This window comes from Cryptomeria japonica, chromosome 11 (genome assembly GCF_030272615.1).
Source record: "Cryptomeria japonica chromosome 11, Sugi_1.0, whole genome shotgun sequence".
In the NCBI taxonomy this organism is placed as follows: Eukaryota; Viridiplantae; Streptophyta; class Pinopsida; order Cupressales; family Cupressaceae; genus Cryptomeria; species Cryptomeria japonica.
The window spans coordinates 560,956,563-561,028,651 of NC_081415.1; the positions used below are offsets into that span (position 1 = coordinate 560,956,563).

At 35.8% G+C, this 72,089-nt stretch overlaps 1 pseudogene; it reads right to left on the reverse strand.

Moving 5' to 3' along the window:
- Positions 1-31,592: 31,592 nt before the first annotated feature.
- On the reverse strand, positions 31,593-58,264 carry LOC131034627 (caffeic acid 3-O-methyltransferase-like; annotated as a pseudogene).
- Between the last annotated feature and the right edge of the window lie 13,825 nt (positions 58,265-72,089).

Here is a 72,089-nt window from a genome sequence, read left to right on the forward strand (position 1 = left end):
GATTGGATTGGATGGTCCTTGGATTAGGACAAGATTGAATAGGATAACACCTTAGACCTTGGATTGGGATGTAGATGAGGTGTAGGGGTCAATTATATGGGCCACAAAAGTGAGGTAACAACCAAGCTAGGCTATACTTAGACCTTTGGATTAAGATTGGATCAAGCCTTCTTCTACTTAGGATAGAATTTGTTCCTAATAAAAAGAAGAAGAGGGATTAGGGTTTTGATCAACCCAAATTATTATGATTACTTGAGAAATGTACTTGAGATATATTCTTTCTTGGTTAATTGGGGATTTGACAAATAATAAAGGTCTAAGTTAGACTTTGCAAAGTGTTGGCCTTGGATTGTGAGGTTGATTGATTGATTGATTGAAATTGGATTAAGGTTGTTGATTGGAATGGTGTGCTAAGTCCTCGAGGGAGAAAATGGTAATGATTATAGAAGAAGATAGGTTTAAGATAAGAATGGATGAAAGGATACCCTAAACAGGGAATGACTCAATAGGTGATTTCTGGTAGAGGCAAGTTGGACAATGACATACGACCACTCCTATTAAGGGATTGGGATAATCTTGATCTTTGGTGAAAAGCAGGGGATTTCAAAGGTTCTTTGTCAAACTCATTTCCATAACCATGTAGATAATCATGAAAATGATGTAGGAATGTACAATGTTTTAGCAAGAGTTTATGGTTTTTATAGAGAAAGTTTATCTTCTCTAAAATCTCTTTTTGGATAGGTTTCTTCTTTTTGAATCGACAATAAATGGACTTCTTGATATGCTTGAGGGACTTGAGGATATGACACATTGGAAAATTTGTGATAACAAGGTGTATGTTTGTGTCAAACTCGGATATTCTACTCTTGGCAAGACAAATCAAACAATAAAGAACATTGGCCAAGTTTCAACGCTTTCAGCAAGCATGAGATAAAGGGGGGGCCTAGATTAGCTCAGTTTTGAACATAAAATGTTTCAACAATTGTAGATACTTGGAGACATACAACTTAGGCCTAAAAGATGATTCTACTTGTTGATTCCCACCTGGATTTCTCCTATATACCTACACAAAGCAGATAGATAAAGATCTAGTAGCACTGGCTCCCCTACATGACACTCACTTCTCGAGCATACTAGAATCTCATACCCCAAAGATCCGGAGATCTTATGAACTGGGCAACATCTATCTCTACTCTAAATAATATTTAAAATGGCTATTAAGATTAGTAACCATTACAAATCAAACTATCTTAAAACAATATCAAGGAAGTATGTAAAATCATAAATAAGAAACATGAACATAAGGAAATACTTCACTCATGATGCTTCCTACACCATTTTGGTCTTCCTTGTTGTCCTCATCTTCACAAACCACGTTGCTCCAAGGTTGTCTAATGAAGAGGGGGAGAGATAGGTGGAGTTAAATGTGGAATGCTCTCGTATTAGCATAACAACATAGTGTGGATGAGTGGATGTGGATATGGATTTGGAAGCAAACTAGAAACATAAGCTTGCTAATGAGATAGATTTGGAATCAAAGGGGCATTATAAGAGAGCAATAAAAAGTGGATGATTTTATATGAGTGGAGGCCTCAATTTATAGAGTTTGGAGATTGGAAAAAAAAATTGTCAAGATAAAAAGGGTGATGAAGGGCTCAGATTGAAGGAGAGAGCAAGGTGTGTGAGCACATCTTGGGAAGAACAACTGACATAGGGAAAAGGGGAAAGTGTGCTCACACATGTGTGAGAAAACCTTGGGAAGTCCACTTGTCATGGGGAAAAGTGTGTTCTCACACATGTGCGAGAAAACCTTAGGAAGTCCACTTGTCATAGGGAAAAGGGGGAGGTGTGCTCACATGTGTGGGCAAACCTTGGGAAGTCCATGAAGTAGACAAGTGGAAACACTTGTCGCAAAGTGTAAGGGCTATGAAAAGGGGGGCTATGGCATATTGATTAAAATAGAAAGGTGTAGGTTGGGTCCATGGGGAAAAGTAATTCTCACACATGTGTGAGCACCCCTTGGTCAAAAATGAGGTGGATGGGTGAGATGACTTGGGTAGGTCTGTAGTATTTAAAAATAGAATGAATACTAAGAGGGATTAGGCTTTGGGTTAATTATCTTAATGAGGGGATTAAAAGGTGGGTTTGTAGGAATCACAAAATCAGCTTAATTAATTATGAATTAATTTGGCTAATTGGGATTAGGAATAGAATTGGAATATTCCCTAAAGCTGAGTTTGATTTATTAAAATAAATTAAACTTTAGGAGAAATGAGAAGGAAGTTATTAATTAAATATGATTTAATTAATTTAGGGGGAATAATAGGATAATATGATTAATTAAATGAATCGTGTGATAAAGGAAAAATTAATTAAATATTAATTTAATCAATTTTATGTGTCTACACTTAGCATATCCTGTATCTACAACAATTATTCTAACTAATGTAGAATGGTATACTAGCATTTGCAGCATTTTCCCATCATCAATAATTGACAATATGTATGGCATACACATCTCAAGCTCATTCTTCCAGTCTTCAAAATATTTAAACTTATTATCTTTATTCAGAAGTCCTAGAATTAACCAATGAGTTAAAGTGCAGAGGATTTCTATTTTTTCTTTTATTTCTTCCTCCTTCTTTACAAATGACAATTCCTCCACCAACATCCTAATCATCTTATCCATTAGTTTTATCTATGGGGGAGCATTCAGTAAGAATTGTGTGACCAAAAAAAATCATTCAAACATATGTGCTTTGGGATGCCATTGCTCAAACATTGGTTTCAAGGAAGGCCATATCTCTTTACACTATTTCTCAGCCTGTATAATGATTGATAACCCTTATGCACATCTTCAATCTTATCCAAAATCTTCTAAAACATATGCCTAAGAATGCTCTATAGACTTCCAAGGATTTTCCATGGGTAATTTCCCTTACTTGATACAATAGTTCATCTATTGAATCTAACCTTGCAATCTCTTGAGCAAAGGAGTCATATGTTGAACATGAGTGGCAAGTGGTTGGAAAATAGTTATTTTTCCTTCTAGAGATGGAGGATGATCATCTTATCCCAAGGCCTTCTTCAACCTTATATTTTCCATGTACAAATTATTGAATGCTTCATTTAAGGCAACAAGCCTTTTCTTGAGATCATCTATCTCCTTTTATTACTCCTCAACAACAACCTTGGCAAACATTGTTGAATGTAAGGTTATTGTAGCAACTTCTAAAATAGGTGTATCCTTTGGAGTTCTCACAACGGCATTGCCTACTATTCCCTCCACTCCATGAAATAGTTTGGGCTTATTAGTCCTTGGAGTTTTAATCCATTAATCCAAAGATTTGATATTAGGATTATACATGTTGCTTCTTACTCCTCTAACACCTTCAAACTCGGCTACAAACATTAGATCATCCTATCTTTTGATTTGATACAACAGAAAGATCTCCTCAAGATCTCAATTAGGTATTAGCAACATCATACTATCCTTTACCATTCTTTTGGCTTCATCAGAAATTATATCAATATCATCCATATAAAGGTATGATACCTCTTCTTTTGACAACTCCATCTTCAATTGTAGCCAGAAGCTTTTGAACTCTAGAGTCTTGATAAACTCATCATCTTAAATGAACCAATTAGCAAAAAATATTCCGTCATCCACTTTCTCCATTGGGATTGTATCAAGCATATTCATTCTATTTTCTAGTTCTTGTTCTTCCTAATCCTGAATACTTCCCTTGGTGGAGATGGTAGTGGTTGATCCACTTCTTGCTCAAACCTCATTTGGAGCATTGTAGTTGTTGTCTTCTTAGTGTCACCCCTTGTTTATTTAGCCACTTCATGAGTTTTACCCTAAGGTTTCTCTCTTGCTTCTTGTCTTTTATGGGTCGATCAATCAAGTGAACCATGAGGAGTAGCTTTTAATGTTTGATCGCCCAAGTCAACAACTTGTTTTCCTTTATCTTGCACTTGCTCCACCCTTGGTGGTACCTATTCTTGTTTCTTTTATACTGTGGGTAGTGGAGCTGCAAGTGATTGACCATAAATAAGTTCAAAATTGTCCAACATGAGGGTCATTCTTTGTACATCATTTGGGATTTTTGAATAAAACCCCTAAAATATTAGGTCCCACTTTCTTCTTTCTTCTTCAAGTCTCAATAAAATGACCTACTTTTCCTATTTTATAATGCTTGTGAATAATTTAGGCAATTCCTTATCACATCTTCATCAAAAAAAGATCTTGTGGAAATTGTAAGGTATTAAAAATTAGGGTTTCACCAATTAGTATAGTAAAACCACCAATTTCACAAGATCAATGTTACATTTAAAAAGGGGTGCAAAACCAATAGATCTAGCCACCATTTTATTGGGTGAAGATTTTGTAAACTGATGAAGGGTTACAATATTTGAATTTCACGATAGTACATGAGATAATACTTTCCAAAAGGCAAACCACAATCTCTCCCAATTATAAGGGAAGGCTCCCCCTTTCTACTGTAATTTCTATTTTCTCTATTTTACCCTCTAACTTTACACTAATCCGGGACGTTACAACAACTCCATTTTCTTTTTTAGAACAAGTTCTATCTAAGTCTCTATTTAGAACAGATTTCGTCTTTCAATTCAAACAAATCAAACTTACAATTATATTAAAACTAGGCTAATTAGGAAGTAAAGTGTCCATGAAGGAACAAAGTCTTTCGTTACTTCCCTTTTTTAAAAATAACTTAGGGACGGGCCTTGTGTATACAAAGAACTCAAATTTTCTTTCAAATACGTAAGTCCTATCAACCATGATAACCCAAATGCCAAGATATTGCTAGCTCAAAGACTTTCAAATGTATTGTAAGATTTTCTACTCTAACAAGATAACTTAGTAAAGCACAAAGACCTTACCTTCTTATCCACTAAATATAAACTTTAAAGACAATAAACAAAATCTCAAAGACTTTCTTATAGTATCCACACAAATTTCCTATTCTTGAATTCTCAAAGTAACACAAAGTCTACCTTTATAAACTCAATTTACTCCTCAATATTTTTCAGCAATAACAATACACAACTTAGATCTTCCAAGAACATATAACATAAATGACATAGAACTTTACACCATACTCAAGATTAATTCCAACTCAAAGTTTGAAAGCCAAACTTGTCTTCTCTTTGATTAAGTTTGCAAATTCACAATAAGAACACCAAGTCTCACTTTTCTCTTCACCTTGGAAAAGTTTTGTTGCATATAATAATGATGGAAAAATATCCTTATTACAACAAAACTCCTCGTATATATAGAGGAGAGGTGCAACATGAAACTAGGAAAGATGCAACTAACTCATGACTAAGTCAAAAGTAGAGACCTATTTGACTTAGAACACATGCAAACCTATATGTGCACTAAAGCATATACAAAATGACATTTAAGGTGTCGATTGACATTACAAAATTCCATTGGAATATCACAAAAATGACTAAGTATCATTTTTCTCATGTTAACTCCCGATTATGGAATTCTTTAAACTTCTGCAAGACATCTTTTATTTGAGCTCCATCGGGTCCCTAGTATGGCTAGTGATGATCTTAACCCATGTAATAGAGTCTTCTAAGTCATTGCAACACTTCTTATGTTTCTTCAAAAGAGAATCCAGAATGTCCAAGATGATTTGAAGATCAACTAATTTATCAATGGAGGAGAAAGAAAAGTCCTCTCTATCAATTTCCGTAGTCACCAAAAAGTTGAATTCCTTAATGACCACATCCATATTAAGAGCATTTTGATTTTATTCAAGGGAAGAAAATGGGATCTCAAAGATTTTAACAACAATCTCCTTTTTCTTGTCTATGCATTCTTTTTTGAGCTTTTTGCATGTCCTTAATAAGGCGCTCTAGAATATTCATTTAATGCTCCAACATCTCTTGTTGCTCAACATACATTTTATGAGAAGAAATGACATTATTTTGTATAAGACCATCTGAATCAAAATCTTCAAGCTTAAAAAATGCCTCAAAATATTTCTCTTGTGTTTCCAATTTCTTGGGACAAGATTTCCATAGTGTTGTCCACTTTTATCCTTACAACATCAAGATTATTGACAATAGTGAATGTTGAGCTCAGGAGCCATGTACCTTGGCTTAGCATGTGGTTCATCCACTCTCCAACTTCTCTACTTCATGATGCTTCTTACTCAGGCCTTTTCACAACTTGTTCATCCAATGATGAAGCATCTGGCTCAATGGCTTCTGAAGACTTGGTTACTTTAAGTAACACAGTGGTGAGTTGTTCAACATGTGCCTTGATTTTATCCTTTTTTAACCAAATAAATACAAATACAGAGAAAAAGGATATAAAACCAAAGAAAAAGGTTTCCTATTCGGATAAAAAGAGTATACAATTAATATATTAAGTGTCGTAAATACATGCAAATCGGGTTTGCAAACCCGATTTGCACTTATCAAGGTGTGCTTCAGTTTTACAAACTCAATTTGCATCTTGATGCAAAAAAATGGGATAAAGAGATGTAAATCAAGTTTATAAACCCGATTGACACCTAGAACTCATTTGGTGTAAGTCAAGTTTATGAACCCGATTTACACCTAGAATTCATACTAAAGTGAAAAATGAGAAAACCAAATGACAATCATGCTTGTGATGACGAAAATATCTCAAAAAGCATGCATAGAGCTAAAGCCACAAATAAGCAAAACATTTGTGGGGTTACCTCAATTTTACCCAGTGTTAAAATGGAGGATAGCATTGGCTTTGAATAGGGAACTACCTTTGGCCATTCTTTGAAATGAGAGAAGGTTGTAGAATCCTAGCACTCTATGTGTCTTCATCCATCCATTGGGCTAGAGTCAGGCAATGATGAAGAATGAAAAAACCATAAGACACAAAAATAGAAACTAAAAAAAAGAATGCACCAAGGCATTAAAAATTCACTAAGTGAACAACTTGAGATGTTGACCACTATGTGGCAATGAAAATGGAATGCCATCATTGTATGCTAGGAGATGGCTTCCTTTACCATATATCTGATGAATGGTGAAAGTTTTCATCTACAAAGTGTCAAATTTTCCATGCATCATTTTAGGCTCACGCCTCATGTTCCAAAATAGGACAAGATCTCCTACCTTGAAATCTCTCTTCTTATCTTTTTTGTCAAAAAGAGCCTTGACCCAATTCTAGTGTTCTGAAATATGATCCACCACCTGAAATTGTTTTTCTTCAAGTTTCGAAAGGAACATGATGTGCTTATCCAAAGAACACTCATAAGTTTGATCTTGAATTGCCTTTTCTAACTTCAAAGTCAGTAGCTCCAAAGTGACTTGAAGTTCTGCATTAGTACCATAAAGAGGTTGAAAAGGTGACAAACCAATTTCTCTCTTTGGTGCAAGACATTCTGGCCACAAAGCATCAATCAACACCTTATGTCACAAACATTGATTATCATTAACCAATTTCTTGATAATGGTTAGAAAATTCTTATTGCTATATTATTCTTGACCATTTCCCTGTGGGTAATAGTCTGAAGAATGGGAAAGATTAGTATGGTACTCAAAGCAAAACTGAGTAACCTCATATGAGGAGAAATAAGTGGCATTATATGCTACTATCTTATTTGGAACACCAAATATACTCACAATTTTTTTTTATGAAATCACATACCACCTCTGATGTAGCATGCTTAATAGGTATTACTTCAACCCACTTAGTAAAATAATTTGTAGTCAAAACATAGTAATGACCCGCATTGGAAGGAGGATTAACTGGACCAATGAAATCAATGCCCCATTACCGGAATGGTTCCTCAATCACCACTGGTTTGAGAAGAAATGTTGCAAGTTTAGACTTACCAATGGATTGTTGACACAATTCATACCTCCTGACCCAATCATAGGCATATTTGAATAGGGTGGACCAATAATACTTGGCTCGCAAGATTTTGTGCGTTGTTACCGGAGCTAATAAATGTCCACCACAAGCCAAGTTATGGAAAGATTCTAATAACTTAGCTTGCTAAACTCTATCTAAGCACTTTAGGAAAGTACCATCCAGACTTCTTTTGTACAAACTATTTTCCCAAAGAACATAGTTTGTCGATTTCAGCTTTAGATTCCTTTTCTCCTTATATGTGACATGCACATGACATTCAGCATACGTAAGAAAATAAGCTATATTAGAATACCACTCATCTACAAAACTTACAAACAACACTACAACGAGGTTTCCATGTGAATCCTTTTCAAGAGGGACAACTTCTTCATGTTCATTTTATGCCATCAACTGACATAGCCCCTTTCCTCAAACCAACTTGGTAGGTCTAATCTCCAATTCATATTCCTAACTTTTTCTATCCAGTTACCCTTCTTGGTTCCAAACTCTTGTTGAGTTAAAATTGACTTGATTGCAGTATTTGGAACAAAATAAATGACATGAGAATTCAAAATATAGAACCGAAAATGCATTACTGCTTTAACTACAGCAAAGGCATGCTTGTCCATCTGAGAATACTTAAGCTCATGAGTTTTGAGGGAAAAAACATAAAAGCAATAGGTGTTTCAATACCTTCTGAATTTTTTTGGACCATAAGTGCAGAAAGTGTATGATTAGAAGCATAATTGAACATTATGAAATGCTTGGTATAATCGGAACATACCAGCACTGGAGCATGAGCTATTTTTTTTCCTTTAGGAGACCAGTGGAAAACAACCTTGCCTTTCATCATATTCACAATATGATGAGTTTTCTTAGCAAATTCTGGAACAAACCTTCTCAAAAGTCAACTTTGCCAAATAATCAATGTATAGTTGTTTTGCTTGAAGGTAAAGATAAACCTTGAATGGCCTTAACCCTTTCCAGATCAATCTTAGTACCTTCCTTGGACACTATGTGTCCAAGAAGTTTACCTTATGTTATCCTAAAAACTAACTTTTGGGGATTTAAGGAAATACCATGCTTACAACATCTTTTCAAGACATCCTCTAAATGAAAAAGGTGATTTTCACGATCGTTAGAAAAGACTTTTAAATCATCAAGGTACATAGCAATGTACCTACAAATAATACCTCAAAAATCCATATCCATAGCCCTCTGGAATGTTGTGCCTGCATTAATTAGAATGAAAGGAATTCTTCGATAGGCAAAGGTACCCCAAGGTTTCGCAAAAGCGGTTTTGTGTTAATCTTCCTCATTGACTTAAATCTGATTGTAGCTCGAGAAGCCATCAAGCATAGAGAAAATCTATGATCCAATGACCGTTTGAAGAACTTGATCCGTTACTAGTAATGGATAATTATCTTTCAAAGAAGATTGGTTTAGATTACGGAAATCCACACAAATGCGAATTTCCCCATTTTTCTTCCTCACAGGTACTATGTTAGCAATCCATGTTGAATGATGAATTAGCAATATTATTTTTGCATTCAACATCTTTAGAATTTCTATATTAATTTTTTTAATTACAAATACAAAACCAAAAAAAAAGGAAAAAAAATGAACCTACCTGGGAAAATGGGGGCTGGAAATAAGCTCCTTGTGAGTCCGGCCAAACTCCCAAATCTCCTTAGGGTGCAAATAGGGGTCGATGGGGAAAATATCAGTTTATATAACCGATAGTCCGGTCGGACTCCTAGCACCATTTCAGCGCCACGCGACCTGGGTGTAGTCTGGCCAAACTGAGTCCGGTCGGACTACCCATAGTTGGTTTAAAGTGTGACACAGGTTCATGCATTTACCCCCTACACTTTGGACTCTATAATGTGCTTTCTACTTTTGAACAAGCTATCCTGGCCATTTTTCTAGCCTCGACAACATGTGTAGAAGTGTACATGGATGATTTCACTATCTATGGGAAAGCTTATGAAGAGGCGTTGAGTTGTCTAAACCAAATATTGAAGATATGTAAAGACCACAAATTATCCTTGAATCATGAAAATATTTTATTAATGATGATGGAGGGCATCGTCTTGGGTCATCACATCTCTAAAGAAGTCAAGGTAGACTCTATAAAGGTAGAAGTTATTCAATGAATCCCAATAGCCTAGAATCAAACTAATATAAGGATTTTTTTGGGCCATGCAGGTTATTATAGGAGATTTATTTAAAGAAAGCTACAAAATTCACTTGGATAAAAGACTATCAAGAGTCTTTTGAAGCCATTAAACAAGCCTTGACAATTTCTCTTGTTATAAATGTCCCAATGTGGCAACAACCATTTCATATTCACGTTGATGAATCCAATCCAACAATTGAAATTTTCCTCGGTCAAAAGGACGAGTCTAGAGTAATGCATGAAATCTACTACATCAATAAGAATCTCAATCTAGCTAAAATGAACTACACCACAATTGAAAAATAATTATCGGTAATTTTTTTATGCAATTAATAAATTTAGACATTACATTATATTGGTTACAAAAAAATTATCAATACAGACCATGCAACTATCAGTTATCTAATGAACAAGGTTGTACTAGGAGAACGTATTATTAAATGGTTACTAATACTTCAAGAATTTGGCATAGCCATTGTTGATCAACTAGGAAAAGATAATGTCATAGCTGATTTTCTATCAAGAATGATTTTAGAAGGTAATGATGAACCAATCAAGGATACATTTCTAGATGAGCATTTGTTCCCCATTTCTATTCAATCACCTCGGTTGATATTGTAAATTATTTGGTGACGGGGAAGTGTCCTTCTCAATTTAGTTTAAAACAAAAAAGAAAAAAAGAAACTAATTTGTAAGAGTTGTAGGTCTAAATGGATCAATGGCATGTTGTTTAAAATGTGTCTTGGCCATATTAGAAAGAAAATTGAGATATAAGTGAAAATTATATCACTAACATACATATGCAATTTAGGATGTGATGAATATACAATACTGCAAGTTGACCTAACTCCATGTATAATGTATTATATGATGTAATGTTCATGTGAATATTCTCAAATTATCAATTTTACTTATATCTTCTTGTCTCAATGCTTTTTAACTCAAATTTTCAAGAGACTCAAGCCCATATCCTTGACCTATACCTATTGTTTCCAACATTTTGGTTCCAATGTCAAGACTTTAGTAAAGTGAAAGGAAAGGTCGAATAAATACATAAAGGAAATGTCAAATCAATACTATCATTTGTGATAGTAAAATACATTAATAAAATATTATTTAAGACATTGAAAAAAAATAATGTGTAGAAATAGAAATACTACACATATGTATCACACTTTTATAAAGAAAACAATCAATACACATACAAATTTTCAAATTCAAACACCTAAACGTGACATTTATTATTTGAATTTTAAAATGATGTAAACGAATTTAAAATGTAGTTGATAAGATACATATAAAAATAGTTGGATTTATCATTTTTTTTCTAAAATTTTAGAAAACAATGAGGTGGTTGGGACATCACCAAAAAAAACAAAATCATTTTTCTCCTCATAGATTACTTGAAATCTAGTGCATGAAAAAAAAGAAAAAAAATTCAATGATTTTTTTTAATAATTTTTAAAGTTAAACTTAATCAATAGGTTACAATTTTCATGAGATATCAATTTTCATTTAATTTTTTTATAATTTAAAAAATGTAACCTTGGAGAGGATTCTCTCCTCTAATACACTCTATGTTTTTTCAAAAAATCTAGATATATTTGATATATATATTACTAATAATTAAATAGAATATGTTGGCCAAACGTGAACACAACGTGACTTCTTCATCTAATTAGAGGATGAAAATTTGATGTACTTATTGCTTTTAATAAAGACACAAAAGAATGAGTTTCTTATGATGAAAGGTGTGAAAAGAGATAGAGACACTTTGATCGACTGTGAATCTAATGTAAGCAATTTACAAACAATTTTTATTCAGACAATTAAATATGATCTTCCTCATTGAAGTCAATATGTTCCCAAGTTGAATCTAATTCCAAACATGGATTTTTGCCCACCAAAATATGTCCAACATCAACTTTTTCTAAGTCATGGGCATCAATTGGAGATCCAATCTTAGTGGGACTTTCAATCATTGCACCATCTTCAAGTAAAATATGTTCTCAACTTGAATCTAATTCAAAGCACGGATTTTCCTCCAATGCAAGCATGGCATCAACATTTTCTAGTACATCGACATAAATCGAAGATCCAATACTAATGGGACTTTCAGTCATTGCACATCTTCTAGCAAAGTGTTGGCAGTATAATCTGATTCACAACAGCTCCTAGGTTCTTGTAAATCTCTAAATTGACCTTCAATTTTCCTTCAATTTTCTTGGTTTCCGCCTCTGCATTTGGTTGCCCTAGATTATGAGAAGTAGTATTCAAACTACTTTTATGAATAGTCTCCTCACTAATATTGTTTTGGGAAATAACATCATCTTCATATTTCTTGATGTAAATTTCACCTATGTATAATCCATCATCCAAGTTTGGACCCAAGTTCAACTCAGGTAGCCAATTACTTCTCTCCTGTAAAACTGGTGCAAAAGTGGAGTCAAAGTCATTTTCATTTATAACTAAATTCACTTCTAGACAACTACAATTGTTTACATCATTCCTGTATGTTAAAGTTTCAATGTCTCCATTTTCATGTGTACCTGGTTACATATAACAAAACAAGTTAATATCAATATTAAACAAAAAACTTGACAGAGGCCACAAATAAAGTATTGTACCATGTCAAATTAAGGAACGAGAGCTTTTAGTTCAGGGTAGAGAGCCCCAGCATTCGGCCAATCTTAAACCATACACACTAAGCAACATGAAATCTAGAGAATGTTAGTCAACTTTGAATGTTTAACACTTTTGGGTCTAGAAATGTATTAAGCCTAAAAAATGTCAGTCAACTCTCAATGTTTAACACTTTTAAACCTAAAAGTGTAAGCTTAATGTGTATGATTTAAGCCGTTACCCAGCACCCTAACAAACTAATGGACAAATGCTTAGATCTAATTTGATCCTACTGTTTGGCCACAAAATATGTAGTACTGATTGCAGATTGTTTAAAACTTGTGTACCCAATTTTATGGTGGGAAACTTTTGTATCCAATTTATCAGGAAGATGTAAACCTAACATTATGGATTGCGGTTGAAATCTTTCAACAGTAATAATGGGCTCCTCTTGTTCAAGCAGAAAACATGCTAATTGCTACATCGAAGCTTTGTAAAACGACAGTGTTCTGGTTCAGGGTGTTTTAAAGCAAATGAGGACCAAGAAAAGAATCATACCCATTACAGGTTGCTGGTCCAAATAGTAATTTTGTTGGTTCTTGGGCTTGAACTGTGCACCATTCTTCATTCTCTTGGTTGGGCAATCCCATATTAAATGATCCAACTTGCCACAACAATAACAAGTTCTCTTTCGAATTCGGGAGCTCTGTCCATAATCATTCTACGAAATCACCCTCTCTTTTCCTGATATATGAGCCTCCATTCCCGACTTGACCGGATTTTTAAACAAAATGATTCGCAATTTCGCTCCACAAAATAAGAAGATAAACATAGAGAATTGTGAACAAATATTTTGCTCCGAGCTCGGTTATTTATTTGATAATTTCTAAAATAAGGCTGTAGCAGTCACACCCACAAGGGTAATGGACGCATCCATTGGATCTATAAGATAAAACGTAGTTTAAAATAAGGTTTTACTAATTATAGTGGCCACTGTAATGGATATATTAACCTCATTTTAAATTAATCAAATATAGATACATATTAAAATCTTGTTAATAAGTAGCAATCACACTTTAGTGTGCGATGTCGAAGAGGTGTGGAAAGTCAATTAGGAAGAAAGTATATTTTTTACATATATTTTCATAGTCCATGTGGTCAATTAATAGATGACTTTTATGCAACAAAGGTCTTAATAGAGAAGTGATATTTCTCATTCAACTATGCATATGCTTACAGGGATATGAACATGATTGAAATAAAGCCTTTAAATTAGGAAGATAATCAAGATCAATTACCAATAGGATCATGTTATGTTTGCAATAGGGAGTGAAGGAGAGAGAGGGATAGATAAGGATGGAAAGGAGAGATAGAGGGGGGAAGAAAGAGAGGGGGGTTAAGGAGATAGCAATCAGGGATGGAGGTAGAGAGGAGGCTAGAGATAAGATGGAGATATAGATGGAGATGGAGGTGGAGAAGGATATAGCTATGTAGAGAAGGAGGGGGAGAGATAAGGAGAGGGGAGACAACTAGATAGATAGAGATGGAAGAGATAAATATAAATAGAGGGAGAGATGGGGGAACGATGTGAGAGAGATAGAAAGATCAAGATAGAGATGGGAAGCGACATAGAGATAGGTAAAGAGATATAGTGGTAGAGAGAGGTGGAGAGATACCAAGATAGAGATAGAGGGAGATACGGAAGAAAAAATATAGAAAGATTAAGATAGAAAGGCAAAGAGATACAGGTGTAGAGATGTAGGAATAAGGAGAGGGGTGGGGGATATAGATGTAAAAGAGAGGGAGATATGCCTAGAGATAAAGAGTGAGAGAGGAAGATAGAGGCAGAGATGAAGATAAAGGGAGAGATTAACAAGAATGGAGAGAAGAGGGGGAGAGGAAGAGATATAGATAGAGGGTGATATAAAGAGATAAAGAGGAATATGGAAAGAGATTGAGAGATAGGGAGAGTGATAGAGAGATAGGGAGATAGAGAAAACCACAAATAGAGATGGAGAAAGAAAAAGAGAGAGATGAAGAAAAACAGATATTGAGAGAGGTAGAGAAATAGAGAGCCCAAGAGGTAGAGGGGGAAAGAGAGACTAATAGTAAAGGTGACATGTTTATGATTCCATATTATGCATGCATGTCTACCAATGTAGTTGTGATATATGTCATAACCTATTCTAGATCTCTTGTTTTGGTACAAGCAAGGAGAAAGTAAGAAAAAGTTGTAGAGATTCACTTTATATATGTCAAATGCATTTGCTTAAAGTTTATAAGTAATTTTCAACAAATCCATTTTGTGCGGTTTTTGCAATCATAGCAAGCCATGAGACGAAGATAGAAACTAGGTTGTTATTTGAAACTTCTGACCAACTATCTCATGATGTGAGACATCTTGCTAGCCAAACATTTGTTTTTTATGACTCTTTTCTACATTCTCCTGAATTCCAAGAATGTATGATGCTTGAGTATATAGTAAAACAAATAAGATAACTAGTGAAGAACATTAACCCAGAAATGCATCCACAAGTGTTTAAGGAATTACAAGATGAAGTAGATAAGGAAATGAAAGAGATGATCCCTGAAAAGGGAAGAAGATTATTGTAAGAAGAAGGGGTCCTAATCCTACCTAGATGGGATATTAGCTCAACCATAGGTTTTGACAGCTTAAGGGGCAATTAGAACATGAAAGTTAAATTGAGTGTTGGAGCTACAGATAAGATCTACATTGGATCAAGATTTCACCCTAATAATAAGTCTTCATATACTTGGGCCTTATATCCACCATGTAAGAGGTCTCTCAATATTGAGGATCCAAGTCAAATATATGGATATCTTGTTCATATATTAGAAGACATGAACCTTGTTGAGGCTGCAGACTTGACACTTAATGCAACAAAATTTATGAAGGCTCATATTGAAAAACTGGTGAAAGAAAACACATGGTATAAGAGAGAAAATGAACACTTGAGAGAAGAAAATGTGAAGTGTGGAGATAGATTGCCATCTTATTCAGAGACTGCTCTGTTGCCAATAACTGATGCACCAGATCATGAGAAAAGACTAATGAAGGTTACTTCAAAGAGGTATTATTAGAAACTAGAAGTAATAAAGTTAGAGAAAAGAAAGGAATGGATAGTTTAATAGTGGAAGGCTTTAAAAGCCAATGTTGTCATAGAGTTAATGAATGACATATTTGAAAAACTATTGCTACATGTTGACAGATTTTGGACTATATTTGTTGGAACATACAATGCCATTAAAGAGCCTGAGAGGTTACAAGGAAGGTTAGAATCAAAAAGAGAGGAAGTCACACAAGATCATGTTTAGGAGAAGTCAGAATATGCAACGAAACAAGTCGATAAATGGATAAAAGTACACAGAAAGTTTAATAAGAAGTTTCAATCAAAGAATTAAATAGATATGATCAAATGAAAGACACTCATTTCCCCTCATTCCTTAAGGATACTGATAGTAGTTTGAAAATTCTAGAAGAGTGGAAAATAGAGATTATCTAGATGTTACCACAGGCCACAAGTATTGTCCTTATTAATGACAGGTTGTTGAGAATACAAGTTTTAAATTGAATAAAATGTTTTCACTAGAATTTGGAATGAAGCATGTTAATGGCCTCAATGGTGTATATGATAACCAAAAGTATATTGAACATTTGTCACAACTGAATTTATTTCTAACCTGCACAAAATGAAGGAGAGAGCACTTAGAGACTATACTCCACTTAAATAGAGCCTTGCCAGACCCAATGGCCACGGGTGTTTATTGAAGAGTGAGGGAAATGAGGTATCGTCTACGTGCATTCAAATATGCCAATCTTCTCAATATATTACGTGTTATGTTTTATTTTCTTTGTTTTCTAATATTTTAGTTGGAATGTTCCGTGTCATCAAGTTGGTTAGATGAAATCAACATCATCAGGCTTTCTAGTTTTGTTTTTAAATTCCCTCTAACACTGAGTAAATATTTGTGCTTTATGAGAAATGTAAAGATTCTTTTAGCATATATTTAGTTACAAAGGGAATCAAATAAAATTTTGCCAAGTGTGCCAATTGATCTGAATCTTGTTGCTCCCTTGTATTATAAATGAGAAATCAAGATCATTGGTGTTAGCATCCCCTCAATTTTTCATTAAAATTTCAAAGTCGAAGATCGCCTTTGGTGTTTCTTTCCTCTTTCAGTCCTATGTTTCCTTTCTTTAAACCTAACTCGTTGAACCTTTTCATAGTTCAAAGGTTCAAGCTTCAAAGTGCGCTTTAAGTAATGCTCTTGGTGGCTTTGTATTATGGTAAGGCAAGCGTATTGTTGTAATTTGTATTGAACTTTGAATCCTTGAGCCTTTTTCGATTCAAGGTTCAACTAGTTCTCTTGCGTGAGTCGCGACTATGTAATGTTATTTAACGAGCAAGTGTGAACGTGTTAAGTCGGTTTTGAACTTGAACTTTGAACTGTTTACAAACCGGTTCAAGGTTCAAAACTTCCCTTTCTGTTTGTTAAAGGCCTTTTCTCGTTTCCGGTGTTGTTTTGAGCCACATTTTGAGAATTCTTTGTTATGTCTCCTCGAATTGAACTTGAACCATTGAACTCTTCGCGAGTTGGTTCAAGGTTCAAAAGGTCCGTTCCAAGTTGGCTCTAAAGTCTTTAATAACATTGAAGGTGGTGCAACAAAAAGGAATATTCTCGGCATCTCATAGTTTAAAATTCTAAATTTAGAAAGAAATCATGAAAGCATCAACCATTTGTGCGGAGTTGATAGGTAATTAAGAAAGTGTCAGGTTCCTATCATATCACTGTTATCTCACACGTTTGAATGAATCATTATGAGGCGTGTGTAGATCTTTCTCGGCTGTTTTCCCATTTGTTTTAAAAAGGCATGTGAATTCTCAAAATTGTAAAAGTTGCAACTACTATTATTGAAGGAGCCAGAGACGTCGAAGGCAATTTCAGCTCCATTCTTCTGAGGATTTCATAGATTTCATGGTGGTTAAAGGTGAGTTTTGATAATCTCTCTCTACTGTGTTTTTAGCTTAGAAGGTCGGTCAGAGTAGGAGAGATCTTTTCTTTTGGAATAGAATTCTGTCATGTTTAGGAATTATTGTTTAATGTAAGAGTGGCCTCAATGAGGTCAATACTTCCAAAACTCAGTCGAACATCATGCTTGGTGAGCATACTTCCAGAGTTGGACGACACCTCTTTGGCCCAGGCAGACCTGGGAGATTTCTTAGAAAGGGCCAAAAACCCTAGAGCTGGTTCAATGATGGAGAGGATAGTAAGAAGTAGTCTGATTGAAGTTAGTTGGTTCAGAGGAGCTGCATGGTATATATTCGATGAATGGATTGATTTTATAGTACAACAAGGTTCAGATTACATTGCCAGCCTGGTTAAAGTGTATGGGGATGATGTAAATGCGAGTAAAGAGTTAGAGATAGAAGTTGTTGCCTAGGAAAAGGAAAGAACCAAGTGGGTGGCGGTGTTAGCACAAATGAATGATGTGCAGAATTTTGGGGTGATGAAGTTCCTAGCTGAGAAACCCGTGGAAAATTTGGATGATAATGTGCTTTATGTGTCAAGGAAAAATGTCGATTGGAGAAATTATATCATCAAACAAGGCCATGAGGAATCTGCAAGGTCACTTAAAGGATTGAAAGATCTAATTGACACAATGCAGAAAGATCTAAAGTGCATTGATATCCAGCTCATGAAGGAAGATACCCAGACAATTGAAGTTGTTGCAAACATGGCAAAAATCTTCAAAGAGAGGGTACAACTCATCAGGGAAATGAAGTCTTTAACCACGGATGATTTTTCAAAAGTGGCTAGAATAGAGTCGATGCTCACAGTCTGCTCTGATCACTTGGAGGCACATAAAGCTAAAGTGTTGGAGGTGAATATGGGTAAGGAGGTTTGGAAGCAACACATCCAACACATCGGACTTCTATACTTTCAGGTTATCTTGAACTTTTCAGCAATGCATCTAGAGTGGCGTAATGTGCGTGGTGCCGCGGAAAAGCAGGACAAATCAGTGGTTGCTTCTTCCACGATGGAGTCCTGATTGGCTAACGGATGAATTGCCATCCTAAATGTGGATTTTGTTTATTTAGTTTCATAAAGTTCAAAGCAGACGGTTTCCTTGACTCTAGGTTAGATTTAAAAGGTTGAGGGTTATTTTTTTAACAAACTATTGGCCTAGAGGCTATATATGTAAAAAAATGAAGCTTTGTTAGGGTCCGAAAAACTTTGATTTGGAGGAACAAATTTGATTTTCCTTGAATTTCTCAGAACTGATATTTTTGGTATTTGAATGAAATGCTATTTTGATGCAAACTTTAAAATCTATGTGTTTGATGGTTTAACGATATATGTTGAGATGTATGCTGATGTGTGAAATATGTCATTTCATTATCAGTTCTTTCTATGTTTGTGAATTCATTGATTTTTGTTGTTTGCGATAAATTTCATTGTTGCTTAAATGGCACTGATCCCCCTTGTTCTATGAGGCATGAGTAAGAATCGATCAGTATTTACACTACTTTGAGTTTACTTTATTTTGGGTTTATTGAACGAACATATGCGGAAGTAGAAGTATGTGAGCTCTACACTTGAAAATAGATCTTTGTAGCATTCTTTTGTGTTGATGAATGAATGTGAAAGCCTTTCGTTCTTTCTAGTGAAAAGTGTATTCCTTTCTAAATTAATTGCATAAAAATTTATTGTAAATCTCATGAGGAGCTTCCCTCTAATGTAGAGGATGAACCTTAATTCGGTTCACCCAACTATTGCTTCATTTACTTTCCTTTCATAAAGGGTGTATTGTTGTCACGAAGGATTGCACCCGTGATGCTAAGTGTGAAACCAAGAAATCCTGTGAAACATGAAAACACCTTCGAGCATGTTGGTTGCTCAAGTTGAAGGTGAATCTCTGGGTTATGGGTCGGCTTCCCTTCGATCCCTCCTAAAACTTAAAAACTGATGTGGAAAAGAGAGAGAATAATCTGAAAATACTGAAAAATTGCAATTAAACTAGGAGGTGATACACCAATATTATAATGGTAATAGCCTAAAACTCACAAAAATATGATAGACTTTTGCCCACATAAAGTAATTTTTACCCTCCAATCACATAAATATTTCCTAGGAAGGCTAAGGAGAATGAAAACTTGGAAGGACAAACCAATTTTCACAACCAGATTGACAAACTACCCCTTTTACACAACCTAAAACCTATGATTATACGAAAAGTAGAAGATACATGCAGATAAAAGAGACTGAAACTCAAAGATTTTAAATTAAAACACAGTAAATTTCTATCAAATCTGCAAATGAACATGCACAATTACCAAGGCAAATATATGAAACTCTGAAATATCAAAGGAAATCCGCTATAAAACTAAAATACTAAAGTGTTGAGATACAATGTTTTTTTGGAAAAATATGTATGCAAAAAAGAAAGAACCAGAGGGAAAAAAGAAGGAGAGAGAGAATATATAGAATCCATCATGTACATCTCCTCAAAAACCCTAAAAATAAAAACTGCATGAGAAAAAGCTTTGGGCGAATTTGCCCAAAATAGCCTAAAAAACTCATGCGAAACTTTGCCAACAATAGTCTTTAATGCTCAAAATAGGACCCCAACTGAAACTGCATGAAAAGAACCCCCACTACCATATATAGAACTGTCAATCTCATCTAAAAATAGCTCTGAAAGAAAACAAACAGTCTCTTTTTCCCAAAAATCTACATGTGCCTGCTAAAAATGGTCCCTCTAAAAAGCAATAAGTAATTTGGAATACCTGCATCTATGTTGCCTTTAAATATAGTCATAAGACAAAAAGACCCTTTTACTGAGGCTCTTATGCTTTGTCACTGCCATCATGCACTCTTTCTAGAGTGAAGACCAAACTAGGGTTTTCATTGGGACTTTGAACGACATCTTTGGCAGGATTTTAACAGTGAGATATGGACTCTTTTCTTCACGGTATGAAACTCATACTGTTCTTTATTTGATCATTTTTTCCAGAAAAAGAAACCCTTCTTTGTAAAAACGTGTCTATTACCTGTATGTTTTAAAGGTTTGGCTATATAACCTTTTATGATTTGTGCCGAGTGTGACTCTAACTTTACTGGCTTGAATCTATACATTGAGGTTTTATATCACTGCTTTCTTTTATATAGAGTTTGTGCTTTTGGATGCCAAGTCGTTAATGAATTCCTCGATTTTAAACTTCACTAAATATATATTCTTGTGCATTGTATTCATCTGAGTAAGGATTGGGAAAATTTCCATTGTTTGTATTTACTATCTTTTGATTGCATTCTGAACTGGTGGTAACTATTGTAGTATCATACTCTGTCATGTCTTAAATCACTATTATTATGAAGTTTTAATGCCTCCATTTTTTGTAGTTTCATGTTTTCTAAATATTTGTTGCTCAAAGCCTACAAGCCATATCAGACTATTGATCTTTCTATTTCTCACTGCTGATATAAGGTTTCGGTAGTTTATTATATATCACTATTTTGGCTCATTGATCATAACCATTTGCTTTGTAATTCAAATGGTACGGCACTATGGCTCTGAATATTAGCTTTGGGACTGCCAATGTTCATCAGTGTATTCACCTGAAGCTTAAAGTTATACTTGATCAACTCTATTTATGTTGAAGAACTTTCACTTTGTTACCTTTAACACAATGTGTCATCTTTGATAATTTTTTGGTGATTGTAATATCACTAATATATGTTACTTCTTGTATGCACATTGCTTCCTTATTGATGTCTTATTGTTATCTTTGGCCACTATACAAGAAACTAGAAATCCGAGACTATTATTGATTTGATGTTTCCCTATTTTGGTGTTCTTCACTATAAACTTAGATGCACTCTATATTTAATAGAGATTGAACTGTCTTGATGAAGTTGGTTGTTTGAAAATACTCCTCATTTGCCCCCTTTTGGACTGGTGAATATTGTGGAAAAATTACGAACTGGGTTTTGACCAAATTTAATGGGTTTCTTCAATATTTCTCTTTCTAAATTATGTAAAAACATTAGTCAAAATGGCATTTGGGTTTTGTAGAAATGATAGAATCAGTGTTACTATATTTGACTGCATTTTTGGGACAACATATTCACTGTTATTTTGAACTAGGCTGCATTCTAGGTATTGTCTTAGCACTATTCCTTAGATCTTTAGACTTTATTTAATCAGACCATATGCACTGTCTTGAAAGACTGTTAGAAGACTGTGTATTATGCTTTTGGTTATCATCATTGTGTCCACTTGTTGTTTTGTGGATGGCACCCTATTGTCAAATACTATGGTGATTGTTATCTTTTCAAAGCATTAATGTTGCTTTCAGTGTTAAATGATACCCCTTATATGCACAAACTGCTATACAGACCTCTCATTGTGACACTTTGACCTTGTTATCATACAATCCTTTCATGCTCTACTACCTTTTACTACTCTTGACCCCTGGTGATCATTATCTGCTCCTGTACTTGATGTTGATTCTACGAGAGCTTCCTTTTAGACTCTATCTAACTTTTGTCGTTTAAAATTCTTTGATATTGCTTTAACTATCCCTTTACTGTGTCTTCTTGCTATGTGTAACATATATATATATCTTTGTATTTATACACTTCAATATGATAAGACAACAATGTATTGCTCTTACGATTTAGACAGTGACTTTGTTATGAGCCATGGTTGTCACAGTTTTTATGATATCCCTGCTACTCTCTTTGACTAGTGCATATGATGGGGGGCTTTTGATCTATAAACATATTCAACGTTACAAATTCTTCTCCCTTTCCTCTAGCTTTTACTACTTTGCAACTTATGTTTCTTTCTTATTATAGACAATCCTAGTTCAAGGACTGCCACTAATCATGATTATACTTTGCACATGTAGAGGGAACCTTGGTCATAGAACTTCACCCTTATGTATTGTAATTCTGATTTCTCCCTCTATTACAAACATGCCCATAAACTCTTGGATAACCATATTACCATGTTCTTATGATTGTAATTGTTTCTCTTGTATGAAGTCTAATCTAGACTTGACTTCCTTGACAGTGAACAATGACTTTCAGCCACTAATAATGATTGCCTTTCTATAGTCACTATACTTATGAAGTTTTAATGTTCGAAATCATTGCTGTTATCATCTCCTGATTGTTGCCTTCTATGTTGTCTTAACTTAGTAAGCTGGAAGGTATTTGTGCAGACCAAAAGAGGTGGGGGTTTTGGGTTTTTACATGATTGGCTATCACAGCTAGAATACTTGGATTCAAAGCTAGCCTTCTTTGGTGTTCTACTTAATGAAATTGATAGCTTTTGTTGTTTTGTGATGGTTACTTTTGCTAAAGACCAAAAACTCTCTCTCCTCATTGATTTGCATAGTCCTTCCTTTTCCTTTGTATTCATATGATAGCTCTAGTTAACTATTTTTATTGAAGGCAATCATGTTCATTGTTGTAGATGCCGCCACTGGATGGCAGTTTATGATGTCATTGAGTGACAATATATGGGACTATGAATGTGATTGTACTTGATGTCTGGCAGTTGATTAGTGTCCCCTTGTGAAACATGACTTGTATGTTGAGCTCAATCGCTTCGACAACCCATTTTAATCCACATACATTATATTTATGAAATGAAAATCTGTATCTACACATGAAACAAACAAGTTAGATAAAAACATGGTTCTCACTGATATCTCAAGGCATCTTTTCTGCATTGATCTGCTCTGTTATGAATATGATATAGCAGGGTATGCATAGTAGGAGTAGCTTTATGTATGTAGGAGTGAAAGGAATAACCTGGAGCTCTAACCAAATTATTTTTCTCTCTGTTTCAGGTCATCTCATGGAGCGGACAGTGGGATGCTTAGATCTACAAAACTGACCAGAAGACCCTTCTGGAGAACTCATCAACCTATTCAAGCAATGATGTGTTCTTTCTTTCCCTTCTTTCTACATTCTTCTATTACTGTTGTGCTTGCATTTCTATGATCAGTGTGATCTTTTCTCAGCTATTCCCACGGTTTGTATGGGATCTTGTGAATAGTTTATTCTTTATAAATAAAGATATATTACATGCAAATGTTTTCTTTCTTGTTTCAAACATTTTATATTGGAAATAAGATACTTGTATGGCATACATGTTTATTTAATAAAGATACTAAACTTGGAAAAAATTTGTGTACCTTTTCTTTGCAATACATAAGACCTGTTGTAGGTCACCAAGATTTTTATGTGTGATAAAAATTTTGGTAACATTTTTTGCGATCTCTCAGGGGTGTTTGCCTACTAAACAATAGAATCCAGTAGCCTAGCATATCCATTGGGCGTTGAGTCAATTCCGTGTTCTTCAAAATCTGAAACTGCATCTCAGCACTCTAAACAAAACTTGAAAAGTGAAACTACAAAGGTTCTGGATACAGCTGAGCCTGCACACTGTGCAAACCTTCACTCATGGAAAATTGAAACAAAACTGAACTGAACTAAAAACTAAAAACAACAATGTGTTGGAAGCACTTATTAAGCTGAGAACTGGTGAAAAAAAAACTGCAACTATTCTACTATGTATATATACAAGCTGTTAGTACTCAATAACATAGTTTGAGGTGAATCCCATTGACGGGGATTGGCAACACCTCTCCATCCAATTTAGCAAGCTAGAATGCATTATTATGTTTGCATTCTATGATAACATATGGGCCATCCCACATGGCAGCAAACTTGGTATGTCTATCAGGTTTGTTTTTTAACTCATCCCACTTGAAAACAAGATCACCTTGATAAAATATGCATGGTACAGCTTTTCTATCAAAGGTTCTTTTCATTTGAGCATGATGAACTTCTAATTTTTTGTATGCTTCATTGTGAGTTTCTTCTAACTCCATAAGTTGAGCAAGCCTAATCTACATTGGCTACTCTTCAAGTAACTCAAGCTCTTTTACATAATTTAAAGTTGGCAATTCAACTGAAATAGGTAACTTGGATTCTTTGCCATAAGTTAAAACATAAGGAGAGGTACCTGTTGATCTCTTTGGTGTAATTATGTCAAGCCAAAGGGCTAACTTGAGCTTTTCATGCCAAGTTCTCTGATTCTCAACAATGGTCTTCTTAATGATGTTGATCAATTTTTTATTAGTTGGTTCATCTTGTCCATTACCCTGAGGGTAATAATTGGATGAAGTATTCAAATATATATTATACTTAACTAACCAATCTGAAACTCTAAGACCAATGAAAGCTAAAGCATTATAAAAAATGATTGATTCTCGGGTTCCAAACCTGGACACTAAGTCTTGATAGAAATTCAAGACAGAAGTTTCATTAGCTTCTTTCAATGGAACTGCTTCTATCCACTTTGTGAAATAATCATTTGATGTAAGAATCCATTTGTGACCTACACTAGAAGGTGGATTAATAGGTCCTATAAAATCAAGCCCCCACTTTGCAAAGGGTTGCTCAACTTCAATTGGTTGCAAAGGCAAGGCTGCAAGCCTTTGTTTGCCTGCAAATAATGAATATTTTTCACACTTTCTTACCCATGAGTGAGCATCCTTAAACAATTCAGGCCAATAATAACCAGCTCTCATAATTTTCAGAGTTGTTGTTCTTGCTGCAAAGTGACCTCCTGCAGGTCCTTCATGAAATTCTTTTAGAACTATTTCAATCTGATCTGGCTCAATGCATCTTAATAAAATATTATTATAGTCTTTTTTGAACAAAATACCATCTATTAAAGCATAAGGAATGGCTTGTAGCCTGAAATACCTTCGTTTTGACTTGTCTACGCCTTCTGGACAGTCACTAGTTTGTAAATAATGATTCCAAGTGGTTGGTACAGCTAGGGCAGAAGATTGTTAATTATTTAGCATTGTTTCAACTTGTTGCTCTTCTTCTTTGTTGTTTTCTACACTTCCTGCAAGTTGTTCACATAAACCTTTGCCTCTAACTAGCTTGGTTACCTTGATAGAGATGTCATATTCCATTTCCTTAGTAATCCAACCTACCCTTTTGTCATTTATGTCCTTGCTAAGGAAAAACTCCTTCGATGTAGGATGAGAGACCATAAGCTAAATTTTATTGTTAGAGAGCATTTGCCTGAATTTCTTAAGGCTTCTTATTCTGAACTGGTGATAACTGTTGTAGTATCATACTTCGTGATGTCTTAAATCACCGTTATTATGAAGTTTTAATACCTCCATTTTTTGTAGCTACATTTTGTCTAAATCTTTTCTTCTCAAAGCCTACAAGCCATATCAAACTATTGATCTTTCTATTTCTCACTGTTGATATAGGGTTTTGGTAGTTTATTATATATCACTATTTTGGCTCATTGATCATAACCATTTGCGTTGTAATTTAAATGGTTTGGCACTATGGCTCTGAATATTACCTTTGATACTGTCAATGCTCATCAGTGTATTCACCTGAAGCTTAAAGTTATACTTGATCGGCTCTATTTCTGTTGAAGAACTTTCACTTTTTTACCTTTAACACAATGTGTCATCTTTGATAATTTATGGGTGATTGTAATATCACTGATATATGTTACTTCTTGTATGCACACTGCTTCCTTATTGATGTCTTACTGTTATCTTTGGCCACTGTACAAGAAACTAGAAATCTGAGACTACTATTGATTTGATGTTTCCCTGTTTTGGTGTTCTTGACAGTAAACTTAGATGCACTGTATATTTAATAGAGACTGAACTGCCTTGATGAAGTTGGTTGTCTGAAAATACTCCTTATTTGCCCCCTTTTGGACCGGTGAAGAGTTATGAAAAAATATGAAATATATTTTGACCAAATTCAATGGGTTTCTTCATGCTTTCTCTTCCTAAATTCTATACAAAAATTAGCCAAAACGGCATATGGGTTCTGTAGAAATAACAGAATCAGTGTGACTATATTTGACTGCATTTTTGGGACAACATATTCACTGTTACTTTGAAATTTTGATTATTCATCTTTAGGTTGCATTCTAGGTACTGTCTTAGCATTGTTCCTTGGATCTTTATACTTTCTTTAATCAGACCATATGCACTGTCTTGAAAGACTGTTAGAAGACTGTGTATTATGCTTTTGGTTATCAGCATTGTGTGCACTTGTTGCTTTGTGGATGGCACCCTATTGTCAAATACTATGGTGATTGTTATCCTTTGAAGGCATTAATGTTGCTTTCACTGTTATATGATACCCCTTATATGCACACACTGCTATACAGACTTCTCATTATGACACTTTGACCTTGTTATCATGCAACCCTTTCATTCCCTACTACCTTTTACTACTCTTGACCCCTGGTGATCATTGTCTGCTCCTGTACTTGATGTTGATTCCACGAGAGCTTCCTTTTAGACTCTATCTAACTTTTGTCGTTTAAAATTCTTTGATATTGCTTTAACTATCCCTTTACAACATCTTCTTGTTGTGTGTGATATATATATATATTGCTTTGTATTTATACGGTCCAATATGACAAGACAACAATGTATTTCTCTTACGATTTAGACAGTGACTTTGTTATGAGCCATGGCTGTCACAGTTTTTATGATATCCCTGCTACTCTCTTTGACTAGTACATATGATGGGGGGTTTTTGATCTATAAACATATTCTACAGATTCTTCTCCCTTTCCTCTAGCTTTTACTGCTCTGAAACTTAATGTTGCTTTCTTATTATAGACTATCCTAGTTCAAGGACTGCCACTAATCATGATTATACTTTGCACATGTAGAGGGAACCTTGGTCATAGAACCTCATCCTTATGTATTGCAATTTTGATTTCTTCCTCTATTACAAACCTTCCCATAAACTCTTGGATAACCATATTACCGTTTTCTTATGATTGTAATTGTTGCTCTTGTATGAAGTCTAATCTAGACTTGACTTCATTGACATTGAACAGTTACTTTTAGCCACTAATAATGATTGTCTTTCTGCAGTCACTATACTTTTGAAGTTTTAATGTTCAAAATCATTGGATTGTCATAATCTCCTAAGTGTTGCCTTCTATGTTGTCTTAACTTAGTAAGATGGAAGGTATGTGTGCAGACCAAAAGAGGTGGGGGTTTTGGGTTTTTACATGATTGGATATCACAACTGGAATACTTGGATTCAAAGCTAGCCTTCTTTGGCATTTTACTTTAAGAAATTGATAGCTTTTGTTATTTTCTGATGGTTACTTGTGCTAAAGACCAAAAAATCTCCCTCCTCATTGATTCGCACAATCCTTTCTTTTCCTTTTTATTAATAGGATGGCTCAAGTTAACTATTTTTATTGAAGGCAATCATGTTCATTGTTATATATGTCACCACTGGATGGCATTTTATATTGTCATTGAGTGACAATAAATGGGACTGTGAATGTGATTGTACCTGATGTCTGGTAGTTTATTAGTGTCTCCTTGTGAATGATGACTTGTATGCTGAGCTCAACCACTTTGGGAGCCCATTTTAACCCACATACATGATATTTATGAAATGAAAACTTGTATCTACACATGAAACAAACAAGTTAGATAAAAACATGGTTCTCACTGATATCTCATGACATCTTTTCTGCATTGATCTGCTCTGTTATGAATATGATATAGCAGTGTATGCACAGTAGGAGTAGCTTTATGTATGTAGGAGTGAAAGGAATAACCTGGAGCTCTAACCAAATTATTTTTCTCTCTGTTTCAGGTCATCTCATGGAGCGGACAACGGGATGCTTGGATCTTCGAAGCTGACCAGAAGACCCTTCTGCATAACTCATCAACCTATTCAGGCAATGATGGGTTCTTTCTTTCCCTTCTTTCTACATTCTTGTGTTCCTTTTGTGCTTGCATTTCTATGATCAGTGTGATATTTTCTCAGCTATTCCCATGGCTTGTGTGGGATCTTGTGAATAGTTTGTTCTTTATAAATAAAGATGGATTACATGCAGATGTTTTCTTTCTTGATTCAAACATTTCATATTGGAAATAAGATACTTGTATGGCATACATGTTTATTTAATAAAAAGAGTAAACTCGGAAAAAAATTGTGTACCTTTTCTTTGCAATACATAAGACCTGTTGTAGGTCACCAAGATTTTTAAGTGTGATAAAATTTTGGTAACTTGTACATGAGTCAATATTGTAATATACATATATAAATTAGAGAAAGGACAAATTTGTTAACCAATAATTAGAAAAGGTTATAGAATAGACATTTGGATGGGTAGCTTGTATGTAGTCTAATTTTGTTTTAGTAATGGAATGCAATTTGCAAAAAAAAATTATATCTATGATATTGTATCAACCATTTTGAAAAATTAATTAGAATTTTCTTTAGGATTATCTCTAACTTGTGTCATCTTATTCACATGAACTAGTACATTAAGGATGTATTGGTTTGTCTTTGTTCTCTTTGTGTGAATGTGTAATGCATTTCATAAGTTTCTTTCAAGAAGAGAATTCGTCTCTAAGGACATTGTAGTGAATATGAGTATATGTGTTGTGATCAATGAGTAGAATTGTGGGTGTGTATATAATTAACATTTTGTATAATGCATAAGTGTTGGGATTAGATGATTGGATTTAAATCAATTCTGGATATAAAATATATATGTTATTTGACTCCATGGCCCTCGGAATCAAGCACCAATCTATCTTTGTTCCAAATTTGTTTCAGAAACGTCTCAACTATGAAGATCTATTTTAAATTTATTTTGTAGGATTAGATTTAGTTTAGGTTTTATTCCCAATTGTTAAGTTGATGATGATAAACCAAGAATGCAGCCACATTCTAAGATAATTAATCATTTCTTTGATATATTTTCATATAGTGCAAGTTATACTCACTTAGGTTTAGTAGAGCCTAAAGAGTAGGAGATTACTCAATCCTCTAATTGAAATCTCATTTGTTGGCCACTAATCCAAGGGTTTGAAGATTGAAATTGGCTATTTCGTAGGAAATCCTCAAGCAATCAGATGAAGTAATCAATGAGTAGTTTAGGGTTAGGAATTTCTATGAATTTGTAACCTAGTGATATATAGCTAGAAAAACCATCTTCAGTAAGCCTCGATTGAATTCATTTTATGTGGGTTACACCTACATAGTCCTATGATCTATATAGGAGTTATTGAGGTAGCAAACTATTTTTTGTTCAATGACATTCTTCGAGGCTAAGTCAATAAGTTGGGTTTGATTTTTTTCATAGTGTAATGGTCCATTTTGTTCAAAATTAATATCTATTAAGGTATTACTCTAGGAATACCCTCATGAATCTAAATTGAATTCAAGATGTAGGAGATATAACCTACTCTTGTAGAGTTGGCCTCTAACCCTCCATGATTTGTTGATGGGATGATTTTACTTGCATGAATACAACCCTACCCTTATGAGTTGATTTTAGTTATAAGAAGTGGAGCAACAATTTTGTGATCCAATAGGATGGACAAAGGTATTAATATTGGGGTCACATTTGAATTCTTACATTGAGATATTTTTTTGTCAAGGATGTTAGCAAGAGCAATTATGTTGTAGATTTTGCATGGTCCTATCTATATGGGTAGGGTCATGTCTACTCAAGGGTAATAGCACCCTCATAGTACATTGGAGTCTTGTACAATACAAATAATGTCTCTAAAAGTTTTGTGGTATCTTTTATAAGTGCACCAACATCCTATATAAGTCTAGCATCATCATTTATGTTGTCTCGAAAAACTAACAAAAGTTTTTTTATTTACTCTTATACCAACATGTTTAAAAAGGACAAATTTGGTGCCTAAGGAACATTTGAGGGATCTATAATAATCAATTCCTTGGGTTGATTCAACAATAATGTATGGAAATATGTTGTAAGTGTCTAAAAATACCTATAGGTGTAGGTGTAGGTTGTTTCAAAACAATGGTGAATTGTGATGTGTTCTCTTGGAGGATATCTCATATGCTCACATGTGGCCTTAGAGTCATGTGTGTGTGCATGAGAGAGAGAGAGAGAGAGAGAGAGAGAGAGAGAGATGTCTTTTAAGCTTCTTAGATCATTGGAGGTGAATTAAGGTTTTGGGGTAGAAAAGGGAAAGTGTTGTGGTGAGAGGAAAAGTTTGAATTGGGAGATGGTAAGATGTCCAATTGTGTTCATAAGAAGAGAGAGAGAGAGAGAGAGAGAGAGAGAGAGAGAGAGAGAGAGAGAGAGAGAGAGAGAGAGAGAGAGAGAGAGAGAGAGAGAGAGAGAGAGAGAGAGAGAGAGAGAGAGAGAGAGAGAGAGAGAGAGAGATGTAAGTATTTGATGGTGAATGGAAGAAAGCAATTAAAATGTGACAAGGTTCATGTTCAAATGGGAGGAGACAAATTGGAGATGATTCACACTCTATGTTCATTAAAAACAATTAAAGTTATGCTTATTGAGAAAAAATGTCAAAAAAAAAAAATAATAAAAGTGTTAAGTATGTATTTTCCATCTTTATAATTACATAAGCTACTTCTAAATTAAAAACAAATTTCTACAAAATAAAATAAAAAATTCTTATATAAATTTTATAGATTCAACCAAATTATATAAATAATAAGATCCCTATTCTTAAAAATACCAAATACATTTTAGCACAATCTATTTATAAGAAAATAATGATATTGCCTGTTTCATACACACTAATTAAACTCAACCCCTTCCATGTTGATAATATCTTATAATTAATTGAAATATAGAATATGCCAATTAGGCTCAACTACTTTTGTATTAATTACCATTTGGAAGCAAGAAGATAAATCTTTAGGTATCAAGTGGGGCCATTTCACCTACTACCATAAGCAAACAACCACATAACTCATGCCTAATGGCCCACATACATAGTGGATAACATAGTCACTTTTGATGGGGGTGTTTTCAAAATAATGAGATCATTTCTGGAACTCAATAACCCAGACTCCATTAACCCAACAAATTGGCTTCACACCTCCTGCAAATCCTGTTGCTTTTGCAAGGTCTTTGAAGTCCTCTATACGCTCTTTTCCAACTAAGATCTACATGAAATGTTTGGTTGGCATAGGAAGAGGTCTCTGCAGCCATTGGCAAAATGGAATCCACTGCAAGAACTATGGCCAGTCTCTGCCTTTAGCTGATATGGGTTTTCCAACAATATTGCATAATCACAGACATAATTTCTAGTCTTCTATTTGATTCTAAGCTTTTCTTAATTTTTGGGTCAAATTTCATAATCCATTATCAAGAAGCAGAAAGAAAAAGAATAAAAAGTGTCAAAAATCAAACTATAGATCATAAAATTTGATCTGAAACATAAAAAAAAATACCACAATCAAATCTCAGTCAATATAAAGAAAATATGAACCAAAAATGTATGATTCATAGAAGATTTCCTGCAAAACTACATCTGAAGAGAATTATAAAGCAGAATCACTGGGATAGCTAAGAATACTTTTTTCCACAAAAGAACAAGTTCAATAAACATAATAAAAATAAATAAATAGTTGGCAAAAATCTTAATGAGCTATTTAAACAAGTAGATTGACTATCTAGGTAATGAAAAGATGTCTCATACCTTCATAAAAATAGCCTAGCCAAATGTTACGCTGTCGAACATACCTCCCCCAACATGTGTCATCCCTAAAACAAAAAAAAAATCATCACAAAAGGGCTTTTACTGTAGAAAAACATTCCAACCAAAATCCTAGCTTAAAAGATGTCATATCTCTTTTCACTATTAATCTAAGCAATCATTAACTACCTACAGGTGTCCCTAGATCTCTAGAAACCATGGGTTTGGGGACTAAATTCAGTAGTCAACTAATATTCCATTGGAGAACACTCACCTGAAAACTAAAGAGTAGCTGCCACAACATGAGGCTAACCAAAATTCACTCCCCTTATACGGGGTACTTGAAAACTATAAGATTGTGAGTAGACCCAACTCCACCTCCTACATCCACCAACTCCTCCAAATCCTTAAAACCCTCATATGTCTCTAGAATCCTTCCCATCATAAGTGTAGAGTGCTCAACCATAGCTCTATTAAAAACCCTATTGAATCTCTGGTCTTTGGCAGGGTACTCAAATGCATTCACCCCATGTGCCTTGGTGAATGGTTGGCTCCCTTCAACAACAACATCCTTAAGATAATGCCCTAGTGTCTATGAACACCTTGTCCTGGTTCATCAAGGTCAGTAGTGCCAGGGACAGGTCATCCTTGTTCTGCACAAGGTATTTGCAGAGAGGAGTCAGACCATAGAGCCTCTCAGGCTTTCTATTCCTGTGGTTACAGAACAACTAAGGAGGGAATGACTTGCTAGAACTCTCAGAATCTTATCTAGAGTAAATGTTGCATCTAGGTTTGCTTTTTCTTGGTCGATAAAAGGCAAAGCTAGAATAATGTATTGATTTTAAAGAGAATTTACATCAAGAAAACACATATTTCTAAAATGGCCCAGTAGGGCCTAAACACTATCAAAATAAAGCTATGTCCATGAGTATGCACAGAAAGAGAAAACCACATCCAAAACCCTAAAATTCTCTGAACTCGGAATGGGATTTGAGTGTTGATTACAATTCATTTATCCTTTTCATAAAATCTATTAAATTTTTTTCAAAATTTATAAGTCTAATGGTATGTTAAAGTTTCTTTGTAAGTTTAAAATTAACAGAGAAATCAAAAAGAGCCAACTATGTGCTCTGTAGCAGCCTCAAAAAAGAACAGACCAGCTGAAAAACCTATATTTTTAATCCTCTCCTTGAGGGATGGGCAGAGGCATTGGAGCACAACCTCTTCCGAGACCCCTTCATGGAGGATGACCCCTTCCTCAACCAGAAGCACAACCGGTACCTCGGCCACCACCTCGCCTACTCTGCTCTGCTTGGGGACCCTCTACTTCTATTTTGAGAAGCAGAACACCATTGAGTCTAGCAAAGTCTAGTAATCATTCTTCCTTGCCCATGTCCTCCGGATTGTCCCCCAGAAACCTCCATTTTAGAAACCTAAGGGCCATGGCAACAAAGGATCTGTGTTTTTGTAAGTCCTTTCCCGTCAGGTCTAGCAAAAAAGGATAGAATTTAATCAGCTCTCTCAGGACATTGAAGAGAATTCTCTCACTCAGACACAGAGCACTAGAATCATGTCGCACTTTGTTTAAGACTTCTTGCAATTCAAGTAAGATGTCACCTGGGAAGATTCATCTGGTGAGGTTCCAAACTTCCTGTTTATCAAGCTTGAGGTGCATCAGGGAGGCGACAAACCGAGAAAAAATGTTTGTATTGTCTCAAGGGTATTCATCTCTGCTGATATACCCACTACCAAGAATGAGCTTAACGGCCAGGATGACTGTTGGCTCAGGAACTAAGAGGAGCCTCTTCAATCTCAGGTATATGATTTGTCTGAAAGAGGCAGGTTGAGGTAGAGAGAGATGGGGGTATCCACTACAAAGAATGAGATTGCTGTTGGGAAGACACTCATTATAAACCCGAACGACTCCTCCCTAGACATTGCTTAGAAACTTGTAGTAGCTTTAGCTTATGTGAAGATGGTTACAGAGAGAATCCGGTTGATAGTCTTGTGGAGGAAGCCAAATAAAAGATAATAAACATTGTCTTGAACATGTGCTTAATGCAAAATTCCTTGCAATTAATTTTCTTGCAAAGGTGGCAAGGGATATCTATCTATCATCATACCAAAACTTGAGGCTAAAAAATTGAGCTCTTTCCAACAGATAGCGCATGCCTCATACTTGCAATAACGATGGATCGCAGGCTATCTTTTCGGGATGAAAGTGGGAAAAATTTCTTTTAGAAAGGCCAAAATAAGATGACGTCATACTTGACGTGACAATTTCACTTTTGATAAGCTGGTGGAAAATTTTGAATTTGAAAAGATAGTCGTTTAGACCAAGCTGGTGGAAAAGTTTTATGTCTAACGTATGAAAACAAGAATCCACTACTGAGAAATGTTGATATACTCTCTGTATCTTTAACCATGATTAATGTTGTCCTTCTCCCACCAATGTAAAGAAAGGCCTTTTGTTGTAGTTTTTGAGAGAGAGTATGCTTCTGTGTTAGCCTCTTTGTAGACATGTTTAGCCTCATATTGCTCTAATTTGATCATAATCTCAGTTATGTTGTCCAAAATTTCCTGTAGCCACCAGTTTGGGGTTTTAATTTCATTGATTGCTATCTCTGAGTCTCCCTCTACTATGAGGTTTCTTATCCCATGTTTGTGGAAATCAAGTAAGCCTAGGAGCAAAGCTTTGTATTCTGCTATATTGTTAGTATCTGGTGGCAGTGGCATGGCCATCTTTCCAATTATTGTTCCTATATGATCTCTAACCACATATCCTATACTTGAAGCACCTAGGTTTCCTTTGGAAGCTCCATCAAATTTTAGCTTGAACCAACCCTGTTTAGGGGGAGATCATATAGCATCCTTTCTTGCACTAGGTTTTCTCCCAAAGGAAGGAGGAATCTTGATCCCTTGCCAACTATTTCTTATACTGTCATCCCAAGTAGAATTTTTTTTGCTAGAATCTGTTGAGAAGGCTAGTTTGCAATTTACTGCCTCAACAATTTATGTTTCAATTGAGGATAAAACTTATTCAAATCCTTTTGCTTTGTCATGAAAAAGTCTTCGATTCCTTTCTTTCCAGATTTCCCAAACAAGGCAAGAAGGAGAGATTTCCAAAATTTGACTTAAAGTGCTTTCCTTAGAAGGAAGTGGCTATCATTGAAAAAGAGTGATTGTATCATTAGGGAGGGTTGTTATACACCCAAGTTTTGCACAAAACCATTGCCAATATTTTGAGGCAAATGGGCAATTTAAAAGGAGATTGTCTACTATTTTTGCTTGAGCTTTGCACAAAATGCATCTTGAGGGCCCTTCATATCCCATTTTAGTGAATCTTTATGTTGTAAGGATCCTCTTTTTGAAATCCAACCATGCAAAGATTCTTGCTTTTGGGATAATCTTGCTACTCCATAACAGTTTTAGTGGAATATCTTGTTCCTCTTGACTCCCAAAGTTTGCTAGAGCCCTATAGCCATCTTTAGAATTATATTGTCCTATTTTAGAACAAGCCCATATAAGAGAATCTTTCCCTCTTCTGGGATTAATATTTATTTCTCTAATGAGGTATGATAGCCGGTTGATTTCAACAGTAGGAATAGGCAATCCCTCCAATTGCTTCCAGCTCCATCCTTGCATTCTAGTAGCCCTATCCAAAACCAAATAATAACTAACTCGAGATCCCCAATGTTGTGGAAGCCAATGCTTATCTGTTGGAATATTGAGAGATTTGTCAATGCTCGGATATCCTCCCCATGAGTCTTCCCAGAAAAGGCTAGAGGATCCATCGTGGATATCCCAAGACAAAGAGTCTGCAATTAAATTTTTGCATTTGACAATGAAATTCCAGGTCCTAGATCCCTTTGGATGAGAATTAGATCTTAGAATATTTTGAGGATCCCCATCTATAAGGTATTTTTTTGCCATTATCCTTACCCATATTTCTTTAGGGTCTTTAATGAACTTCCAAACTAGTTTAGCTCCCAAGGCTTTGTTCTACAAGTGAATATTTTTTATTCCTAGACCCCCATGGACTTGGGTTTGATGATTTTATCCCATGCAATTAGAGAAATTTGATGTTTTTCTTCAATGTTTTTCCAGAAGAAGTTTCTCATCTTTTCAATAATGAAGGAATTTGCACCAACAGTGAAGGATAAAAAGGATAAAAGATAGATGGGTGGAGCAAAAATAACTGCTTGGAGCATTACTAGCCTACCAGCCCATCAAAGCCATTTCCCTTTCCAAGAGTTAACATTATGATCCACCTTTAACTTCAAAGGATCCCAAAGTTTTGAGTTCCTCTATCCTTTGTCAATTGGGATGCCCAAGTGAATACATGGAAGAATGTTTGTTTTATAGTTCTAAATTGTTTGGATCTTAACCTCTAAGGGCACAGGGGTGGAGAAGAATTTTTATTTTTATTTTTCTTTGTTGATAATTTGGCCTGAGGCCTTCCCAAAGGATTCCAGGAGCATTTTCAGCTGAATTGCTTCCTTGATCTTTTCTACACTCAGCAAGAGGTTATCACCTGCAAATTTTGATGCCAGTCAATGAAACATCCGATGAGGATGTTGTATGTCCTATGGCATTCTCTCGTCGGACATGTGTTGAAATTCCAATGTCCACCCAAGAAACATCCAATCAGGATGTTGTATGCCTGACGATATTCTCTCGCTGGATGAGCAGTCATGGTCATCATCGGAAGAGTCTCGGGTGTTGTCAAAATTTTGACGCCCACCCAGGAAACATTTGACGATGATGTTGTAAGCCCGATGACATTCTCTCGTCGAATGAGCAGTCATGGTTGTCATCAGAAGAGTCCTGGGTGTCATCAAAATTCTGATGCCAGCCAACGAAACATCTGATGAGGATGTCTTATGTCCTATGGAATTCTCTCATTGGATGGGTGTCAAAATTTTGACATCCACCCAGGAAAAATATGACGAGGATGTTGTATGCCTGATGGAATTCTCTTTCCAGAAGAGCAGTCATCGATGTCGTTAGAAGAGTCTTGGGTGCCATCAGAATTCCCATGCCAGTCAAGAAAACATCCGACGAGGATGTTGTATATTGTATGGCATTCTCTCATCTGACAGGTGTCGAAATTCTGACGTCCACCCAGGAAATGTCCGACAAGGATGTTGTATGCCTGACAACATTCTCTCATCAAATGAGTGGTCATGGTCGTCGTTAGAAGAGTCCCAGGAGTTGTCAGAATCCTGATGTCCACCCAGGAAACATCCGACGAGGATGTTGTATGCCCGACGACATTCTCTTGCTAGATGAGAGGTCATGGCTAGCGTTGGAAGAGTCCTGGGTGCCCTCGAAATTCCGATGCTAGTCAATGAAACATCCGACAAGGATGTTGTATGTCCTATGGCATTCTCGGTGTTATCTTTTTTGGATGGTTGGTAAATGTTTTGTGGTTTATATTTGTGCTTAACTATTATATCTATTGTTCCAGTATTCGGTTTATGTATTCTAGTAATAAGGTTTTAATGCTTAAAGTTCTATAATTTGTTGACAACTGATTCACCCCCCCTCTCAGTTGTCCTCTGATTATCTAAGTTGTCTAACAACAACAACACGCTAAATGTGGTATAAAATTTTTGTGGAACTTTTTTTAGAGTGGACATGGAAAAGGAGAGCATGATGGAGCATGAGCTTGTGTGAAGTGTGCACTTCACCAATATAAACTTGGAGGTAATAGCATACGAAATTCAAGTGAGATAGTAGAATGGTGCAAAAATCATTTTGGTGCACGTGACACAACATACAAATAATGCTATTTTGGGAAGTTAAAGATATTGATTGATCATAATTGCCAAACAATTAATGGCATTAGAAGTTTGCATCAAGTGATGACTACGGGACATAGCAAACCTCTTGTGATTTAGGTTAGATAAAAATCATGTTTTTGTGTTGATTGCATTGAAAACAATGCAAATATTCAACAATGTTAGAACATTAGAGATGGATTTGTTTCAGAATGGAAGATGAAACAATTTGTCACAGTGCCTCCTTTTGAAGATAGTGACATTGTAGATATTCATGATCCTATATATTGAGTTGATTATGAACATGTTTTTGATTTAGTTGTGTCAGGTACACTTTCATTTTATTTAAATATACTTACATTTTTTCATGTACTTTGTTTAAATTTTAATTCAACGTGAATTATTTTTACATTCTACCATACACTTTATAATTTAATTGTTTGAATTTTGTCGTGTACAGGTGATATTTTTGTTGTGCTTGCAGATCCTAACAATGTAGAAGGTGTTGACTATTACCTACTATGATGCACAAAACCAAAATGTAAATTGTCAGAATCAGTGGAAGATGTTGATGGGGAACAATATCCCACTGGATCAGTCGTTGTTGAAGGTACTTATTATCAACAAACGAAGATAGATAACAATGGTGATACATTTACTGAATACATGCCCGACCAATTTTTTTTGCATTATAGTCATTTATTTATAGCAACAAGATTACATTTTGAAACTTTACAAAAAAGAGTGTGTCCCCCAAAAGCGGAGGTTGCCTATCGAAGATCATGAAAGGATATTAGAGACAGTAAAAGTTAGAGAGGATCCAGATTTTATGTACCATGAGCTCACTTAATTTATTAGAACAAGTGCACTTGTGTATTTTTTTTACCATGATACATGTCTATATATGCATATATATGTATGTACTATTGTTTTGGATCGTCATACATATGTATGTATGTACATTCGAGCTCTTTTTTGGATCGCTATACATATGTACAAACATGTACATTTGAGTTTTATTTGCAACATATATACACATGTACATTTGAGTTTATTTGTTGCAACTCCTTTGAAATCAAAATTTGCACAATTTGAGTTATTTTGTTGCATGCTATCTTATATTGATTTGAATCACTTAGTTGAATTGAATTAATTAATTAATTTGAATTGATTTGATTAAATCATTGGATGTATTTGAATCACTTAATTGAATTGGTTTAATTAATTCATTGGATTGATTTGAATCACTTAATTAATTGATTCATTTGTTGGATTGGTTAATTAATTGTCTAGCTGAGGCAGACCTCTTACGGTCTTGGACTTGCTCACTTTAACAATGTTATCAAAGTTTATATCACAAAATCTCCTATGCCAAAGCCATCTATCATCTATCTTTGCAATCAAACAGTTGCTAACTTTAGGTTTAAGATGAAATAGATTACCTTTGGTTTGTTTCCCAGTTGCAACCAATTCACCTTTGTTGTCAAATATTTTGCACATACCATTTCTAAACTCCAGTGGGTATCCTCTCTCAATAAGTTGTGCCACACTCATAAGATTGTGCTTTAGACCTTCAACCCAATAGACATCATCAGCACTTCTCTTCCCATTAAGAGAAATAACTCCCTTACCTTTAACCATACAGGGTGAGTCATTGTCAAATCTGACAATACCGCCATCAAATTCCTTTAAGGAAAGAAATTTGCTCCAATCACCGGTCATATGACGTGAACAACCATTATCAATGATCTAATCATCAGAGTTATCCATCCTCGACACCAGTGCCTTCTGATCTGATATCTCTTCCTTAATAGCTACAAACATAATATATTCACTAGCATCATCATCAGATTCTTCATTAGTAATACCACTATCAACCGCTATAAGACAATCTCTCTTGCCTTTGCCCTTATACTTCTTGAATTCGTCTCTCTTGTATTCATTTTCACCATTAGGACAATTAGCTGCTATATGACCAATCTTGTTGCATGCAAAACATTTTAAAGGTAGTTTACCTCTGTATTTCCCAGTGCCTCTAGGAAGTCGTTTTGCCAACAATGCTTCAAGTTCCACTAAGTTGTCTTCATCATCAGCATCTCTATTGGATCTAGATTCATAACCATGACAAGTATCTCTACTTTTTTCTCACAAATGGGTTAGAGACAGAAGCTTTGAATGCAAATTCTGATTTCTGTACACTACCATCATAGTTGTTTAATTCAAAAGCAGTAAGTTTGCCAATGATATAGTCAATAGTTACCTTAGTTGTGTTAATGGACTTCAGCTCCTAAATAGTTGCAACTCGGATAGCATAGACCGGTAGCAAGGTTCTCAGTACCTTACTGATCACTGTGGCATCTTCCACTTTCCCTCCTGCACTCTTTATTTCACCAACTATCTCTTTTATCCTTTGACCATACCGCTAGATATTCTCACCTTCAGACATTCCCATGTCATCAAACTTTCCTCTTAGGCTCTCCTGTTTAGCAATCTTAACATGTTCATCACCGCTATAAATCTCTTCAAGTTTTTTTCATACTTCATATGCAGTTTCAAGACCATGAACATCTACATATTCAGCATCGGACAGGGAACTGATAATAGCCTCCAATGCTTGATGATTTTCTTGTTGTTCTTTCTTCTGATCATCAGTCAGAGTTATAGTAGGTGTAACATATTGAGTTTCTACATGATCCCAATACTGACTTCCCAGACTCTTAATGTAAATCTTCATTATGTCACTCCATATCCTATAGTTATCTTTGTTGAACTTCGGACATTCCTTCTTCATCATGATCTACAAGATCTTTTCCTCAAGTTGTTAGGCTTTTATATTTAAGAGGACCTGGGATGCTCTGATACCAATTGATGGTATGATGAAATAATAAGTATCTGGTAGATTACTGAGAGGGGGATGAATCAGTAAACTGAAAAATTGATACAAACTTCCCAAACTCAAACTCAAACTCACAAAGTAAACTTTCACTGTCAAGATCAATACTCAAAAGAATACTCAACATCAATCGGTTAAGTGTTATACCAACTTAACAATAAATAACTTCAATCTTGTAAACATCAAAATGCTTAATCATATATCAACATATTTCATCTCTCAATGCTTCCATTTATCATACCTTATCAGAATAGTTTAGTAAACAATCAAATCAACAAATAAGATCATAACCACAAAAACATTCACTGCATGACATAAATATTTATACATGGAAAACCTAAATAGGTAAAAACCACAGTGAGATGAGACTCACAAGATAGCTATTTGAACTCTTCTGAAGTTCGCCCTGTTAGGAGCCAAGCCTATTAAACCTTTTACAATAAGTCATGTTAAGAATTGATCCTATTAGGAATCACCCGGTTAAGGGATTTACAAAATGCCTTGATAAAAAACAAATACCTTGTTAGGAGTAACCTCGGTAGAGGATTTGAGAATACAAGCTAATGGACCACCTTGTTAGAGGATTTAAGAAGTAACCAAGCTTGTTAGAGCTTAGCCCTTTAAGGGATTTCAATTATGTTGTAATTGTTAGAAAACAACAGGTTTTCTTGATTTGTCTAAATAACACTACATTTGCTTGATCAGATCATTTTAAGCTTCAATCTTCCTTTACACAAACTGTAGATCCATTCTTCGATTAGGCAGCCACATACTCAACTAATTTCTGCCAACACTTTGCCAACACTTTGCCAACAACTTTACAAGCAACTTCATCGACCTTAAATACAAATCAATTAGGTCAGTAACATAGAAAAAACCTAATTCTCTCATAGATATTACAAACAAATCGGTTCAAGTGTGACCATTAGATTTACATAGCAATCTCTACACATTCTTCAAGAAAATTTGAACCGCTCCATGATCACCGCTTCATCGGACTTTGTAACTCATCACGGGTTATGCATTAGATGCAATCCACTTTGCTCATTCCCTAGACAATCAAACAAACATGCCAAAACAATCTAAACTAATCCTCATATAATGATCACACATATCACCATCATTACCACTCATCACCAGATAATAAACCAACAAACTTGATTGGTTAGGGTTTAACAAAAAAACAACTGGTAGGGTTTACCGGTTACATTGCATAGAAAGGGTTTAACCTTATACACCGGTTTCCCAGTTCAACTCACAAACTTACATACCGGTTTACAACATCTTCCTCAAACCACTTCCTATCGATTATAAGATAATATAAATAACAACAACAATATCAACAATATCATAAATACCATTACCGGTTCAACTGACATCAATGATAGCATAACATATCATTAATGCAATCTTCATGCAAATGCCAACAACCTTATCAAATGACTTTGGCATTGAAGATTGCAGGATAGGTTGTGAAGCTTGAGCTACAGATGGAGTTTGATTTATTGCTACAAAATTATCGTTGGGATATATGGCCCTCCTTTTGATCTTGTGTTGTCGGCCATGTTATCCCCACCTATCTGATTCATTCCACAAAAATCAGCCTCCTGCCAATTCATAAAAGTTGTATATCCCTGTGTTTGACTGAGACAGTCAACAAATTCTTGTTGCCTTGATGTTGTTGGCTCCTCTTGTGCTACTAGGGCCTGAGAAAACTCACCATTCTAACATGAGGCCTAATTATGGGGCTGATTGCATGGAACACACCAATCTTGTTTCTGAGTAAGATTGTTCTGAACTGGCACTATAGCCTTTAAGGAGCTTGCAGCTATGGGATTCAAACTATTCAAGGGCCTAGCATTGCTCCATTGGTTTTGCCCTTGAAAATTTGATCTCTAGTGTTGATAATTCTAGTTTTGGGGTTGATAAGGCCTGTTGTTAGCATGTGGTAATTGTCTCTTGATTGAGACCAATTCATTTCCATGTCCCTATAGTTGTTGTTGTAATGGACTAATCATCTTCTGCATCGATGTCTCAAGAGAGGATGCAATTCCTTAATTTCAAAAGATAAGGAAGAGGGCGCAGGTGTAAGCAAATGGCTTGTGGAAACCACTAGAATAGGAGCTAAAACAGGCTGTTGGGTAGGAGCCTTTGGAAATAAGGGCATTGAAGGCCTAGGAGACAACTTTCCTACCTGTATTAAGCAATTTTCTGCCCTTATAGTAGTTTCATAAGCTAATGGGAGATTATCTCCTCCCATATATTGAATCATTGTAGCTATGTTGTTGTTCAAAGCACTGAGAAAATATAATAAAGCATGGTTTGATGAAGGCTTTACTAATGATGAGATTCTATCCCATGTCTTTTGGAAAAAATAGTTAAAATCACCCATGAACTCGTGGGGTGCTCTTTTGATTATAGTTAGCTGCTCCATAAGTGATATATGGTCACTTTTGTCCTCAAAATGCTTACACAATTTCTCCCCTAACTCATCCCAATTGTGAATAGAGTTAGGAGATAGTCTTTTGTACCACTGAAGGGTCTTTCCCTTGAATGAGGAAGCAATAAGTCTCACTACAACATTATCCTTAGTGACATCAAATACCATGCAAATGCTTGCCATATCTTGTATATGCTCCTCCAAGGAGATAGATGTCTCTCCAGTGAAAAATGGTATATCCTTCAAGGTTGCTACTAGAATGTCATTCTTTTGGGCTAGGACTAAGGGACTGCCACCATTGAAGGTGACAAAGGTATGTGTTCTTGTGATTTCCATATGAAATAAGGGCATGTTGATGTGGATAGAAGGGCCTCTAGGCCATGTTAATCTTATAATGGCAGGGGTAGACTGAGACCTAGGGGGTGTAGATCTATTTGCTTGAGTTCCCCTAACTGGTGACAAAGAAAGCCTACCTCTTCTACTCTTATAATTTGAATAAGGAAGCTGGATAAATTGAAAAATACCTCTAGATGATTATTTGGTGTGTCTCCTTGGCATAAAATTGTAACTGGTATCACTGAGAGTCTGAATCGCTCCTTAAGAGAGTCACCAACTGCTTGATCGATTGCCTCCAAAGGCTAAATAGCTCAAGAAAAGCACTGAATCCTCAGCAAGAATGTTGAAATTGTATCCCACCAGGCATGCCAAAAATTGTTAACATAAAAGTTTGCACCCTTGGTGATCAGGCTTGACCACCAACCTTCTCAAACATTGAATCAACCTCTCAAGTGTGGGACCTTGCGTTGTTGTGAGGTTGAATCTTTGGAGAAGGTCGACTTCCTCTTCAATCTGAATGCAAAGTGTTGGACCAACCCAACACTAATAAAACTAATCTATGGTCTGACAAGGAAAAGGGAGAAGGAGGAAAGGGAAACTGAAAGATAGGGAAAGGGGTTTGCACCCAGACTAAAACGAGGATCTCTCCTACCTATAATTGCACAAAAAAGGAATAAGACTACACAAGTATGCATAATTTCCTATCTTAACCATCCCCTAAAGTACAGAGTGAAGGTTGGAATTTGTAAGACAACAGGAGGAACTGATCCAATTCACAGATGATATCCACAAGGAATCAACACATTCATCTATACTCAGGAAACAAATTAAAATTCACTCAGACAAAGAGGTAAAAGAAATACACAGATTGTCAGAACTGAAAGGAGGAAAAATAGGTGAATTCTATTAATGTAAGGGCAAGGCAGAACTTTACAAGTACAGAGAAACATAAGAATTATGCATGAGAAAAGAAGGGAGAAGATCTTGAGAAAAATGTACAAATTTTCCTTAATAGTTCATGCATAACTCAGATGGTTACATTAAGAAAACCCTAACCCTACTCAGGCTAGATTACAAAATAAAATAGAGAGGAGGAGAAGAGATCAGATCAACAGATTTGATGGTGTACTGTAACAGCTCTACAAGTCGGTCCTCTATCTCTAGAAGCGTAAAAAAAAACCCCTCGACAAAGTAATCCCTACCAACAAGCATGGTTGAGCACACTTGCAGGGACAAAAGTTTCTATTATGCATTAAAGAGGGCATGGTGGCATCTGAAAATGGCCTACAAGGTCATGCCTGTAGTAATGACGAACAAATCTGGTGGTTGGAGGGCGATCGGATCAGATATGAGGTGTCGACTTGAGCAGGAAGAATGTCTCGACAATCGGGTTGACAACAACCCGCCTACAAAATTTCAAATGCCAACGACGTCCGTGAATTCAAATGTTGACTGTTGATATGCGAGATTCACACGAAGATGGGCGTGTGAGATCTCTCCATCTAGGCTTCCACTAGGCCCAATCGATGATTAAAACATGATCGTCGGATCGTGCCTTTATGAAGATCCAATGACCACAATTGGTCGACGTGGCACCCCGGGTCCATGTATCCAACTATGTTTGATCACTAAACAGCCCCTAAATTCCTATCTCGTAGGGCCCCTGCGGGCTTGACTTTACCTTGCGAGATAAGAATTTGCTTTAACTCTTCCTTGTTCTTTATCCCACAACACTTTGCACTCTTTGAATTTACCCCACGAGATAAGAAAAATGATTTGTAGTTTTTATGTTTGCTCCTTATCTCGCGGGATCTCTCTTGTCTTTGTTTTCCTTCACAAGATATGGGTCTTTTTTTTCCCTTGTATCTTATCATGTGGCATCAGTTGTGCGTTGTTTTAACCTCGCGGGATAAGAAGAAAGCCTTTCGCTTTTCTTTCTTATCCTGCGGCCCATTTGTTGTCATTGTTCCACTACATGGGATAAGGAGGAATACTTCCTTGCCTTTGAAAATTCTTATCCTGTAGCCTCTGCTTGTTGCGTTCAAAAATCCTATGACCGATAAGAGGAAGGGGAAATCAGCCCACTGACGACTAGGAGCCTCTCTAGCCGGTTGAACCTAAGTGAGTTAGTCGACTGACCTGGTCAACTCGAAAAAGAATTGGGGCCCACTTTGCACTTTTCTTTTTGTTACTTTGCTTATCCCACATGGTCTCAATTGTCTTCATTTATCTCCGTGGGATAAGCGGTCCAAGCTTTATCTTTTCTCTCTTATCCTACTGGACCTTATCTCACGAGATCAAAACCTTGCCAAACACTTAGCTCATTGGATCCCGCCTCGATGGTCAATAACATGACCCGATCTCAGTGGTCAATAACATGACCTAGTATTGACACATCATATAACCCTCATGTTATATGACTTTAAAAAACTATGAAGAAGCAACTAACTCTGTTGAGACCAATAACATGACATGTTATCGGTATTGACTAACATGAAATGTTAGCCACATTGAAATCCTGGATCTGAGCTCTACTAAGGTTGGCACAAAAATTGCCAACAGTTACTTGATTCAATTGCTGAGTAAAAAGATGCTCTTTAGTAATCACATTCACCATACATACTAGATCAATGGGCACCCCTCATGAGATTTTTTCTTTGATCTTCATAGTAATATATAATGGGTCATCAGGTACAACAATAGTCTCACTAGGATCGAAGGTAATGCATAAGTTTTTTGTAGGTTTAGGTTTGTCAATGCGGTTCACAACATCATTAGATTCTATACCAAAGTCATTAGGGGAGAATGTAAGTGGATCAAACTCAACAATATTGGTAGAATGAAAAGGAAAAAGTTTGGTGAAGATTTGAAGGTTTTGATTTGGAGGAGCTACAAACTTATTCCCTTTTTTATTCTCACTAGCTACAAATTAGTATTGTTATCAATAAAGTCTTGAATCTTATTCCTGAACTGGTAACATTTTTTAATGTCGTGACCTGGTTAACAATGATATTCATGGGAGGAAGTTTCAACACATTAGCATTCATCAACCTCAGCACTATACTATGCAAAGACTCAAAAAGAAGAGTTAATTCTTTTTTTAAAGTATTTAGATAAAGGGGCCACACTTGAGTGTTGATGTTGCCATTTATCTTGATGAAACCTTGTTGTGTTTTAATTTCATAAATTATCATTGAGCATTCTCATTCTTATCAACCAGAGCCATTGAAGAAGATGATTCAAATTGACTCACTTGTATGAAGCACTGCACACAATTGTGTGAAAGAAGTAAACTTAGAAAATAGAAATTTATCTCTAATATTCTTTTTTAAATTAGCAATAAAAATAATTTGAACATCATGATTAGGCAAGTGATAATAAATTTGTGTATGCAAATGGGTAAGTGCACCAAGATGGTGTGTAAAAAGGGGTATACGTGGACACTTTTTTCTGAAATCAAGTAAACCTGAACTTGGAGGATAAAGTTGAGAGTCATCCACTCAAGATATGAAGATACTCAAAGAACAAAGATTGTAGTACTCTAAATCTAGTTTCCAAACTACTAATTTTTTTCAAAATTGGATAAGATTAAGGGGGTCAAATATTTTGCGCATGAAAAACAAACCCTGATTTTTTCTAAAAAACATAACATAGTGTTTGACGTGCGCATAAAAAAAGTCATAGTTAAATTTAGTATTTTAACAAATCCTTTGGCAGAAAGATAGTTAAGAGTGAGCACTAGAAGTTTTGTATTTTTTTGAAATTTTTTGTTGAGAATTTTTTTTTATGATTTTTCCAAGTGAGCACATCCTTAAAATCAGGTACATGTTCGTGCACGAAGCATAACTTGCACCAAAACAATTGAAAATACAAAAAACAAAATCAAAATTGTAAAGAATCAAGTGCACTACAATAATATATAAAGGTTTTTAAATTTGGATAAGTAGATTAAAAGTTATTAAAAAAATGGTACACATATGTCTTTGAGAACTATGGAGACACTGGTAAAAGAAATTCAATAATAATATGTTATTGTTGTTCAAATTTTTTAAAAAAAAATGGTTAGAAAGCTTAGAAGATGGGTGAAAATATGGTGGCAATTTTAGAAATACCCACTTGATGAAGTGTAAACCTAATGATGACAAAAATGAGAAACTAAGTTCATAAAACAAAACACATCAAAAAGGAGGGAAATGGAGAGAAATCAAACTTCCAAACTGCAACTTTGTCATCCAAGCCTATTCACAAGCCTAAACAGACAAGAGCACATACGGGGTTTCTTTTGAATAAGAACCGCGTACGGGGTTCCTTTTGAATAAGAACCGCGTACGAGGTTTCTTTTGAAGAAGCACCACGTAAGTGGTTCTGAGGAGAAAATACCGCGTACACATTTCTGCCCGTGGTACTCTAACATAAAGAAATTAATGTGTATGTTTAAAATGTGTGTGTGTGCATACATATATTTATATGTATAATATGTATATAAGTAGATATTGTATGTATATAATATATGTATACACACACACACACATATGTATGTATATGTATATAATATGTGTATGACGTATGTATACATACATACATACATACATACATATATTATAAATACACACACACACACACACACACACATATATATTTGTGTGTGTGTGTATTTATAATATATATAATATGTATGTATGTGTATTATATTTTAAAATTTTATGTGTATTATATGTATATGTGTATGTACATGTACATGTATATTGATATATATTGTCTTTTGATATCGTATTGTACATTGCATTCCTCTCTCTCTCTCTCTCTCTAGACCCCACATAACACCTAATGACATCATGTAAGGTCCCTTAGCACACATATGACCCCTTAAGACCATATGATGTCCTAAGGGGTCATATGATGTTCTAACACATGTGCAGCCCCATTATGACCCCTTCAGACCATGTATGATATCTTAAGGGGTCATATGGTGTTGTAACATATGCGTGGATAAATTAGGACCCCACGTGACCCCTAACGACATCATGTGACATCTCTTCCTCTCCCCCCATCTCCCTCCCTCCCTATTTTATTCATCTCTCTCTCCCTCCCTCCCTCACACCCTTCCTCCCCCATCTCTCTCTCTCTCTCTCTCTCTCTCTCTCTCTCTCTTGGGACCCCACATAACACCACATGACCCTTTAGGAGAATATGATGTCCTAAGGGGTCAACATGGAAAGATGACATTACAGTGCCGTAAGGTGGAAACATGGACCATTATTACAATATAAAAAGTAGTAATATTGCTTACAAGAATAACAAACTAGTATGCTCCCCCGCTCTCCCTTCCTCCATACCCCATCCCTCTCTCTCTCTCTCTCTCTTCTTCTCTCCCTCCCCACTCTTTCTCTCTCCCTACCCCTTTTATCTCCCTTACTTTCTCATCCCTCTCTCTCTCTCCCTCTCTCCCTTAGGACCCCACATAACACATAATGATATCATGTGACCCCTTAGCACACCACGTGACCCTTTAGGAGCATATGATGTCCTAAGGGATCATATGGTGTCCTATGGTGGCAAGATGAACCATTATTACAATATAAAAAGCAGTACCAATACTGCTTAAAAAAATAACAAACCAGCATGCTCCCCCTCTCTCCCTTCCTCCACACCCCATCCATACACAAATTCAACTTGGTAAACAACTTCTTTATCTGAAAATTGGCTGCAAGCCTCGCAAGTTGTTTATAATTGGCAAAAATTTCATTATCACCCACTTTTCTAGTGTAGAGAAAATACAAAAATGTGTTCAAGCTTTCTCCTCCTACCTCCTCCACTATCACTTCTACTCTTCTGTTCTCCATGAAACTTGCAACCTGAAACACAATACTTTCTCCCCCCACCTCTTTCATCACTGTATTCTATTTACCCATCTCGTTATATACCACTTGGAACATAATAATCTTATCTCCCACCTCCTTTATCACAATCACTCCTTTCTTTTGAACCTCTCTCTCTCTCTCTCTCTCTCTCTCTCTCTCTCTCTCTCTCTCTCTCTCTCTCTCTCTCTCTCTCTCTCTCTCTCTCTCTCTCTCCCTTTTCCTTCAGATTTTCTTTACTACAAGTAACGCGTACGGGGTACTGGGAATATCTTAATCTAAGCTCTCTCTCTCTCTCTCTCTCTCTCTCTCTCTCTCTCTCTCTCTCTTTTCCTTCAGATTTTCTTTACTACAAGTAACGCATACGGGGTACTGGGAATATGGACATTGGTAGGGACTAAAAGCACGCACGGGGTTACTGAACATACCGCGTACGTGATTCTTGGACATACTTTTAGTTGCGCAATAGCCTCAAGGACCTCAAAAGAAGTTTTTGAGGTCATTGAAGGCCCCACTACAACTATTACTGTGCTTTTGTGATAGTTTTATATGTAGAAGTAAGTGAAATTTTTGTTTCGCATGATTTCAAATGATTGAATTATTGTTCTTATTAGTTTGGTTAATGGTATTGTGATTGTTTAATATTTTTTATTTTAAAAAATAATTATAAGGCTCAATTTTATGGTTATTTGACTATTTAAGAACTTTTGTTTATATATATATATATATATGATTCTATTTAGGACAACCGGTATTAACGATGGGAAAGAACAAGCGAGGAATGGTGGAACAACAAGAGGTTGAAAAGGAAAGACAAAGGCAGTGTATGAATAAATTACATGACATAAGAACAATGGGACAATAAGGTACGTCATCCTCAACATCTCAATTTGATTTACTAAACAAACATAATGCAACTGAAGAAGAAATAACAATGAATAATCAAACAAACGATGAAGATGCACCAACAACATTTGATTTACCATATGAATCAAATGCAATTGAAGAAGAGACCACATTGAATATTAAGTTAAATGATGAACATATGCCAACTCTATTTGATGCGATGAATGTACCTAATGCATGCAATGCACCGATGTTAACACCTCCTAGAATCATTCGTAGGAAACCAAGGTATCTAATTGACATCAACGAGAATATTTTGAAGCTAATGCCTGATAAAATGAATGAACAGACTTGTAGGAGAATGATTAAAAGAATATGACAAAACTATTTTAAAAACTTAAATCAAACTGCAAGATGCCAATTAATTGTTGAAATGATTAAAAATTTGAATTTTAGAGAGACAATGAAAATTCTAGGCCTAAGATCATTTGAAAGTAATAGCGAAAGAACTATTGTGAGAAATATATTTGATGCATATCAAGCTATTGGTTCAAAATCACGTACTAAATATTCTAATGTTACTTGACGTGCTATTATATCAATTATAATGAGCAAGAAAATAAAAAAAGATTGTTTGATAAGAAAAACAAGTAAGTCATTAAACATAAGTATAACAACATTACATAAAGCATTAGATAGGTGGGAGAAAATAGAGTATCCTAACAACAATTCTCTTTGGGCGTTCTCGGGTAGACTACCACACATAGACAAGGTTGTTGTTGATGCACTAAGAACATTAATTGAAACTTTTTGGCACGACAACACAAGGGTTTCGCCTAACCAAAGAGATGTTGTTAGAAGACGAATTGGATCTAGAAATTATGAGCCACATGCCAAACACTATTTGGATATGACTCAAAAAAAAAATTATGAAAGATTCCTTCAAAAGTTTCCTCAAATAATAATTAGTCAAAGATTTTTTTAAATGGCAAAACCTTTTTATGTTAATATTAATCATGTACGCACCACGTATTGTTATAGGATGCATATTGAATTTTCCATGCATTATGATATTTATCATCATATATGTTGTACTTTGCACACTAACAATGTTTTGTAGAAATGCAATATACAACCACCTCCTAAGTCACCAAGATAATTTATTTTAAGTGTGTTATGTAAAAGAGATGATGGTTGTATTTATTATAAGATGATGTGTTTGAAAGGTTCTTGTGCTACATGTGGTGGTTTGCAACATTTGCCAAGATGTCTACATTCGGATAGCACACATGAAATTGGTAAGAAACTAGTATCTTTTGGAAAGTACAAGACATTGACATATGGGGTTAAAGATGGAAAAAAATTGAAGAGATGCGAGTTAGTGAAAAACAATATATGTGTAGCTGATTTTATGAGTACATAATGCATACACATAGAGCTCAGTGGTTAGATGAGCAATTCAAGTTATGCAAGGACACATTTCCTCTTGGTACCATTGTCTCTATAGTTTATTTTGCTAAAAATTATACACTACAATCTCAAAATGAAGTGCAATCTATGTATTACCATTCTACACAAGTTTCTATTTTTGTACACATAACATTCATGCATGCAGATGATAGCACAAAGGAGGATAGAAAGGTTGTAAGAGAGTGTCACTTCTACATAGGTGAGGATCATACACATTCGTCAAAGTTTGTGCAGGGATCCTTTAAGGTTTTCTATGATATTTTAAGGGAAAGGAACATACGGTACAAGCAACACATAATATGGTCAGATAATTGCACCTCACAATTTGAATATGCAAGGATGTTCTATTGGTTGAGTAGGATGCATGTGACAAGCGGTGTACAACATTTTTGAAAATTCACTAAGGCTATACATGCAAAGGGAGAGCACGATGGTGCAGGAGCATGCATAAAAAGAGCCTTGGCTAGAGAAGAATTGAAGTACGAAGGTGGTGTTGAATTGATAGATGCAACAACAATTGTGCGATAGTGTAACTCTACAATGGGACTAGGTAATGCAGGTACGTCAATGGTTCATAGGTATTTTTGGTTGATCACTGAATATAACATTGAAAACTATCAAGATTGTTGTACATTTGTAGGATCCAGTGACATGCACTCATTTTGAAGTTCAAATGCAAGTTCACTGGTAATTTATAATAGACAGATTGTATGTTTTTGCTCTTCATGTATGTATTTTTTGTGGGAAGAATGTGAATCACAAGAGTGGGTTGACACATGGTCTTGTAGACCATTGGTTCCCATTCATGGAAGCATTAGTTGATTTCGATCATGTATCCAACCTAGTGGAACCAGGTGATTTTTTGTGTAAATTTTATTGCAGGAATATTTTTTGGCTCATTTTGTTACATCAAACATTATTTTTGGTATTAATTATCATTCTATAATATGCATGTCATGTGTATGCAGTTGTTGCAAAAGATAACAATGAAGAAGGAATGAATTACTTTTTGTGTCGTTGTATTGAGCCTAAGAGATACCCTATCAAGAATTTTGATGTTTGGTTGTTCGAGGACTTTAAAACACACAGACATATTATTCATTTCTCCAACCTTGTTGTTGCAACAAATATTCATTTGATTAAGTATCGTGGTAGATCTCTTAACAAGATATTATGGAAAGTTTTTGAATATGACCATGAGGCAATACTTGACACAATACGGGTTAGAGCCGATCCAGAAGGCTCACTTGATTGATTCTACAATTTAGGGTAGAATCATTTTGAGAATTTTATATATATCATCGACGAATTATTCTATATTCATTTTTTGTATACATAAATGCCCATGAGCTGATTTGTACATATTTATGGGCATAATTTTGTATATTTAAATGATCATGATTTGATTTGTACATATTTAGATGCCAAATTTTGTATATTTAAATGGTGATGAGCTAATTCATACATATTTAAATGCCAAATTTTGTATAAAATCCCATGAGATGATTTGTAAAACATTTTTTGAATATATGTGACTATGATTTGTGACTATTTTTTGAATATATGTGAATATATGTGACTATGTTTTGAATATCTTAAGGGTTTTGAGTTTATGTGATGCGATAAGTTCAATCATGACCATTCTTGATTATACTTCAAGTTGCTTCAACCCACCGATGACACACTCCTACTCCACAAACCCCATCCAATCACAAAACATGCTTTAAATAGGTCACAACAAAATAGATTCACTCAAGACCAAACATTTCAACCTCAAACACCATACCAACCGACCATAACCAACCTTCAATTGCTTTCTATAATCATGTGCCCAACAAGAAGATAATGGGTCTTCATCCAAAAAAACTTTTGTCCGAGTTGAAACTGTTGCAGCCTTTTGTCCAAGCTTCATCCAAAAAACCTCTACCATCTTTAGATCCTTGGGTCTAAAAATCTCACCAGTTTGGTTTCACTATCATTTGGGGTAGGATATTATGGTATAGTACATTTGAACAATAATGATGGAAAAGAGATTGGGCTGGCCAGGTTGGTTTTGACACTGAGATAAGCCACGTTTGGAAGTGGGAGTTTTGGCTTTTCCTTTGGTAGGTTTGCAGTTAGACAGCTTGGGAAGGAATAATTTTAGAGGTGTACGGGCCACGGCTCTAGCATTAGCCCTAAAAATTGTGAATGCACATCAGCTACTGACGCCATTTACTTTTGGCTATGTCCTGCCAAGTTACAATAAATTATATATATTAGTATCACTGTACTTGAGCCTCTATATCTTTTTTGCCTCGACAAAATGTTATTGCAGTTGCCCTGGGGCTGGAAAAGGCCAAAACTATTTTCTCCTATTGGGGATTTAGGGAGGAGAGCAAAAATTAGGCATTTGGATTATTTGAAGCAAACTAGAAGAGAAAAAGGCCTCTTTTTGGCTTGGATGAGAGAAAACACCCTTTGGAGAGACAAAGTGAGAATGGAGAAGAGCTATCAATTTGTTGCTTATCTTCCTTCTCCCTCTTTCTCTTTGTTCCATTTTGCCCTCATATTAGAATAGATTGTTAGGAATGGGCTTGTAGAGGATGCCATGATAACAATAGGATTAGAAATGATTAACAAGCATTTTGAGATGACTAGGAAGATAACCGAGATAGGTCATTATAGATGAGCCTCACATGACCCTATAAGTTTAAATGGATTGATCATATGCATCCTGGATTGCGAGAAATTGTCCATCAAAGTTTGACAATTTTTTGGACTCGGGACACCAGAGAGATCGCGCTGGTAGGGTATGGCTCTTGACATTCCAACGCATTGGGAGGCACAATAGGAGAATGCCTAGCATAAACTTGCCCACTCGGATGCACTCATTATGTTGGTTTGTGACCATGACAAACGGAATCAAATCTAGCCTATCTTGCAACTTTGCATTGCATGCAACTGATAGTTTTTACAGCAAGTGAAAAAATGCTACCATTTGAAAATGGCTCTGAGTCATGAAAAATCGAGATAGGTCATTGTAGACAAGCCTCACGTGACCCTATAGGTTCAAATGGATTGATCATATGTGTCCTGGATTGTGAGAAACTGTTCGTCAAAGGTTGACATTTTTTTGGACTCAGGGTACTTGAGAGATTGCACCGGTAGAGTCTGGCTTCTGACGTTTCGACACGTTGGGAGGCACAATAGTAGCATGCCTAGCATAAAATTGCTTACCCAAACGCACTCGTGATGTTGGTTTGTGCCCACGATGAATGGAATCAAAATAACCTATCTTACAACTTTGCATTGCATGCAACTAACAATTTTTGTAGCAGGTGAAAAAATGCTACCATTTGAAAATGGCTTCGAGTCATTAGAAACTAAGATAGTTCATTGTAGATGAGCCTCATGTGACCCTATAGGTTCAAACAGATCGATCATATGCATCCTAGATTGAGAGAATCTGTCTGTCAAAGTTTGACAATTTTTTGGACTTAGGGCACTTGAGAGATCGCGCCGGTAGGGTATGGCTCTAGACATTTCGACACATTGGGAGGAACAATAGGAGCATGCCTAGCATAAAAATGCCCACCTAAATGCACTTGTGATATTGGTTTGTGCCCACGACGAACAAAATCAAATCTAGCCTATCTTGCAACTAATGAATTTTGTAGCAGGTGAAAAAACGCTACCATTTAAAAATGGCTTCGAGTCATCAGAAACTGAGATAGGTCATTGTAGATGAGCCTCACATGAACCTATAGGTTCAAACAGATCAATAATATGCATCATGGATTTCAAGAAGCTATTCGTTAAAGTTTGATAATTTTTTGGACTCAGGGCACTTGAGAGATCACGTCAGTAGGGTATGGCTCTCGACGTTCCAACGCATTGGGAGGCACAACAGGAGAATGTGTAGCGTAAACCTACCCACCTGAATGTGCTCATGATGTTGGTTTGTTCCCACAATGAATGAAATCAAATCTATCCTATCTTGCAACTTTGCATTGCATGCCACTAACGATTTTTGTAGCAAGTGAAAAAAATGCTACATTTGAAAATGACTCCGAGTCGACAGAAACCGAGATAGGTCATTGTAGACAAGCCTCATATGACCCTATAGGTTCAAACAGATTGATCACATGCATCCTATATTGTGATAAATTATCCATCAAAGTTTGACAATGTTTTGGACTCAAGGCACTTGAGAGATCGCATTGGTAGGGTATGGCTCTCGACGTTCCGGCGCGTTGGGAGGAACAACAAGAGAATGCATAGCGTAAACTTGCACACTCAGAAACGCTCATGATTTTTTTTATGCCCATGACTAAACTTTGACAACATTGATAACTTTGACAACTTTGACAACAACTGGCAACTTTTACATCTTTTATCCAAATGACCCCAAACTTTCACAAATGACTTCAAATGATCATTAATGGTCCCAAATCACCTTATTTAGATAAAACAAATAGAAAACAAGATAAAAACCAAATTTTGACCATTGTGAGCATGAGGGTGCTCTCGCACCACTCATATTGACAAATATAAACGAAAGAAATCAAAAGCATCCAGTGATCATTACCACGGATCAAATCTAACCATTACCATTGAATTTCATTTTGATTGAGACAAGGAGTTTTGTCGGGCTAATTCGATATTTTAGAAAGCTTATCAAATCATATTCCACAATTTCAATGCTTTATATCATAGATTTTTGTTGTTTATATTCATATTGTTGATTACATAGGCAAATATTCATTTAACTTTATAAAAGGGCAACCACCAAATACACCGAATAGTTTGAGCAATAATTAACCGTATCAATTATAAATAATCATTTATATATATCAAAATGCACAATAATCAATGTAATGAACATATTTTGTATGTATCTAATATGCCTATCAATATCAATGAAATGCACAATAATGAACACAATACACATTTATTGGATCGAATACAAGTCAATACAAGTTTTACAAAAATGTGGCATGTGCCATGTCCAAATCGATATACAATAAAAATGTAGAATATACCTACATGTATTGGTCATTTAATGACCACAACTAGCACTATATGATCCTATACTTGTGGTGGATCATCAAAATCAAGCCTCTTTGATGCAGTACACGGCTCTGCAGATGGCTGCACAACCACATTTCAAAAGCCAAGTTAGATTCCTTTTGTAGAAAATAGTTCATAATTATCAACATAACTATGCATTTAACCATAATTTATTTGTAATTGAAATGTAGATTACCTCATCTATTGATCTAGGATCTATTGTCTTCTCCTTATCAGTCTTAGGAGTTTTCTTGAACACAAACTTCAAAGGATCCAAGTTATGGCCAAACCATGAAGGGTCCTATTGTAAATTAAATACAATTAATACAATGTACTAACATATATAGATCAAAAATACTAAAAATCTACAATATAGAGAACAAAAGTGTACCAGAGCCTCATATGCTTCTCCAGTAGGTTGAGGAGTGCTTGCCATTGATGGAGCAAGTATGGCTATTACCTATACGAAAAATGATTAAAGATTAAATATAATTAATATAATGATAAGTATTGTAGGTTAAATACAATTAATGTAATATATAAAACAAAAGTGTATCAGAGCCTAAGATGCTTCTCCACTACACGAAGGAGGGCTTGCCATTGATGAAGCAACTATGGATATTTCCTATATGAAAAATGATAAGATTATAATTTATCACAAGTTCACATGTACACGTGCATATAATCATCAAATCAAGAAAATAAAGTAGAGATACATACCTATTCCCTCTCTTGATCCTCGGGCGTATTAGGTGCATTCAACAATTCTACAAAGCCCAATGGACGTTGTATATAAAACAGACAAAAAACACTAATCAATCTACAAATTCCAACTAAGTCAATTTTAACATTTTCAAACAATTGTACAATTAAAAATGTGTTCAATTACCTTCTTCCCATGTTTAGGCATTGTCAATGATTTCTTTCGCTAAGGACAATGCCTAGACATGGAGAGGGTACCCTAAAACAAACAAAATTAAAACAAGAGATATTAGTAGATAATATTAATATAATTTAACAAATCTAAAATTTTAATGACTTGCATATTCCATCAAAAGAATACATAAAATAAGGTGTACAAAATATGATACCGCATGGCTTTGCAAGCCAAAATCGATCGTTGAGAGCATGACATCATCAATGTGGGACATTTGGTCCCCTGTCAATGCCTACAAAACAAAAAATTGTCAAGCATTAAAGAGAGTTAGTATATCTTATAATTTTTATGAATTCAAAGTACTATTCTATTTTAACATGTTACAAAATTTATACCTCAGGTGTCAAAGTTGCAGCTGCAATAACTGCATCGGGAATATTAGATGGTGTATTAACACCCATTGTTGCATCCTAAAATGCATATTGTTTGTATCAATTTAAATCAATCTATAAATAAAAATTCATTTATAATTAGAAATTTTAAGTGACTAATAAATAAAATGTTATGAATTCAAATCAACACACGCATGTCTGCGGCTGACTAGCAAACAACATGTCCATCAATTCATCTGTGAGTACCACATCCTCAGTCATGCGGGTCTGACATCTGATCCCGTAAATCATGCACAGATGGGACGTGGAACCATATGCACTAGCCTCGACATCCATCCCTGTGCATATGCCCGAGTAAGTGGGACACACATGCTCAATGGGCTTACCAACGCCAGTTGCCTCAGCTAATGGATCATCGTCCAAACCAAAAGGGTGTGCATATTGTGTCCCATGCTGGATGATCGCATCAATCAATATTGTGGCTGCCTAAAGAGTCTGTAGCTCCATTGACTCTTTCAGGGCTACTAGGATCGTCACCTGCACCTTGGGTTTGGGTGCTGGGGGGCAACGACTCTACGAGTCTATTACCCTACAGGCTCTAGGTCTATCTTGGGCAGAGCCACCACCTCTATCATGGAACTCTCTCATATCAAAATAACTAGGTCGCTCATTCAGGACAAATTCACAATATACTTTCCTCAAAAAAAAAAAATGAAACATCAAAATTATTACAAGGTGGTTCGTCAAAGACCATCCACCACCTATTCCAAAAAAGAATCTTCATCTACACATTGGTACACCAATGTATGAGAAACCTCTTTGCATTAAGAGGTAAGGACTCACCAAATCTAAGATCAACAAAAAGAGCACATATTTGTGCTTTACTTATGTTTTTTCTTTTCATTGTATCATATGATAACCCATCAACATAATAAGTGTGACACCTATCCCTATAGTTTCCCCGTTTCTAATTTGACTCGAAATTGTAGTCGCACCATCAGCCAATGTTTCTAGGCTAGTGGCAAGGGATGAATGATGCTCAAGCTCAGATGTTTTCAATCTATTAATCAGTCTAGTTATTTTAGCAGTGTTTTGCCCTAATTGATTAAGCAAATCCTCCTGTGTAGCTATTGTATGGTCTAAAGAAGGAGCTGGAGGTGTATCCTGAGGGTTTTGTTATGGGTTTGATGTGGGTTTTGAGGTGCATCTTGTTGTGGTTTTGGATTTTCAGAATCTGATATTGGTAACAAAAAATTAAAAAAACTAATCAAAATTAACGAATTTTAATTGAAAACGTAAATAAAATTTATCAAATGTGCAAAAAAAACAAAAAAATTGTGTAACCGACCTCTTTCCATGGCGTCTGGGTGTGAAAATATGTAGCCTGTGCACGTTTTGGAACGAAAAAAACCCTTAATCTCGCTTTCGACTGTAGAAGAAAAGAATACAGTCGACTGTCAAAAAAAAAATTATAGGGACCGCGTACGTGGTCTTATTTCCTAAAGGACCGTGTATGCGGTTTTGTCCCTCTAGGCTCAGACACAATGAACCTAACCGTGTATGGGTTTTTTTCGAATTTAAAAATCGTGAACTTAGTTGTTGTTTTTTCAACCTTTTTTGGGTGTGTGTCCATTTTTTTGCACACTATCTTGGTACACACACCCAAATGTTTATATTTACCAATAAAATTAGTCACTTTGTCTTTATCTCCTTGCTTACAATGAATCAAATTAGTCAAAGTAATCTTAGGACTAATGTTATTTTAAAATTATTGAGTGAACACATTATCCAATTGTTGAAAAGAAGCAATAGAATAAGGAAACAAAGAACAATACATTGTAAGGCTTTATTTCTAAAGGTTTGTGTAAATAATATTGTCGTTTATAAATTCTTAATGTTTATAAATTCTTCACATGATTCAGGGATCATCTTTCCATTTTATAATTCCAATTGGGGAATTTCCACACATTCTCAGGAGGAACTACACAAACAATCTCGTCAGATAGTAGGCTTGCTACATCAAACGTGGCAACATTGAGTTTGTATTGAGTTAAAGAAGCCAACTGGTGTTGTAAGGATGAAATAGTTTGTGCTAGGTTATTAATAGTTGCTTCAGTGAATGGATTAGAATTAGACATATTGGATTGTGATGGAGGAGTAATATTGTTGTAAGTAAGTGGAGGTTGAGAACAAGGAGGTGGAAAATTATGGTATGCTGGTATGAGAGATGGCCATGAAAAAAATGGAAGACTCGCATAAGGAGGTATGAAAGAATATTGATTAATATGATTTCCTCCATGGCTAACATGTGTAGGATTAACATTTTATGTGGAAGTAGTCATGATAGAAGATGTAAATGTAGGCACACTAGGCAAGGATGTAGGCATAGGAATAAAATGTTTACTTAGCTAGTGGGTTGAGAGTAACCAAGGACTTCGGCACAACTTTTGATTGGCATAATATTAGTATCAACAATATGAGAAAGGCCACGCAACACTTCGACAACTACATTATCACTTTGAACCATTCTTTTCAATCCTTCAATCAAGGGGATTGCCTTACTATATGAGTATTGTCGACCCATCCATTCTTGAATATTTTAAAATTCATTATCAATCTTCTCTAATTGGTTGATTGTAGCCCTAGTTAGCGAATCATCCTCATCATGATAATTATGAGGGGAACAACTCTCCATGATGTGGGGTATGACATGTGTGTGGGATTAGAGGAAGCACCAACATTCACATGGAATAGGTTAGTCAATTGGGGTTCCATATCCTTAGTATTTAAACCTTGGGAAGCCCTAAGTCTATAACTTATTCTCACTATAATATTATATTTAGGAATAAGGGTAACAAAACTCATGCACAAAGAGGGAAATATTGAATGCAAAGATTGGAAATGTAAACTATGATTAAACAATGCATTTTCTTTGTAAAATGATTGATTAACCAATAAATTAAACAATGTGAATTACGATATTGAACACTAGATGCATCTAAATATAAACATAACATTTTATAACAATCAAATTTGATATTATAATTGAAAAATTATGCAACACACAAGTCAATTTTAGAAGAATAAATTAGGGTTTTTTATGAATTTAACCTCTAAATTTATGCAATTAAATTGCATATACGATTGATAATAGTTCTCTTAATGTTCACTTATCTAGGCAATTTTTCGGCTACCAACGAATGTTTATATTTCATAAAATTTATCTACCATGCGGCTTACTGTCTTTTCCCCCTCCAAGTGCAAGCCAACCAAGAGCGAAGAGGAAGGATTTTAGCAGGTGATGGAAAGTAGGAAGACCAGACGTCGAAGGAACACCCATCACATCCTTACATGCCCCAATTCAATACCCCTGGGGGTGATGACCTACTCTACATCTTCATCCAGGCCATTGCTCGGAGGCACTAAATACACCTACTTTCCTCCCTCCTTCCCTCCTCCCGAAGACCATTTTAACATATCAGTGAGTTAAGCCAGAGAATTCGGGAAGGTGTTAAATCATCATTGGCTCAAGGTGAATCCTGCATCACAGGGCTTTTCCTGGCAAACATCGACAAACAAATACAGGAGATCAACTCCCCCTCATTTTGTGAAGCAGTCAGATTGGTCATGATCATCTCTATTGAACCCTAAAGGACGAAAACCTGTGATTAAGATGGACTCAAAGATTCTCCAGCAGAACACTATTTTTCATCAAACAATAGCTTCATTGCTAAGCGGCGAGGGTCCCATCATTCCTTCGAAGACGTCAAAGGTTGGTGGGAGACTAAGTTTCATAACCTAGTATGTACCTTCAATTTGGGCTCTCAGTGCATTCTAATTACATGAATTAACTCTAGTGTTAAGAAGGACCTGCTCAGAAGCAAGCAGAAATTGCTTAATGGTTGTATGTTTCACTGCATTGATGAGATTCCCAAATTTAACCCTAAAATCTTTGTATTCAATAGCAATATGCATTGGGTCAATATTGACCTTCTTACTATTGAATTTCATGCCTCGGATATAATAGAATCACTTGCGGTAGGGTTAGGGAAATGCCTATCCATTACAGGTATACGGGATAATTTTTTTGAAAGAGACATAAAGTTACTTATCGACCTCAAAACTACTAACCCTAACTTGAGCCCTTTTGAATTAATTTCCTCAGCAGGGAAATGGGAGATCACCCCTTCAATCTATGATGGTATTATTGATGCTTTTGAAATGACTCTGTCATAAGAGCAATGCTATTAAAGAGACAATAATCAATTATAGCCCTGTTGATAACAACCAGAACATTCACATCAGGTAGCCAATCTCAGCCCTTGAGTCTCATCCCAATCCTCCCCCAACCGCGCCCTCAGTTGGACCGTCTCCCCACAATAAAACTAGGGTTGTGTCGCTCTCCTCTGTACCACCCTCTCACCCCTTAGTATTGGAATCCAAGAAATCTAAATCCTCACAATCTACTTCAATTAGCAAAGGAGATCATACTTCCTCTCTTAGGAATCCACCTTTAGACCCATCTCATTCCCCTTTGGACAATTGGAATTTGAGCCATCCTTCTCCTAGCAAGCAATATCATCCCAACATAGTCCAAGTTAACAGAAATTTGGACAAACAATCTATCTCCCTGAACATAGAAGCTCTTAGCAACCTACTTGAATTCACCAATACCTTAAAGGCGGATATAGCTGAACAAATAAAGATTGTGGAATGCAGCCTGGCTGACGATGATGATCTTACAGACAAAGATCACTTCTCAAATTTAGGAGGCCCAAAGGATTTCAATCTCAGGGGGGGACTCAATTGGATTCAGTAATCAACACCTCTCTGCCTCCACCATCTCCTTGATCTTTATCTAAACTTGAGACTCCTGGAGAGGCCTCCCCTAATCTTTGTATGGAAACCCCTTTGGAAGTAGGCCCACTAGGTCTAGCTCTTGCTATGGTAGGCATGATTAAACCGGACTGTGGATCTTCTCAGAAGAGAAGAGGGAGAAGATCAAACTCAGAGCTAAGACTCCTGGATAGGAAGGCTTTGGACAAATCTAAGTTAATAGACATTTTCAATGCAGGGAGGGGGAAGTTCCCTCCCTCATCGCCATGAAGTTAATAACTTGGAATGTTAGGGGAATTCACACCCCTAACAAGCAATGCATTCTCAAACGCTGCATATTTAAGGTTAAAGCTGAAATAACTATTATTCAGGAAACAAAGTTAGATAGTGATGGAGGAGAAACTTATGGAAAACATTTAGGAAGATTCAAATGGTCAAGAATCCTTGCGGTAGGGGCCTCTGGAGGTCTAGGTATTATATGGGACCCTAGACGTATTTCAGTAGAAACTATAGAGACTAATAGATTCTGGATGGGACTAGAAGTAAAATGTATTAGCAATAACCTAAGTTTTAATCTGATTAATGTTTATGGGCCCACCCCAAATGGGTTAAAGCGAATAGTCTGGGAGGAACTCTCCTCTTTCATGAATAGATACAAGAATAGAAATTGTATCATAGGTAGAGATTTTAATGCCATTTGCAATCTCGCTGAGAAATCAGGAGGCTTCTCTAGAGAACCTCAGCCTTTAGTAGATTTTAGAATCTGGACCTTCTAGAATAACCTCATGGATATTCCTACAGACAATGGAGTCTTTACGTGGACCAATAGAAGATATGGATTCAACATGATAGCATAGAGATTAGATATGTTCCTTATTAAGGACAACTTAGGCACCCTCAACAACAACCTAGTTAAGGCTTCCATACTACCTATCTCAGGTTTTGATCACTTTCTGATCCAACTATCCATAGCCGAAGACCTTAAGCTGATGAAATGCCCATTTAAATTTGAGCTCATGTGGCTCAAAGAAGAAAATTTCATTGGTATGGTAGAAAAATGGTGGTCATCGTTTAAGGTTTTAGGATCTAATCTTTTTTGCCTTGTATCCAAGTTAAAGACGATCAAACAATCTCTCCTTACATGGAATCGTGAAACATTTGGCAACATTTTTTATGCCAAATCCAAAATTAAATTAGAGTTAAAATAAGTAAACGAATCTGTGATTGAACTTGGAATGGATCAAGACCGTTATATGAAAGAAAAACTACTCATGAAAAAATATGAAGATATTCTGTCTAAATAGGAAACCTTTTGGCAACAAAAATCGAGAGAAACTTGGCTAGCTGAGGGGGATAAGAATACAAAAAAAAATCATGCTAGCACTAAATCTAGAAGAAGCACAAATAAAATAACCAGTATCATTGACAATAATGGTCACTTGATAGAAGATCCCAAAGGAATAGCCAAATTATTTGTTATCTTATTTCAACTCCTTCTCAACTTGGAATCCTCCAACCCGGTATCCCAGGAAAGCCTTCTCTAGAACATTCCTAAACTAATCACTCGTGAGCATAATATGGCTTTAAATAAAAGTTTCATAGTAGATGAAATAGAGAAAGCAGTTAAAGAACTGCACCCGAAAAAAGCACTCGGGTCAGACAGCTTTCGAGCTGCCTTTTTTCATTCGTGTTAGCATTTTTTGGGTTTCAAATTAGTGGATGCTCTTGAAGGCACCAAGAAATATGGAAGGCTCCTGCGAGAGATTAATAATACCTTCATTGCTCTCATTCCAAAAAAAGCTTCAGCAGCTAGCCCAAAAGAGTTTAGACCTATCGCCCTCTGTAATACACTTTATAAAATACTTACAAAAGCACTAGCTAATAGACTAAAAACCCTCCTCCAACTTATCATCTCAGAAGAACAATCTGGTTTTGTTCCTTGCAGATCTATTCTGGATGGGGTTATCCTCACTCACGAGGCAATCCATTCCTCTCAAATCAACTCAAGCCCATGATAAAGTGGACTGGAGGTTTTCATGTAAATGTATGGTAGCCTTTGGCTTTAAAAAAAGTTGGGTGAACCTGACATTTGAATGCATCTCAACTCCTCACTTCTCAATATTGGTTAACACCCCCCCCCATGGTTTCTTCACTAGCTCCCAAGGTTTGAGAAAAGGGGACCCTATATCCCCCTTCCTCTATATTATTATCGCAGAAGCCCTAGGTAGGACAATACAGAAGTCTCAAGAGCTTAGAAACATAGAAGGGATTAGAGTCACTAGCATTGTCGAACCAGTAACTCATCAACAATTTGCGGATGACACACTTCTACTAGGTAATTGTTCCCTTACTGAAGCCAGAAGCTTCGAAATAATTCTAGATTGGTGCGCGAAAGCCTTTGGTCAGGAGGTGAACAAATTAAAAACCAAGGTGATTGAAGGTATTGTCATTGATGGCAACCTTGCAATCATGTGATACTGGCAGGCACCGACACAGGCAGACTCTACACCGGCATACAGAACACCAACACCAAATGGAAGAATACCGACACCTTGGCCGACAATAATTTTGTATAAACATATTTGTAATTAATTGTCAAATCTTTTTGTAAGCCGACATGGTAGATTGTAATATGACTCATATATGTATGAGATCATTGTAGATCATTTAGGATATGATATGATGTGAAATATGAATATAAGGTAGCAGACCTAATATGCGAATTATTGGTTAAAGGTTTATGTATGTAGCGGAGCTTAAACTAGTACTGAATCTAGCATAATAGATGCTAATCTAAAGCAGTACAAGACATTGGATTAGAATAATCCATTTTTGTAAGTCAGTGTGACTTCCTTTGTAACTGAGCAGTGAGCTCTAGGCACTTGGCCTTCCTGCATGTGTAGGCCCCTATTGTAAGCAGTAATATTCCCTTATTGGCCAGTAAGCGAATATTGTGGGTCACAAATCCCATCGAGGTTTTTCCCACACTGTGTTTCCTCGTTAAAATATTGTGTTATGGTTTGCTTCTCATGTTGTGGTTGTTATTCTTATTTGTTGCATTATTTTGGGTTTACCGGTACATAGTTTTAATATGTTTTTCATGTTATAAGTTAAGAAAATTATTATACCAATCAGATACTGATTCACCCCCCTCTCAGTATCTTTGGGAATCCCAACAATTGGTATCAGAGCTTGGTCCTCTATTTTCAAAAGCCTAATAGCTTGAGGAAGATCTTGTCACCGGTAGAGATGGAAAACTTGAGAAAGCAATTGGAAACAACTCCTTCAGACTATGATGCAGAAAAAGTGAAGAATATCAAACTTGAGGATGATCTGAAGCTTGCTTAGGATATTATTCGAGGACTTCAAGAAAATTTCACCATAGCAAGAAATAAAAGAAGAGAACTTTGTAGGAAGATGAAAAGGAAACTCTTAATGATTTGGTGAACCAACCGAGACAAGATAACTGTACAATGAAGAATGAGATGCAAGATATGAATATGAGATTTTGTAAAGAAATTGAAGACAGAAAAAAGAATGAAGATGACTTGAATAGAAGACTAAATGATGTTGGAAATGAAAACACAAGACTCAGTCATGAGAATGATATGTTGAAGACAGATCTAATGCATACACAAAATGACAGAACTGAACTCATGAGACAGAAATGAATCTTGGAAAATGAACTAACTGTTGCAAATCAACATAAAGAGAAATTCAAGAAAAGTTCAGAAGAACTTGTTGACGTGTTGAAGAATCAGAAACCTAATGGTGATACAAATGGCCTTGGCTTTGAAGTTGGTGAAAGCTCCGGTACTGCAAACAAACATGATCATAGTAAACCGGTAAGACAACTTAATGCTTACAAATTCAATAGGAAATCATTTAACTATAACAAGTATGGTCATAGAGAAAAACAGTGTAGATCTAGAAATTATCAGAACACTAATACACCTATCGGTCAATGTTCTAAATGCAACAAAGTTGGTCATAACTCAGAAAAATGCAAAATGAATGTAAGATGTTATGTTTGTGGAAGATTTGGACATCTATCTAATCAATGCAGAACACATACTAGCATAGGATATGGGAAAGCTAATCAGAAAAACAATGTGACTTGTTATGCTTGTAACAAAATTGGACATATTGCAAAATTTTGTAGAAGCAAGTCCCCACCGACAAATAACAAAGGTCCTAGCTTGAAAGGTAAAGAAAAGGTTGAAGAGGTAAAACAAGAATTCTCAAAACAATGGATCAGAAAGTCAGATCAAAATGTTGATGGGAATACCCTCCACCGATAGAATAAAGTAACACTCCACCCGCAGGAGACTCTTCATCTAACCGAAGGAAAATCCTTTGGGGGTTTAGCAACAAAATGAAAAACATGCTATTATTCCCTCGGTTGATGGTGAGAAGTTGAAATTACTTCTATACCGGTAGATGAGTTAAGTTGTGAATTAACCGACAAGCATTAAATATGGTAGTTGGAGAAAATAACATTATAAAGCAAGTGTTTTGGCTCCTTTTTCATTCACCGAGCATTCAAATATTCGAGAGCGCGAAAATTCCCGAGTGAAGGCATCCTTAGCGAAGAAGTGAAGTAGTTCATCAAAGCACTCATCCCTAAGGCAGATTGAGGTAATTATAACTATGTATGAGATTTTGCCAAGATCAAGAGCTCAATGAAATGTACAAAATAGAGACACAATATAGGACAAGAATAAGCTGTATTCTCATCAATAGAAGATGAACAATCGTTCAATTACATACAATGTAGATGAGCCTGCTTATATAGGCAAGGCTAGGGATATGTGAGCACACAAACATGACATGTGGCTCAATAAGAAACAAGGGTAGGTAGGAAATAGGTGTGGGTAGGTAGGATAAATAATATAATATTCCACATGAGGTGGATCACCCACTGAATGTGGAGTGTAACAACAAGATCAACACCATAAAATGTGGAAATTCTCCTACACACACTATCCCAATGTGGCACAAACACCCAAGTGTCTCATACCCAAACTACTATGAAATGCATTTCCTAAGTAAACTTAAGTAAGTGTAATAATATCCAAGATGAATAATTATTTACACCAACACTGTGGCATCCTCCTCCACTCCTGAAATTATTGCAAACCCTACTATGATTGAGGTTATTAAGCGCCCTAGACCCGTATTCAAACTGGTTCCCGAAATTGCGAAGAAAGATGATAGCATAGGTGCATTCTCTCAAATTCCTAAGGGAGTAGTATATGCTGAAGACCCTAGGATATACATACATTGTCATATAGAGGAATTAGGCGATGATGAGATCAAGAACATGTATAGGACTGTGATTTGTGATAAATCTGGAAATATCAAGCTGGAACACAAGATAGTAGAAACCTTAGGCTTTGTGGATATTCTTAGCATTCCTGATTTTCCTGAGGATATTATAAGAATTGTGCTAAGCAGAGTTCATGGTGAATTCTTCTGGTTGGATTCGATTCATAAAATCACAAAAGAAGCAGTAAAAGTAGTAACAGGGTTACCTTCCATCTGTAGTAGACTTGACAGAACAAATAAGGTCTCGAATGACATAGTGATGAAACTAACCGGTGCAACTTTTGACAAAAGGTCTATAAGGGTAAATGATGTAAAGGACATCAATGTCAGATTTATCGGTATGATCTTAGGTTACAAAGCCACACATGCAAATAGGTTGAACTCAGTTTCTAGCCTATGTATCAAAAGTGCATATGATATGGTCAATGATAATGCTAGAATAGATGTGTGTGAATGGCTCAAAGATGAATTGATTGCCAATCTAAAGAAGATTAAGGGAGATAAGAAAGGAACCTTTAAATTTGGAAATTTACTTGTATGTTTAATGTTGTACATTACTAAACAAGTACCCAGTATTGGTAGAAGAGATTTTGGCTTTGATATACCAGTATGAAAGCAACTATTGGATCTATTGAACAATATGGGAGAAAACAAGGAGAAAAAATTAAATGAACATTTTCAAGCATTGAAGGCTCGAATGAAAGCAAGAATAAGACTGTCACAAGCTATTGTAGATAAATATCAGAAGGAAATTTGCTTTGTAATTAAAAATGATGAAATCTAGATGGAGGCAGTTGTCCTTAGAACTATCTGGGTAACTAAAATGGGCTATGAGACAGATGATAACATTATTGAAACTTACGCAAAAGCCCTCCTCGAAGCACCAAAGGAACCCACTCAGAAAGTCTTTGGAAATGTAGAAACAATTGAGAGTGGAATTCAGTCTAGGACAAGGGTTAAGAAGGTTGAAGAAACAGTAAGGAAAGGAACCCGACAAGCAAAAGCAATTAAGGAAGATGTCTTCAAACAAACTGGTATAAAGGAAAGTGAGTTGGAAGGACTTCAACCAGAAACTCATCTTTCACTGGTTGGAACTTCCTTTGAGAGTGATATACCAACGATATTCAAAAGGGTTGAAAGGAAAAGAAAACCCTCACCGGCACCCTCACCTACACCCAAGAAAATAAGGCAAAATCAACAGGCAGTGAGGCCTCCAACGAAAAAGTTGACTCCTAAGAAGAAGAAGGTACAACAAGAGATTGCTCCACTGGATAAACTCTTAAGTGAAATTACTGAAGATGGAAAGTTGAAAAACATCAGCAAGTTGTACAACACACTATCGGCTGATGACAAAGAAAGCATAGAGAACAATGTAATTTTACACTTAGATATATACAATAAATTTTTGATGGAAATTGTTGATGAAATACCCAATGAGCTATATAGAAGACTAGAAGCTAGAAGGGTAGCTATTGTTGAGCTGGATAAGAAAATAAAAAATTGAAAAACTACTTGCAATGCATCCTGTAAACTCACCTGATGAGATAGACAAACTAATCAGTGAAGCTAACCGGATAGTATTTTCAACTACTCACCGACATGTAGTACTGATGGCAGGTAGAGTAAATGAAGTCTCTAAGGAAACAACAAATGCATGGGATATACTCTTTGTAGAAAAAGAGAAATAGGAAGAATTACTAAGACCCAAGACTATCAGGTTATATCAAAAGGACAGGGATAAGGGAAAAGGTAATGTAGGTGGACCTCCAAGCCTTAAAATAACTGATAATGTGCTCCCACCTCCTTCGGATACTCCATTGACACAAACTACAGATAATCAACCGGCCACTAAGAGCATGGAGACTCCACTAGAGGATACTAATCCTGAATCTGAAATTTTGTACACTGTAAATATAGACACACGGGAAGTAAATGTTGTGGTTGACAGAGAAACCACTGAGGATAATAAGGATGAAGTGACTATTGAGTCACTGACTGCAAATGTTGAGGTTAAGGTTAATGATACTGGGAACATAAGCACAAAAAAACCTACTCAGTCAGGAGAACCGACGATGGACAGTACAGAGGTACAGACAGAGAAACTAGAAGTGCATACAGAGGCTACACCTGAGAAATCGGCTATTTAGAGCTCAGAAAAACCTTATGAGACACAGATGGAGAAACCGGAACAAAAACAGGTTGAGACACAAGTTCCAACAGAAACAGTGCCACTGTCGAAAGCTACAGAGGTACAGACAGAGAAACCGAAAGTGCATACAGAGGCTACACCTGAGAAATCGGTTTTTTAGAGCTCAGAAAAACCTTATGAGACATAGATGGAGAAACCGGAACAAAAATAGGCTGAGACACAAGTTCCAACAGAAACAGTGCCACTGGCAAAAGCTAAAAAGCCCAAACCTTTACTTATAGAAATGCAAACACAGACTGACCTACCAGAGATCGAATGAAGCAAGGTGATTACTACAACTGGTAGCATGGATATTGTGAGAACATTTGGACGGACATCTGGTACTTCTCTAGCAAAATTCCAACCTACAAACGTAACAAAGGTCTTATTGGATTCAATAAAGAAGATCACAGAGTGCAATGCTAAAGTCTGTAAGGCTATTGATGACACCATTCCTATTCTTAAATTGATAGCACCAAAGTGCATTGTGGATAATAAGGATTCTTTAGGTCAACCAGATACATTGTCTAAGTTCATCACCAGCAACATATTGACTATTGATCAAATAAATGAGGACACATTTAAGGAGAGAATGATTAAGGAAAAAGAGAAATTCTTTGAGGAAATTGTAAAGAAGAACAAGGAGAAAATGGACATCTTATTACCGGAACTTGGAGAGACAATTTTTTATTTCAAGAAACTTTATAGAGACACTTGTAAAACAAATATTCTAATAGAAGATCTAGACAAGGAAATTAGCAAAGCACAAGATGAGATTAACAATATTGCTGACAATTTGATAAGTACATCAAATTCATTTTTGGAGATAGAAAAGAAAATTGCAGATCAAGAAGAGAAAATTAAGAAGTTTGAGAAGGACAAAGAGAGAATAAAGGATAAGGCAAAGAGCTTAAAATGTCAACTTGGTCCAAAACTAGACTACCTCATTTATTTGAGAAAAGAAATTTCTGAGGCTCTGGTTCCCGGACTTAAGACACCGGAAGAGCAAATGCACATACTCACCGGTACAGTTCAGAGAACACAAGAGGCATTACAGGATAGCAAAAGATTCACCGACAGTTTAAATCTGGTTTTGGTAGACATTTTTCAAATTGTAACCCACTAGTTACAAGAATCTAGGCAGGACTCCACTGACAGCGAATGACAACCTTTGTCATTGATGTCAAAGGGGGAGTAGTGAGATGAGAAAAATGATCAGAATGGGACATCATCAACTCATGGGGAGCATACATTTTCGGACACAGTTTTGGTAAGACAATTTTCATGGCAACCTTGCAATCATGTGATACCGGCAGGCACCGGCACAGGCAGACTCTACACTGGCACCAAAATAAAGAATACTGGCACCTTGGCCGACAATAATTTTGTATAAACATATTTGTAATTAATTGTAAAATCTTTTTGTGAGCCGACATGGCGGATTGTAATATGACTCATATATGCATGAGATCATTGTAGATCATTTAGGATATGATATGATGCAAAATATGAATAGAAGGTAGCAAACCTAATATGTGAATT